This window comes from Pituophis catenifer, unplaced genomic scaffold (assembly GCF_029215685.1).
Source record: "Pituophis catenifer annectens isolate HBS135680 unplaced genomic scaffold, rPitCat1.0.hap2 SCAF_4, whole genome shotgun sequence".
NCBI classification, from domain to species: domain Eukaryota; kingdom Metazoa; phylum Chordata; class Lepidosauria; order Squamata; family Colubridae; genus Pituophis; species Pituophis catenifer.
The window spans coordinates 74,471,651-74,527,194 of record NW_027256884.1 but is presented as its reverse complement, the minus strand read 5'-3'; the positions used below and the strand labels follow the sequence as shown (position 1 = coordinate 74,527,194).

At 38.0% G+C, this 55,544-nt stretch overlaps 1 protein-coding gene across 1 annotated transcript; it reads right to left on the bottom strand.

The window, feature by feature from the left end:
- Window positions 1-18,992: 18,992 nt before the first annotated feature.
- RIPK4 (receptor interacting serine/threonine kinase 4) lies at window positions 18,993-53,322 on the bottom strand. Its single transcript, XM_070943495.1, has 8 exons — window positions 53,141-53,322; window positions 30,708-30,999; window positions 25,057-25,205; window positions 24,127-24,176; window positions 23,240-23,398; window positions 22,354-22,454; window positions 21,982-22,237; window positions 18,993-20,794 (listed from the first exon to the last, which is right to left on the bottom strand). The coding sequence occupies exons 1-8, from the start codon at window positions 53,320-53,322 to the stop codon at window positions 19,617-19,619; spliced, it is 2,367 nt and encodes a 788-aa protein (XP_070799596.1). The 3' UTR covers window positions 18,993-19,616.
- Between the last annotated feature and the right edge of the window lie 2,222 nt (window positions 53,323-55,544).

Below are 55,544 nucleotides of genomic sequence, written 5' to 3'. Positions count from 1 at the left end.
TGTATTATGGATGACAGCACTCAAAGCACACTGAATTCTGAACATGTACAGTAGGTACATGATTTGCATGTTGTAGAGGTATGTATACATTCATACTGACCAACTTGAGGATTTACTCTGACAATTGTGGCCCTGCTGATTTTTTTTTTACTCTTATTGTAATAGGTGAGATGTGCTTTACACCAGTTTCCTTTTGATGTTCCTACTCCTTTCCTGAAAAATTATCTTGCTAAAGTGTCATATGCCAAAAGACAGCTCATAAAATACACATTAAGCCCTAAGATTTTCTGATAAGAAAAATATGATGGTGCAATGAAACATGAGAAGAAAAGCATCTGTGATGCTCCAAGTGGACATGCTGGAAATGGTTTCCTGGCTATATTTGGAGGGCCACAAGTTCCCTGTTCCTTTGAGAATAACTTGAAATACAGCAAAAATGGAAGAAAATTTTAACTGCTAACTCTGCATTTTGGAAAAAGGAGGATTGTGGTTTGACAGTCAGAATCAAGTCAGTACAGGCCACATGAAACAACAGCATCAGATTACCACCCAATCAAGGACAAAGAGTTTAGAAGAGACACTGACTGAGGGTATTTCTTTTATGGAAGAATGACTTGACAGTGAACATAAACTCCATAAGACTCCTTGATTATGGAACCTTATATTCATATTCTCCCATGAAACTAACTTAAAATATGTAATGTGTGAGTGTATGTATATGAGTATGCATGTATTTTTAAGAAATACACTTTCATTCTGGAATTGAAGGATAATTTGGTACATTTAGAAGAATCCTTCTCATACCAACAACACCCAAGTGTCCTGAATTTCAGTTCTCTTAATTCTCAACCACCTAGTCTAGTTAGGATGACTAAGAATTATGGTAGCTGAATTCCATATATTGGAAGAACAACAGATTGGGAATTAAGCTGGGAAAGTATATAGGCCGGGCTAGGTGGGTCATAATGGATGTCCAGCTAATCCTGTTCTTGCTATTTTCATTCTTATTTTCCTACATGCCCAGTATCATAGTCCATTAATTCTAAACCCCAAGTCAATGCAGGAATCCAGATTCAATAAATTCTACAGATGGCTACCTAATCTCTCTTTGAACACCCTAAGAGGCAGTCCATCTCCCAAGATGCTTTTTTACTCTTAGGAAGAGGTGGGTTTTCTTTCCTAATATTCTATTGGCATCTGGCTTTTTATAACTTAAATCCATTTTTCCTCCCCAGTGGAATGATAAAGAACAGATCTTGACTTTCTATATAGTATCTTTTTTAGGTATTTCAATAATGTCACCCTCCACCTTGCTTATCAATGCCCTAAATTCCCTATCATTTTAATGAAAATTACATTTATTTAGCTTTACCTGTCTTAAAATCAAGAATTTCAGCCTTACATGACCATTTTGCCCTGTTGTTCATTTTGCTTTCTTTCATAGTTCTTCCATCTCTCCTAGCTGGAGTCATACAATATACAGTTAAAATGAGATGTGTTGCGTTATGGATTTATAGTTCAGTATATTGTGAATGTAACTAATTACATTTATAAACCATGTTTAATAATAAGTTAACATGTTACCAAAAGCTCCACAGAAGACCCAACAGCTCTGAGAAATTCATATGCACACTAGCAAAAGCTACCTTCTTCAATTCGGTTATAGCAACTGTATATCAAAGAACTGTCTAAAGAAGACTTCTTGAACATGATTAATTTAAAAATAAAAAGTTTATATGTTGGCAACGTTCATGATTGGTAAGTGGAAAACTCTTGAATTCATATCTGACAGCCCAGTAAGGTAGACCAAACTAAAAAATCAATGCACTATAGGTCAGGATTACTTTTATTGTAATAGCTATAGTAACAGAATCTTGCAAATCTGAATGTGCTTCCCCCTCCCTCACTTTATATCTGTGTGAAGTTGGTAGGGGGCTGTCTGAGATGTTTACTGAATCTAATTTCAGGGCCTGGAATCAAGTCTGCCTTATTGGACCATTGCCTTGATAGTGACTCTTCCTCCTGCCCTTCAAAACCATTCCTTATTCCCTCCCAATATCATGCCAGTACCTTTATTAGACCAGCCTGATAAGTCTCAAAACATTGTGCAAACTTTCAAATGGCTAAGAAGTCTTTATTAATAAATGATAAAACCTGCATAAACTAACAATGTGGGGAAGGCAGATGGTAAATGCTCCAGCTAAGCCTACTTTTTGCTACAAGCTTAAATGGAATTTGGAACTAGTCTAGAAAGATGCAAATGGAGCTCAACAAATGTTAAGAGAGTGTCAGGGTATACTAGGGCTCTCCTGATGCTGGAAAACAAACAATGAATAATGTCTGAACTCTCATTTTTAACTGAGCTGTTAAAAGTACCTTAACAAGAGAGGGAAGAAGAACACAGAAATAGAATGAACGTAACTCTTGTTTATATTAATAAACCTTTCAAAGCCTACATTATGCACTGATACCTAGAAGGAGGAAACAGATTGAAATTTAACAAATGGATTTTATATTTTTAAAAAATGAAACCATACAGTTGTTGTTGTTGTTTTTTTAATCTATAATCTTCCAGGAAAAGCAGATAGAGCTTGAACAATTGAATATTTACCTTGCCACCATCACTTAAGAAAGTATTGGCTTCCGAACTATTTTTTGAGTTAGAGTAATAAAGGTAGTGCTTAATCAGGGTATGATAGACATGATTTTGATTAGTAGCACCCATACTTTGCTCCAGAGCATACAAGAAGGTCTTGTATGACCTTCAATACATTATAAATTAGATGTTCCAAACAAGCAAGGCTCACAGTCTCCCTTGCTACATTCAAATATGTATGAGTGAGATGCAAATATATATCAACAGAATGATGAACATTCAAAATAATACAGTCCTATTTACATTGCAAAAGAGTGTTATTCTCTGCTTTGCAAAGTGGCTAGAACTAGAAAATAGAATAAATACTGTTGTGACATGTTATGAAGATTAAGGAAGCAAGACACATGACTTGTAGGAGTGTTCATATGTTGTATATTTTCTGTGAACTATTTATAAATCATTTTGAATTTTTGTTTTAACAAAAAGCTAAAAATAGCAATCTAAATAAAGCAAATGTGATATTAATAACAATGAAACAAAGATCCCTGAACAATAAATACATTATTTTCAGAGGAATTGTTATGTTACTGCAGCAGAAATGATCAAGAGCCTTACAGCACCTTAAAAATTTACCAATTAATGACAGCATAAACCTTCATGAAATAGAAGTCTGATCATCAGAGGGATTCACTGGCAAAGGACTAGTATTATTACATCATATGGATCAGGCTTTGTCTTGGCTACCTAATGTTACTTCAAAAGATGCAATCCTGGCAACAGGAAATCCCTGGAAATCCCTGTGAATTTCTCAGTACTTTAGATAGTCAAGGGACTAGGCTACTTAGCATCATGGGTTCTTTGTGCTGAACTGCCAGGATCTGAAATTGTAAGAAAGATGCACCTTGCTCATCTGATTGCTGCCATTAAATTGTCATTTCAAGCCAGCTAGTTAGCAGGAAAAAAGAAAGAAAGATGTTAGGTTGAAATGGAATGCATACATGAGACATTGTTTGTCTTTTCTTTAAAAAAATGGTAAGCCACAATTCTTATAAATGAGTAAGCTGCATTAGAAAAATAAGAGCATAAGGAAATTGGGCTACCAGACACAAAACAATGCCTCTTCACTCAGAACTGGAAAAAAGTCGATGTGCTTCAGAATAGTGCTTGGGTATTTGCATTAGGTGTGGCTTCTTCACTAGAACCATCTGGATAGAACATCAAATTAACTCCATGTAGTTGAAGAAGCCTCTTGTCGCATGCTATAATTTAGCGTATGATTACAGTGCAGTACAGCCCATTGCAAATATGCAGACTCAATTTGTAGCATTTGGGTTGCCTCTCTGCCTAATTTAAAAATTAGTGCCAAGGAGCCCAAGAATGCAAAACCTTTTTTCAGCAGCAGCAAATTGAAGACAGGAAAGAAGAAAGAAAAGAAGACTGTAAATTTGCTCTTTAGGCAATGCTCAGGCTGCACTTATTGCTCAGCATTATTTCTACTGAAGCTGCAGATGTACTGGTACCACAAAGCTTGGAAATAAGAGGCAGAAGAGGTCCTGTCCTTCTCAACAAAGCCCCAGATTGGGGAAGGCTAAATGTATGACAGTGGTTATGTAAGGCATTGTGAAATACAAAAATGACAAACTGCATGGGATGGATACAAGTGGAGCACAGGTCAGAAACTGGTCATAAGGAGTATGTTGGGAAATAGGGGAGATGCTAAACACAGGCTGGCTAGTTTAAAACAACCTTTACGAAAGTATAAATCTTTAAAAAGGAGAGGAGACAAATAGAAAAACGTTTGCAAGAATGACCAAAAGGAGAAATAAAATTAAGAAAGGGTGACAAGGGAGCTGGAGGGTGAGGCAGAGCAATGTAATTTTTTGGAATAGTACAGCAACCAGTCTTCTATAATGGCAAGAATACTTGATATGACTCCTAAAAAGCCAATCTCAGCTCATACTTTCGAATAAGGTTGCCAGCTGATCGTGGAAAATGACATGGTTTATTCCTATGTCTTTCACAAAATCTGGATTAGCAAAAATATTCAGGTGAAAAATTTCACTTGTCTGGAGATAACAAATTTCATTCTATCAATGAAAAGTGTAGTTAAAAGCATCCCACAGAGGCTTGGTTGAGCAGCTGTAAGCTATCATTTTTTCAGTTTAATTGACCTCAAAGCAGATGAAAAGCAATGGAACAAAAATAGAATAAGCCACTTTGCAACTTCTTGAAAGATGACTAGAATGCAAGGAAATAATCATACTATCAGGAAGTGTTCTCCTGGACTTTCAAAGAAAAATGACATTTTTGATGCAATGGATGAAATGTTTGTTTAAATGTCAGCTGGTGATTAAGAAAGAAAACCTGTCATTTGTTACTGCTATTGTTCCAAAGCTTTGCTGATATATTGCAAAACCATCAAGACAGAGGTCAGAGGTGCCATCAGGACAAGCCTTTAGCACTGAAGTCCCAAGCCTACACAACTGAAAGAGCAATGGTGTTTATGTCTGGAGACTACTTATGTAGTCCATTGCACCACTACAATCAGTTTGCAATCAGAGATCCTATCCATGAAAGATATGACAGGGTAGAAGACCAACAATCTTCTAGGTTGGAGCAATCTAGGTAGACAGTCACAACATGGAACTTGGTGTTAGAAGATAGCACTTAGTTGTGCACTTTAGAGAGGCTGGAGGTAAAAAATAACAAGACTGAGTATTATAATAGACAACGGGGGAAAAAAAGGAAGAAGCAAACTTATAATGCAGCTGCATATCATTTTCTTGTTATTCTTCAATTACTGTTCTGTTTCTGTGGTCTTCTCCTTTCCTAATGTATCCAAAATGATTATGAGGATTAGAGGAAAAGCATGTCATTTTTTAAGCTTTGGGATGGTAACAAGTCACTTCTGAGTGCCTTACAAATGTGGGAAATGATAATTCTTCAATAGAGATAATAGCGTCCAAAGTAATGGAAATTTCTCTGAATAAGAACATGGACTGTTTTCTTACCACACTTTCTTTCCAATGGGGGGTGTAAATTGTCAATAACTGATAATCACTTTTTAGTTCAAAAATCTGTTTCTCAAAACATTCAAAAAGAAATATCATCCAAGATAAAAGTGGAAGTTTGGAATAAAAGAAACAGCAAACCATACAGGCTTCTCATACTGTAATTTCATTTAATAGGATGATGACTGTATATTAAAAGCATTCTTAATTACTCATTTATATAATGTTAACTACCTGCATTGCCAAACATTTTGGAAGCAATAGTATCTTCCATTACTGCATCAACAAAGATCTCAGATTCAAGAGTTATCAACTAACCTTTCTAGCAAACACTCAACAAATCAAGAATTGGAAATTCCACACAAGTGAACATAGCTTCTTTTCTTTCACCACATTAAATGAATTCTAGTTCTTAGCAGCACTCCCAACTTGCCCTATTCTATTAAGTATCTCTAAGTACTTTAGGGATATAGAGGGGCTCCAGGATGGAGTCCCTGAACATAATTTTGAAGTCCTGGCATTCTTTCACATTTATCTGCCCATTATTCTGAATCCAAGTTCTGTATTCTTCTCTTCTGCAAAGAGGGAAAAAAAGTAAGATTAAATAATTATTTGTAAATTTAAACATTTTTATTTTATTGAAGTCAGAGACTCTAGATATCACTGAACATACCATTCACAAAACATTTCACCACTGGCTGCTGATTAGAACTAATGGCAATGAACAAACTCTGAAGGACTTCAGATTTTCTTTCACTGTATGCATCATAATTTAATATAGAATTTTTTTAAAAAAATTTATATGCCGCCCTTCTCCGGAGACTCAGAGCGGCTTACAATGCGCTAAGCAATAGCCTTCATCCTTTTGTATATTTTATACAAAGTCAGCTTATTGCCCCCACAACTGTGTCCTCAATTTACCTACCTTAGAAAGGATGGAAGGCTGAGTCAACTTTGAGCCTGGCGAGATTCGAACCTGTAGTAATTGCAGGCAGCTGGTCTTAATAACAGGGTGCTTTAGACCACTGTACTACCAAGGCTCTGAATTTAACCAAAATTCAGTCTCTCTAAAGGCAAATTCTGCCACCAAAATAGATTATGGAATCGTGTGTATTTAACAATTTTCCATTATTCATTCTGTTTTTATTCATAATGAGGATTTTTTTTAAAAAAAACCTTAATTGCCTTAATCTGAGTCTAGTTTTTACTTGCAATTAATCACACACAGACTGTTACTTATTAAAACACACACACACACACACACACAGAGAGAGAGAGAGAGACAGAGACAGAGAGAGAGAGAGAGAGAGAGGGAGGGAGGAAGAGAGGGAGAGGGAGAGGGGGAGAGAGAGAGAGAGAAAGAATAGGGGCAGGTTTTCAGGCTGTCTCTTCTGTGGTTAAAAAATGGCAGCACAGTTTCTCTGCCTTCTCTGATTCTGCCCAGCAACAACATACCTCTTATTTCAAGCTCACTCTACTGAATCAGATTATTATACATATTTGAATTGGTGCCATGGAACAGCAGGTTGGAATCTGTTGCATTTACCATAAGTTATTTAAATAATTGTCTGTCATTGTTGTTATCCTTACTATTAACGTTTTCTAATCTCAGCCCTGTGCAGTTACATTAATGTCTAAGACCATTTGATATTTTAATGGAGAGCATTTATATCCCCATTGGTAGTACAATAATATTGGGGATCTTGTTGCAACTGATTTTATCTGATGAAGATTGGGATGTATAGACTGATACTTTAAGCATGTCAATAGCATAAGTCTCAGCTCCAATCTCAAAGATTGAAATAGGCTTCACGGGTTACTTTTATTCTCTGGATCACTTTCACATTAATCTAAAAACTAAACAATGGGCTATGTACTCAAAATAATATAAATGGTTCTTCCCCCTGTTTGTTCCCATATCATCCATCTAACTGTAGTCTAATCAAACAATAAAATCATTTAAGGCAGCATTCAAATGTTCTCTTTCACTCCTACGTGTGAACTGACTATTGTAAAATTCTGATGAAATAGACAGCTAGGTTTTTGCTGGCTCTTGCCATTTCCTTAGAATCAGATGCAAACCTGGTGACTAACTCTTTTTAATTTACATTGCTCAATTTAAATATTTTCAGTTTTAAAATTGTCCAGTTTGAATTCTCCGAAATACATTCTACTGTGGAAGTAGAAGATATTTATTTTCCTCCTGCATCCTATCTCTCTGAAAACAAAATAGAATTAGATATTTATGGTCTTTGTGTGAACTGAGATAATACTACATCCAGCTGCCTCCTGTTTTCAATGTGCTTGGCTTTGTGAGTTTTCCCAGAATCATTTTTTGAATAAACTTTTAAATTAAATTATTCTCATAATTTCTTCCAATTATGCACAAACAGTATAAAAGAAAATACTTCCAAAGTAATTAAAGTGATAGGGACTTGCCTCAAGTGCAAGTAAGTAGGTAGTCCTCTACTTACAACCATTTGTTTAGTGACCATTCAAATTTACGATAGCACTGAAAAAAAGTGACTTATGACCATTTTTCACACTTAAAATCATTGTGGCATCCCCAAAGTCACATGATCAAAATTCAGATGCTTGGCAACTGGTTCATATTTATGATTGTTGTTGTGTCCCGGGGTCACGTGATCCCCTTTTGTGACCTTCTGGCAAGCAAAGTCAACAGAGAAGCCAGATTCACTTTACAACTGTGATACTAACTTAACAACTGCAATGATTCAGTTAACAACTGTGGCAAGAAAAGTCATAAAATGGGGCAAAACCTGTTTAGCAACTGTCCTGCTTAACAACAGAAATGTTGGGCTCAATTGTGGCTGTAAGTCAAGAACTACCTATGATTTAGTTCAGGGGTCCCCAACCTTTCGGACTTTGGGGACCACTAAATTCATAATTTAAACTCCCGCAGACCACTAATATGATCTGCCTAGTGACCGGCTGGGTGGGCGTGGCTAGGTGGTCATGTGACTGGGTGGGCATGGCCAAGTCAATGTTACTTGCGCCTTGCCAGCCTCTACTTACCCCTCCCCTGCCAGCCACTCCTTGCCTCCCTGCCCGGGCTCCTTAGGGCCCCAACAGGAAGCAGTTTGTTGTTTTTTTGCTTTAATTTATATGCCGCCCTTCTCCGGAGACTCAGGGCGGCTTACAATGTGTTAAGCAATAGCCTTCATACTTTTGTATATTTATACAAAGTCAGCTTATTGCCCCCACAATTTGGGTCCTCATTTCACCTACCTTTGAAAGGATGGAAGGCTGAGTCAACCTTGAGCCTGGTGAGATTCGAACTTGCAGTAATTGCAAGCAGCAGATGTTAATAACAGTGCTTTAGTCCACTGTACTACAGGCTCTTCCCCCTTGTTGGAGCTAAGCAGCCACCACGAGAAAGAGTTGGCAAAACAGCTCAGTTCAAATTGGATCTGACTGAGAAGGAGGCTCAGCAGAAGCACCTCACTGAGGACTATGAGCATAGGCTTTCCAAGCAGAGGGGAGACCTATGGGAGTGCAAGGCCAGGGACCGGCGCCTGGAGGCTCAGCGGGCTGAGATGGTCAGCCAGTTCCAGGCCATGAGGCAGTCCCACTGGAATGAGTCCCTCTGGCTCTTTTCCACCAGTGGCACTTCCCTCCAGTCTTCGCCCAAAGCCCCACACCAGGAGGCTGAAGCAGACCCCAAGTCAGAATTTCTCCCGCCCTCTTACCACCACAAAAAGACCCCAAAGGGGGAGACTTTCTGCAGCAACACAAATGTTCATTGCACGTATCCGGCCCAGGGGCCATAGTTTGAGGACCCCTGATTTAGTGCAATATAAAAAATGCAAATATTTTTTCTGCGGACCCCCAAAATTTTCTCACGGACCACCAGTGGTCCACGGACCACCAGTTGGTGACCACTGATTTAGTTAACATACGGTGTAAAGCTGTAATGGATGTTAAAAAGAAAATAGTTTTATTTTGTAGCCTTTAGGAATGCTAGGACATGGGAAAGTGCTGGACCTACTCCAGGAGGGGCCCTGTCTACTTATGGTGCCTGCAGTCTGGCAACAATTCATTGCAGGAAAGCTAAATTTTGGGCTGAAGTCATACTAGTAGTCCTTGACTTATAACAGTTCATTTAGTAACCATTCAAAGTTACAGTGGGACTGAAAAAGTGACATAGGACCGTTTTTCATGATCATGTGATCAAAATTCAGATGCTTGGCAACTGATTCATATTTATGATGGTTGCAATGCCCTGGGGTCATGTGATCCCCTTTTGCAATCTTCTGACAAGCAAAGTCAATGGGGAAACCAGATTCACTTAATGTTATTAACAACTGCAGTGATTCACTTAACTATGGCAAGAAAGATCATAAAATCATACTCAACAAATGTATCACTTAACAACAGAAATGTTGGGCTCAGTTATGGTTGTAAGTCGAGGACTACCTGTAATTGGAGCTATAAATAGATGGATGAGAATATTTCTAGACTAACTTTAAGGCATTCAGAACACGGCTAGCAAACTGAACAGATTGGTGATAATATAGTTCATTTACTATTTCCATGTCTTTGGCTGTGGAAAACATTATTTATTTGGTCTTCTATTTAACAATATGTTCTTTATAATTAGTCAAATGGTAAGTAATGCTTTGGTGGAAAAATTGTCTTACTCTGAGTTATCGGTCTTTCCCATGGACCCTTTTTACAAAACCTGTAAAAACTGAGCAGCTAGGGTTTACTCCAGTCATGCTTCTTCTAAACTGACTTTTAACTTACTTGCCTTGCAGCAAATATAAAAGGAATTCATCTGCAGTTGGGGCCTTCTAAAAATCTGATGATGGGATGGATCTGAATGAAACACAGCAAACCCCATTCATGGTTCCCTGGAGAAAGAATATGATTAAATCAAATGAATATTGTAGACATGAGAAGTCCAACTGAAAAAGCACTCTGTCATCTTATTCTAATATAAGGGTAGCTAATTATTATAATCCTAAACTTAAACTGCTTTCCAAGAATTTTTCTTTTATATTTCTTGACCTTGACTTTGAAGAGGGATGTTGAAGTCTGCCTTTTGCTGCACCCAATAATATATGGAAATGCTTTACATTTTTTGCAGAGGAAGGAAAAAATAGAATACATTCAAAATCGCTTTGAGCCATTCTTGAATATATAAATGGCCTTTTCAGCAAACAACTTGGATTTCTTTTCTAATAGAATTTTTAAATATTGAGAAGCTATAAAGTACACCAAATTTATACATATAGAATAGAATAGAATAACAGAGTTGGAAGGGACCTTGGAGGTCTTCTAGTCCAACCCCCTGCGTAGGCAGGAAACCCTACACCACTTCAGACAAATGGTTATCCAATCTCTTCTTAAGAACTTCCAGTGTTGGAGCATTCACAACTTCTAGAGGCAGACGTTATACAGGTAGTCATTAACTTACAACTACAACTGAGCCAAAATTTATGTTGCTAAGTGAAATATTTGTTAAGTGAGTTTTGCCCCATTTTATCACTTTTCTTGCCACATTTGTTTAGTGAATCATTGCAGTTGATTCGTAACACCGTTGTTAAGTGACTCTGGCTTTCCCATTGACTTTACTTGTCAGAAGGTCACAAAAGATTACATGACCCCAGGACACTGCGACCGTCATAAATGTGAACCAGTTGGCAAGCATCCAAATGTAAATCGCATGAGGATACTGCAATGATCATAAGCGTGAGAAAATCATAATCATAAGTTTATTTGTCAAGCATATGTAAGATAACAGGTAAAAGTATAAACGTAATTTGAATACATGAAAAGAGTAAGTAAAAAGGAATATTAGGACAGGGACGGTAGGCATGCTGGTGCACTTATGCATGCCCCTTACAGACCTCTTAGGAACAATAGACAGTTTAAGGTTAAACTTTTGGGGGTTTGGGGAAGAAACTACAGAGTCAGGTAGTGCATTCCAGGCATTGACCACTCTGTTTCTGAAGTCATATTTTCTGCAATCGAATTTGGAACGGTTTACCTTGAGTTTGTATCTATTATTTGCTCATGTATTGTTGTGGTTGAAGCTGAAGTAGTCATTGACAGGAAGGACATTGTGGCAGATAATTTTATGTACTATGCTTAGGTCAGACTGAAGTCGGCGTAGTTCTAAGTTGTCTCAGCCCAAAATTTGGAGTCTGGTGGCATAAGGTATTTTATTGCGGTTAGAGGAATGGAGGACTCTTCTCATAAAATATCTCTGGACTCTCTCGATTGTATTTATGTCCAATATGCAGTGCGGGTTCCAGACAGATGAGCTGTATTCAAGAATTGGTCTAGCAAATGTTTTGTATGCTCTAGTTAGTAGTACAACATTACCAGAGAAGAAGCTACGCAAGATTAGATTAACAACTCTTTTTGGCAATGTTGTTACAGTGAGCTCGGGCACTTAGATCTTTAGAAATGAGTACTCCAAGGTCTTTGACAGAGTGAGGGTCATCTACAAGGTCATGTCCATCTAATTTGTATTTTATGTTTTGATTTTTTTTGCCAATGTGCAAGACAGAGCATTTGTTGGTTGAGATTTGAAGTTGCCCCTTGTTAGATCAATCTGACACATAGTCAAGGTCTTTTTGAAGGGTAGTTGCATTGTCGGTGGTGTTGAATAGTTTAACATCATCAGTGAAGAGAACACAGTTGCTTTTAATATGATCAGAAAGGTCATTTATGTAAAGTATGAAGAGTGTTGGACCTAAGACACTGCCTTGGGGAACACTGCTATTAACATGTACAGGATTTGATAGAGCGCTTCCTATTTTGACCACTTGTTGTCTGTTTGACAGGAAGGCAGCTATCCATTTATGTAGGAATCCAGAAATGCCATAGGATTTTAGTTTTAGAAGTAATTTGCCGTGTACCACTGAATCAAAAGCTTTACAGAGGTCTATGTAAACTGCATCTATTGCTTTGCCCTGGTTGAGATGTGTAGTCCATATGTTTCTGCAATGTAATAGTTGTAGATTACAGGATAATTTTTTTCTGAAACCAAATTGTTTGTTAGAAAGTAGGTTGTTTGTCTCTAGGTGTAGGGTAATAGATTGGCTAATGATTGATTCCATGACTTTGCAGGTGACGCAACATAAAGAGATTGGTCTGTAATTTTCAACTAGGCTAGGGTCTCCCTTTTTGAAGATAGGGATGACCCTGGCTTGTGACCATTGGTAGGGCAGGGGTGAAATGCTCCCAGTTCGGACCGGATCGCCTGATCCAGTAGCGATGGAGGCAGGTGGTTCGGAGAACCGGTAGCAAAAATCCCTGCCCCCCCAATTGCCCAGCTGAGCCGCGCAATCATCAGAGGCTTTTTTTTTATTTTTAAAAGCATTTTTTCTACAACCTCTTTGGCTGAAAAAATGCTTTTAAAAGTAAAAAAAAAAGCCTCTGATGATCGCGCGGCTCAGCTGCGATCATCAGAGGCTTTTAAAAGCATTTTTTCTACAACCTCTTCGGCCAAAGAGGTTATACAAAAAATGTTTTTAAAAGAAAAAAAAAGCCTCTGCCAATCAGGCAAGTCAGCTGGGGTAGTCAGAGGCTTAAAAAAAAAAACAAAGCCTCTGCTGATCAGGCAAGTCAGCTGGGATCGTCAGAGGCTTTAAAAAAAAAGAAAGCCTCTGCCGATCAGGCAAGTCAGCTGGGATCATCAGAGGCTTTAAAAGCATTTTTTTACAACCTCTTCAGCCAAAGAGGTTGTAGAAAAAATAATTTTAAAAGTAAAAAAAAAAAAAGGTGGCCATGCCCACTCAGTCATATTACCCCCTCTCCTCCCAGCCACGCCCACAGAACCGGTAGTAACAAATTTTATATTTCACCACTGTGGTAGGGCAAGGTGCTGCTACTGAAAGATTTTTCAAAAATTATGCTTAGAGGTTCTGCAATTGCAGTGGAAAGCTTTTTTAAGAAGTATGCACATAGTCCGTTAGGTCCAATAGATAAAAATGGTTTTAGATTGTGTAGTGCCTTTTCAACATTGTCTTCTGTAAAATCAATATGTATAAGATCACCGTAATTGTTGTAATTGTCTGTAGTACGACTGGGAAATATTGGATGTGTGTTGTTGCTGTTTACAAAGACGGAGCCGAAGAATGTGTTAAAGAGATTGGCTTTAATGGTTTCGTCAATACAGTCTTCATTGTTTGGTCCTTGTAGGGGTGGGATGGATCTCGAAGTTTGTTGTTTACAAAATTATAGAAGGCACAGGTGGATTTTGTGCGTAGAAGGTTTTCTTCTTGCTTGATGTGATAATTGGTACATTCAATCTTTATTTGTTAGCATAAGTTTTTGTAGCAGTTTTTGAAGTTAGCTACGTAGTTTTTTTTTTTTTTTTTACCAAAGATATTTTTTTCTGGATTGTAATTTCCTTATTGTTATTGGTAGTTTATTTTTTCTGGTTTTGTGGGGTATTAGTGGTACATAAAGTTTAATGATTCTTTTAACTTTGCGCAAGAAAATGTTGTAATGGTCGTCAGCAGTATTACAGCCAGAAAATAGATTTTGCCAATCAAGATATGAGAGTTCATTGTCTATGAGATCATAGTTGGCTTTTTTAAAGTTATAACTGGGAATCCCAAAAGTATCCCATCATAATAATTAAAATATTAATTAATATTAATTAATTAATATTAATTAAAATAATAATTAAAATATTAATTAATTGAAATAATTAATAAGTAAAATGGTCATAAGTAACTTTTTTCAGTGACGTAACTTGGAATGATCACTAAATGAACTATTGTAAATTGGGGACTACCTGTATACGGTGGTCCATGCTAGTAGCATCTGCAACAACTAGTGAAGCTACACAATTTCTTGGCATAAAAGAAGAACATCAGACAAGCAAATAATGTCAACAATCAAATTTTTCTCACTCATGCTACCTTAACTCAGCCATCTTTTCTTAGCATGTAAACCCCTCCACCCTTCAATTTAATATGGCAGATGTATTAAAGTGTGTTCAGGTAAGATTTCCTTAATCGGCTTTTTTTTTTCTTTTTGTAGAACTGCGACAGGCCTTCCCTTCAAGACCTCTTTAGCCTTCTAAACACAGTGTGGATGCTTCTTACTTCTTTCTGTGTATATAAATATAAAAACTAGAAGTCCACATTTTTTTAAAGAAAATCATGGAATTAATCTGGCTAAATGTTCTTACTTAATATCAGTATTTTTTTTTATTTTAAAACAAAAAAGCAATAATATAACCTTTGTAAGATAATTTACTAAATCAGATTAATCAGATTAATTAAAGCAAAGCTGAACAATTGTGGACTGCATGCAACTTTCCTGAACGATCCAAGATCATCATTAGTAGAGAAGTAATTATTGATAACTTGTAGTGGCATAAATTTTTGTATTTTTTTAAATGACTAAAGTCCAGTTAGTTGAATGTATCAGTTTCACTTTCAAATCCTCAAAACACAAGGACACCCACTCCCCCTAAAATTTTGCTCTCTAGCTAAGAAGGAAATAGTCTCAAGATGGTTAGTTTAGCTGACTATTATTTTAGATATCTTGTTTTTTAAGGCCTTTTCCTCTGAAGACAGATGCAGGGTAAAAGAACTGGATATGAATGACTCACACTTTGAAAGAGGTGATAAAAAGAACTAATATTCAATTTCATATTTTGAAATTCTGGATTTCTCTATGAAAACACACCCCTGAACTCATGCTCAAAACTGAGATGTTCAAGAAAGAGAGAATAATTGAGCATTGCTGCAATTATGAAGTCACACACACCAAATTCATGGAAGTGAAATACGATGGGACATCCAGCTTTGGGTTTTTTAAAAATCTTACTTTAAAGATTGTAGGAGAAGAGGTGTGTCAACAATAGCAAAAAAAAATCAAAATATTTCTTCTAGCTTCTTTTTCAACACATTTTATTAAAACACACAAGCTTTTGTGAACTACAGTTCACTTCATCAAATTCATTAAGAATGGATACAAATATGATCATGGCTCAAAATAAGGACAAAATAATACCAGAACATCTCAATCTCTCAAATGATTTATTGCAGATCCCAAAATTTTGAAAAAAAAATGGAACTTTAGTGGCATCATTGATGGAGAATGAGCCTGAAATCTTTGATGCATGTGAGTTCATCCTATGAATTCCCATTCTCCATCTCAATTTCAATCTTACATTAGTCGAGCCAGTCTGTCTATCTGGTAAAGTGAGCTATAGATCCCAGAAAGCTTATGCCTTTAAAAAGAATGTCTCAGAAGGAAATACTATATTAGTCAGATTCTTTACTGGAAAGAGAAACAAGAGAGGGAAGGAAAAGGGAAAGGCAAAATGTGGGCTGAGGAGATGGTTTAGGGAATCCATGAAATATCATAGATGGGTCAATTGGAGGCAGTTTTAGTCTATGAATAAATAATTCATCCATATATAGGCAGATCTTCTTTAAGGGAAAAACTATTCTTGGACAGCCTTTCACATTTCTGCCCTATTGTGCAAATCTCCTAAGAGATTTGCTGGTAAGGAAAAATGATGGTCTGTGAGTTCAATCTTACTTTTCCCCTCTGTTAATCATAAAATGAACTTAGGCAGGCCATATTTAAAGCTTGAAGGGATAACTACATTAACAAATATGAAATACAACAGATGCCCATGTCGCCACAGCAATGTTTCTCAACTTCAGCAATTTTAAGACCTGTGAACCTTAACTCCCAGAATTCCTCAACCATCCTGCTGGCTGGGGAATTCTGGGAGTTGAAATCAACCCCATCCTGAAGTTGCTGAGGTTGAGAAACCCTGGTCTAGAAAAAGGGATACTCCCATGACACTGCATATCTGGCTTTAAAGCATTCCTCTTTAATTTACAAACAGTTCCTTGATATACTATCAGCCTTTGCAACTCTTTTCCACTGACAGTTTTATTAAAAAGCTATGCTAATGGAGAGCTATTACCTTTGTTCCTACAGGTCCCAAAATGCCTGAATAAGCTTACCGTTTGAACATGCTCAGGATTTTCTGTGGCAATGAAAAAGAATGTTGATTTATTATTAACAACCCTGTAGGCAAATCTCAACTTTTTCATTCATAACCCTTCTGTTGCACAATCTGGACTCTGCAAGACAGGTTTACTAGAAAAACCAGACTCATGCAAGGTTGTTTTAAAAACCAAGATACTGTGTTGGAGATGTTGGTGGAGACTATAATATGCAAAGGCCACCCATTCAAAAAGCAAGATAGCAGCCAGTGTTGACAATTGAGGAAGGGAAACAATTATTAAGGTTCTTTATGCTCTCACTTACCCAGGGAAGAATGAATGGGAAATATGCTTTCTTTAACGTGGCCCATTGCTTTTGCAATAGCTCGTTCAAGTTAACACAAGTCCCTTTGTCAACATTTGAACAAACTACTAAAATGACAAGCATTTTCCTCGAAGTATATAAAGCAAAGGAACTTTTCTATCATCCTACTAAGGATGTTTCACATTTTTTATGTTAAACTGGTTTTATATTTTAAGGACAAAATTTTTCTCTTTCCTAAACATTTCTTTATATTTAGGAATTACAATGATTCTTTGAGCTACTTATGAGCAACCAATAAAGTTATGGGATATATGGACATATACTGTATCTAAACTAAACTAATATATCTATGTGCATTATCTTTTAAATTAGTACTGTCCTTAATCTATTACTTATATTTTGTTCCACTGCTCTTGTAACTAAAAGATTATGTTGATATGTTTGGGGTACAGTTTGCTCTACCTGAGATCTTCCTCTCCCGTAATTATGAGTTTATTAGCATCAACAATGTATCATAACAACTCTGTCTGGCACCAATTGAAGCAGCAACACTCTTGCATAACTTGTTTAAGCAACTGGTGACGCCATCGACCAGATGAATAAGGCAGAGTGCCCAGAAATTTCATGTGTCTTGGAAATTATGTATGTGATGAGAATTAGGGAATAGGTCTTTACATAGGAACTTTCTACATTGGTGTATTTTTCCTACCACAACGTTCAGTGTACTATTGGGAAATTACAAGATGCTTGGTGAAATTAGTTATTGTACTGAAATATGTGAAGCACATCCCTGATATTATTAAAGATAACCTAGAAAAATGTTTTCTCGAGAAATTTAATCCTTCATAATTGACAGTATGGCACCATTCCGTAAACCCAATTTAAATGTTAACACCCTCTCCCCAATCCTATACTAAGCAACAATAAAGACAAAGTATAATCTTTTTTTCAATTACCATTTTATTTAAGAGGATGTTGAAATTCATAGTTTATTATGAGCAGTCTCCAAACAGTCTGCTGCTTTCTACAGCTAATATTCTTGAGCAGCTAGGAAAAGATCCAAACTATCACTAGCCTGCTGACTCTTACTGGTGGCAAAATAAAATGTGTTTTGTTAGAAACAGCATTCTCACATTTCAAAATCACTATTCAGTCAGCTAATTGAATTCCTTTTAAACCAAACATGAGAATCCATGTAGTTATATTGTTTCTACTTGATTTGGAACAGCCTTCCTAATCTGATATATTCCAGATATATTGACTATGACCGATATCATGCTTTTATTGTGTATATATCATTCTAGTCTTGGTATAAATGCCCAGTTTGGTTTAAGATGGGTGGCTATATAAATGTTTTAAATAAAATAAATCATCTCAATTGAACCATTGGCTATACTGGTAGGGCATAATAAGAATTGTAATCAAATGTATTTGATTAGTGGGGCACCAGTTTTTGAAAGTGATCGTTATAACTGCAATGGGCAGTCAAGTCTCATTCTGTAAGGAGGGAATATTCCCTGGCAAAATATTTCTGGCAGGGATGTGTCTATGATGTAAAGAAACAAAAATAAAGTTATAAAACACAACTGTTCTTTAAAAATAAAGCACAACAAGTATTTTCTCAAAAGCCATTTTACAACTTATTTTATTGGTAAAACAGATCAATTGTGAACTTCTGAAAATAATGAACATTACAAAAGGTGTATTAAAACATACCCAGACCTAAAAAGCCTCCATTTTCTTCTGTAGAAAAAAGAGCATGCAATGTCCTGAATTATATACACAGTATATTTTTATATTAGTCTATTATACATGATAAATCTGTTTTGGAGACATTGCTATACCTGTGGTTCAGTAATTTACAAAACTTAAAAAGAAACATACAGACACAATTTATCCTTACATTTAATGAAATAAAATTTTCATGTGCTTATGCACACTTGTACAAATGTTATTGTACTTGTGCTTTCTTCCATTTAATCACATGTTGAAATATTATGCATATACACTGTATATATACAGAAGCTGGTACTGCATATTAGAAATTATTTTCTAATTAACACAGGGATGCTCACAATTGTTATTGTAAGCATTAGCCGATAATAACAATCATGGAAAAACTGACCATCAGAGAACTAGAAATGTGTAGTTTTGAAATAGGCACTTACTTTTTTTTCAATAATAAAACTGGGGTTTTAATTTCTACGTGGCTTTAGGACAATTATCCCTGCAGTACTTTTTCAGGAATGCAGATACTTGTATTGATTCATGCATCTTGTAAATAGTCAAGGAAAAATAAATTTAAAAAAACATTCCAGAGTGACAATTAAAGATACATCACCCATTGAACGTAAAGAATGATTGAAATATTAGAAACTGACTTTACACTGAAAAGAACAAGGGATAACCTTCTCTCTTTTTTTAATCTCTTCAAATCATCTTTCCAGTCAGCCAACACCCATGTTGAATTATGGGGAAAGAACATCATGTCTTCACCAAAGGCTTACTCAGCGCTCCTTTACACGGAATTGTGAGATCGAACCCAGAATCTTATGACTCTTACTCCCTTGCCTGCTCAGTTTGTTAGGCTGAATTGCCACATCAAGAAGCAGCTTCTGTTAACATGGAAGTCAGACTTATATGTGAAGTTTAAGCAGATACTCATGCTATGGTCATAATTAGCCTGTTCTATGCTCATTAGCCTGTCCCACACTTAAAGCAAACACCTATCTCTGGCTGAGCAGTGTGATAATAGTGTTGCTCCCATTTTGTTTAGCTAACTGCAGTGGGGTTTGAAATGCAAAGTTCTGCATATTGATGCAGGCACCATGGTTTAATAGAACTTCAGCTGTTTGTGTGTGTCCACCTTTTGCAGCAAGATGCAGAGCCACCAACCCTTCCTCGTCTGAATCATTTATATTTTCTGGGTTGACAAGGACCTCTACTACCTCATCATGTCCATTTTCAGCAGCAAGATGCAGTGCTGTCCTGTTTAAAGGACCCCTTGCCAGGATATTGGAACCTTCTTCCATCAACAGCTTGGTTGTGGATAAATGGCCATTACGAGCTGCTAGGTGAAGGGCAGTGCAGCCTTCTGCTGTTGTTGCTTCTATATCTGCCCCACGATTAAGAAGCAGCCTGGAAGTGCTAGTGTGTCCAGTTTCAGCAGCTACATGAAGGGCAGTGTGAAGAAATGCATTTCTTATGTTGACATCTGACTGCAGTTCTACTAGTATTCGAGCAACTCTGTAATGTCCTCTCTGGGCTGCCAAATGAAGAGGGGTCCTTCCATCTGCAGTCTGTGCATTCACATTGACTCCAGGCTGCTTGGCCAGAAGCTTCACAATGGATAAATGGCCTTGCCATGCAGCGTAATGTAAAGGCACCCAATTATCCTTTCCTCTGACATCAACATAAATCCCTTTTCTCAGAAAGATGCGCACTACATTCTCTTGACCATGTTGGCAAGCAACATGGATTGGTGCTCTTCCTTCAAAGTCAACTTCATTCAGCAAGGCATTCTTCTCAAGCAACATTCTTGTGATTAGTTCATCCCCATTTTGGGCTGCAAAATGAAGAGCTGTCCACTGATCCTCATCTTTGGCATTCACATTAATTTTCTTTGTGAGAAGCAGCTCAATAATGCTTTTGTTCTTCTTCTCTACCGCAATATGGAGGGGTGTAGAGCTTTTCCTATTGGTCAGATTGGGATTGGCATTGTTCAGTAGTAGCCACTTAACACATTCTTCTTGGCCTGATTCAATGGCCAAATGCAGAAGGCCACCATTCCCATCCAAAATGAGGTCTACATCTTGAGGCTGAAGAATTTTCATCAGTTTACTAGTGTCTCCAGATATGATTGCCTCAGCCAGCTTTCTTTTCTGGATATCTGTGGCACCAATGTCTGGAGAAGCAAAAAACAAAATGTTCTATTTCAGTCCGGTTTTCACAGAAGCACAAAAGGCCCAAGAGTTCCATTAGATAAAATATGACAGTTTCCCTGCTGGTACTTCCAACTGGGAAATTCTGTACTCCTCCACACACTTTTTTGAACTCTGGGCTAATTTTCCATGCTTTTATCTCGCTATTCATACTTTGGTATCTGGCTATTAGTATTTATTATTTATTCATTTATCTTTTTGGCTTGTTAACCTACATATGCTCAAATTAGTTTGCACATGGAAGAAGGCACATGCTCACCCACAGAACTAAAGTTAGTTTAGATTTTTGACACATTCTTAAATATTTAAGTATAAGTAATATTCTAATATTCAATATTTTTCATTCAATTGTATCCAATTCTCAGAAACTAGTGGGACAAATCCCAGCAGTTTTCTTGGCAAGATTTTTCAGAAGAGGTTTGCCCTTGCTTCCTTCCTAGGGCTGAGAGAAAGTGACTAACCCAAAGTCACCCAGCTGGCTTTGTACCTAAAGTGGAATCAGAACTCATGGTCTCTAGCCTGATGCCTTAACCACTACACCAAATTGGCCCCAAATGTTCAATATAAGTAAACATTTAATCACAGTTATGTGTTCTTCAGTGTTTGTGCCTCAACTGTCTTTTTACAGCCTTAGCTGTAAAACCCATATATTGCATTGATCATGAACACTGCTCTCAAAAACTAAAGAAGGAACTACAAACTGGTATTTCCATATATAAAAGTTCACATATGTGATGTATTTCAATTAAGTAATTCAGATAGCAAATTTTGGTAACTACCCCTGTTTTCTTAAAAGCTAATATAAAGACATTTGACTTAAATCAATATAACTTCTCCTTGCATAGAAACACTTTTCCTATAACCCCTTAGTAATTGCAAATGGAATAACATCCAGGCAGCCTATTTAGCTAATTAATTGCCAAGATCATAGTCCACATAACATGACAGGAAATGCATTTAGGAATTCATATGCAACATGTCAAGCAATTCATACAGACAGCTGTCATGCAAAAAAATAAAATAAAAAAGTAAAAGCATCAGAGGGTGCTCTGTGCTCTCTCAATTACATCAGTTACCATCTCTTTCTGAATTTATTTTGCCCCTAGCTCAAATATATACATTTGACTACATCTTGCCCGACAAAACTTACCACTTCCAGAATTCTCTCTCTCAAACGACAGTGACAAGGAACCTCGTGAAGAAAAGGCGGAGTCTACAGAAGACACTCCTGACAGTCTCTTGTCACTGGTGGCAAGCCTAGATTCAGATGCACTGCGACTGAGCTCCTCAGGCTGTTCCGTCTGTGAAATTCCTGAGTCCAGCTGGGACAACAATTCAGACAGGCTGTAATCTTTAACTGATGTAGGATCAGGTTCTTGTTTTAACTGGGAAATATTGGACATCTCCTGGAAAATAGGAAGTGGGGAAAAGAAACACTTCAAATTAAAATATAAGTTGAGTGAAAGATAAGAGAACATATTAAAATTAAACCCAATTTTCCATACATTTCTCAAATAAATACCTTAGGATAGGTCTGAGAAGCCTTTGCATCCCCCTCAACTGCTCTTTCCTTATTCTCATACTCTGGTTTTTCACAGAGCTCTTCCGTTTCAGAAGTAATTTCTAAAAAAAAAAAAAAGATACAATTTATTTTCTTCACACTTGCTATAGGTCTCCCTTTTCATTAAAGGGATATTTTACAGATAATTCAGATAATGGTTAGTTGTTTTGCCTTGCCTAGTAGCTCAATTAACTTCTCCAACAACATAATTAATCACAAAGGAACAGCCATTCTCACCAGCTCAATACACACCTTCCCACCTTTAAAAAAAAAAATCCCTCTCAACACACAACTGTGAAGAATTTCTGCACTATCAATATAATACAATGTGATCCTGATTTATTCAACTGAAGCAAAATACTGAATGCCAATTCAACATTTTAAAAAGAAATGTACACCCATCTTTTAATCTGTTCCACAAATTGGAGAACAGTAATTGTAGAAGGATCAGGTTTGGTTGGCCCTGCTATGGCATCTCAATGCTTTTTAAACATCCAGAACTAATTTACACCACTGAAGCCAGAATCATAAATAGGGCTTCTAATATGTTTGCTTTGTGTTGAATATATTGTAGCAAAACTAATTCAGATTAGAAAGTTCCACCCTAGGCAACAATTTGGGGAGTTAACTAGATTGGTACACATCTGATGCCTAAATCAACTATTCATGTTTAGACAAGTTCTCCTGTAATCCTTTTCCTGTAATAGGATGTTCCCTGTATTGTGTATATTTTGTATTCATCATTTTTAACAAGATTTTGGTGGGGCTCCACTGGGGATTAATACAGGCTTTTACCCTGAAATGACTCATTATTTTACCAGGGTATTTGATTAGAAGCAAAGTTTACCTTTAAATGTTGGCCTCTTGCTAGGGTCATCTTGCCAGCACTTTTGCATCAGTTTGATCAAGTTATTACATGCACGAGGTCTGGATTTCGAGACGGGTGGCAGTTCTGGGCGATGACCATTAACCACTTTCACCATAATGTGTAGAATGTTATTTTCTTCTACAGAATAGAAAGCAGAAAATACATATCTGGTAGGTGCTTCCTTTTAAGATTCCTGGTCTAGTGCTAGGCAGACATTTTTCCATCCATGAGATTCTTTTTTTAAAACGACTAATCCTTCAGCATGTAGTAACATGCTATACATGTTACACTATCTATAAATGGGCTGTTCTGGAAAATTTTCTTACCCTATTTGAACAGGATGAAAGAAAAAGATGAACAATATACATGGATGCATTAAAAGAATCAGAGGCTCAGTGTTGGAGCCAGAGATGGAAAATGCACCTAGTGCATTTCTTTTCAATAGCTGTAAATCATAATCCTTAAAGTAATAAGGTCTAGAGCTAATATTGGTGGTAGAAGTCACTTATTTGGCTTTTTTACATGCTATCCTACATTATAAGCAACTCCATATAATTCAGCTGCTCTTTCTTTAGAGACTTCATCTCATATACTTCCATGACTAGCATGAATGCTAAATGCAATATTCCTTTCTGGAATTTCTTACATCCCAGGATAGGTTTTAGGAGAGAAACAATAGCAGGAAAACCTTTCTCATATGATATGGACAATATTTTAGTAGTTGGAATGGATGAATGCAATCAGTTATTATGGCTGGATATTCTGAAGAGTAACCATATCACAATAAACACATTTTGTCCAGGGAAGAATTTTGTCTGACATAGTCATTTACACTTATGATTAACAAGAAGAGATGTTTTGCTTACCTGAAAAAGGCTTCTTCTGTGTCAGAACTCCCCAGATAACAATGGAAAAGCTGCAAAGACATAATTAATACCTTTATAAAACCATTAATGCATATAGCATGCTGTGTTTACAGTTATAACCTGTAAAGCTAATTACATCTGATTATCAGATCTGAAATGGCAACATTCGTCAAGATTTCAAGTACATAAGAATTCTCTGGCAATAGTCTGTAGGGTAGGCCTTCTGGATCAAAGATGACATGCTGGTGTGCAGTTTACAAATGGCTCTACAATCCCAGACTGCAAGTGCCGCGTCTAATGAAATGGAGGCTCTGGAAATCCACTTTTGCAGTAACTTTATTATTCTGTGATTCTAGTCACAGTTTTTAAATCAGTTTTTGGAAGCAACTGTCTTCAAAGCTGCTGAAGGTTTCATAGCACCAGGCTTGCTACAGGTTGAATTATCCCACAGTCTATTCAGCACAGTTATATTTAATTTGAATAGGAGCCTTGGTGGCGCAGCAGACTAAAGTGCTGTTAAATAGCACCAGCTGCCTGCAATTACTGCAAGTTCAAATCTCACCAGGCTCAAGGTTGACTCAGCCTTCCATCCTTTCGAGGTAGGTAAAATGAGGACCCGGAATGTGGGGGCAATAAACTTTGTATAAAAAAAGAACACTGCTTAGGAGGGGGGCGAAAGCCCTACTAAGCAGGTATAATCAAAAGTATGAAGGCTATTGCTTAACGCATTGTAAGCCGCCCTGAGTCTCCGGAGAAGGGGGGGGCATATAAATCGAACCAATAAATAAATAAATAAATAAATAAATAAATAAATAAATAAATAAATAAATAAATAAATAAATTTAAGATACCTAGGCTGTGGCTAGCAGCTACCAATAAGAAATAGATACAAGGAAAGAAAAGAAAAAACCCAGAATACTGTAGACTTACCTATATATGTCATGCTTTGTATCAAAGTATCTATTCTTCTCTTTAATTCGTTCTGGTGGCAGATATGCAATAGTTCCACAAAGTCCATCTATACTGAGATCATGAGAATGAGAAAGCCCATTGCACTTGGCCAATCCAAAGTCTGAAATCTGATAAAAATGAGAGGTTTCATTTTTTTCCAAACATTCCATCTTCCTATTTTGCATTCCTAGACTACTGTATAAAACTGGAAAGCAAAAATGTGAACCCAACCTGTCCCCATGCCGTCCATAATTGGCAAAAACCAACCAACTAACCAATCAAAATAGATGACTAATAATCAAAATAGCCTATTCAAATCAAGCCAATACTGTCAAAAGAATAGTTTTGGTTACTTCCTAGTGTGTTCACTTTTTTAATTTGTCTGATAATTATAGGGAATGTTATAGTTCCCATCTTATTACAAGGCTAACTCCTATGAATATAGCACAATATACAAGTATTCAACCCTAACCCAGCACTAACCCAAGACATATAGAATGCTGAACTTGTATAGATGCACATGTATTCAAGTCTAAAATACAATATGCCCAGTTATTTATCATCAATGAATTTTTGCCTTCCACATAAGACAAAAAGGCAGAGATACTAATCTCCCATCAAAAATGAAAATATCCCTCCCTCAAGTGAAGTACACTTAAACTTCAGTACTGCTGCTATTCTTAAATAAAGGAACCTCAAACAGAAATGTCAACATAAAATAAGTGAGCTATAATTTCTCAAACAGGGACAAAGGTTGTGTGTGTATTTTATTATGTAACATTACATGAGTTAATCAGCTCATCAATGCAAGCATGCATGTTTGTGATTTCAAAGTGCAATGGTTTTGTGAAAGGCACCTATCATTGCCTTCTGCATTTCATTTTCCACACTTCCAGTTTCTTCCATGTGCATAAGAAACATTGTACATATATGTTATTCAGTGTAGCTTTTCAAGTAGTTGACAAACTAGATTTTGAGCCAAAGAGACTCAGGCCATTATACAATTTGTCCTTGTGATACCAAAAATGTTTTCCCCCCTTTTACCACAACAAGCAATCTTGTCCAGTACAAGCCAAGCCAAAATTAAAACCCTTCAGTTTTTTTGAAGGGAGAAATCAAATACTGAGATTATTTGGTTTTAAATGCTTAATTCTAATTAGATTCCCAATTATACTCTTCCTCAAAAATTAATGCTGCTTTTTCCCTCCAAGCAATAAGCATTTCAAAAATACATGACAGATCTTAACAGGCTGAGTGAATGGTTTGATTATGAAAAGATCAACTCAGAAGGATACGTTTTGTCTAAATGGTAGCGAATATGTTGGTCCAGAGAATAAAGAAAAAGTTTTATTATAAGGAAAAAAGAACTTCCCACCCCTCTATAGCCAGCCCAGTGTCAGAGAATTATTTTGTAAAATATGAACAATACTTCTCCAAATTTGTACTTGATTTATTTAGGTTTCAAAACCAAAATATAATCTGTGTTCCCAATACAGAAGATTGTTAAAGGGTGAAAAAGAAACAATTCAGCAGTCTCAAAATAACTGCTGTTAATCATCCATGCTTCTGTAACCACTGGGCAGAAATATTGCCTTTTACATTCTCTATATCCTAAGAATTTGTTTACTAAAGCACTCTAACAATATAATGCCAGCATATCAACTATTGGTACCTTGTACAGCTTTCTATTTCCTGAGTATATAAAGATATAAAGCCCTTCTTATAAGACTCAACTATAGTTAAATCTTTGGGATAAAATGATATGCAGTAGAAGCCATACCAGGAAAACATGTCTATTCAGAAACCCTGTCAAATTAAATTCAACTGATTTCACATATAGGTAGTCTTCGACTTACAGCAGTTCATTTTGTGACCATTCAAAGTTATAATGACACTAATAAAAGTGACTTATTACCATTTTTCATACTTATGACCTTTACAGCATCCCCATGGTCACATGATCAAAATTCAGATGCTTGGCAACTGACGCATATTTATGACGGTTGCAGTGTCCCAGGGTCATGTGATCACCTGTTGTGACTTTCTGACAAGCAAAGTCAATGGGGAAGCCATATTCAATTAACAACCATATTACTAACTTAACAACTGCAGTGATTCACTTAACAACTGTGGCCGGAAAGATGGTAAAACGGGGCAAAACTCACTTAACAAATGTCTTGCTTAGCAACAGAAATTTTGGGCTTAATTGTTGTTATAGGTCAAGGACTACCTATATATGTATGGACTGCAATCTGGAGGGAATAAGAGTCAGAGAAGAGAAAAAACAAAATGTTCTGGCACCTGCTGATTAAGAACTATTTATTTTGACTTGTAATTTATCATCCTAAAGTTAGGGTAGATAATATTATGTATACATTATTGCAAATCACTTACACGTGGATTTTTAAAAGTTAGCCAGATGGTAAAGGGTCATTATTATGATTAAGTGCTGTTTACAATGGGTTGGGGAACTAAAACACATTTAATTATAAATGAATAACAAGGAAGTAGCAAAAGTAGTGGGAGCAGAAAGGAAGAAAGGAAAGAGATAATGGGTATAAATATATTCTAACTTCACTGTTTTTGTACAGTTTAGATTATAAAAAATGATGTGGAAAAATTAGAAAAAAAATAGGGAAATTTAAATTACATTCTGCTTCTGGTTGGTGAAAGAAAAATAATGGATTTAAAACGATGTAATTTTTTTCCTGCTTTTGGCTAGTTAAGTAGCAAAAAATATTGCATCATCAAAAACACCATGAAATTTTATTCCTACTCAGAACAGAATGCATACCAACCAGTTATAATGGTTCATATATTTTGGGAAAGTCATTACGAATCACTGAGCATTTCTCAGTTCTTAGTATGAATCTATATTTTAAAGCACAGGCTTGTAACGTAGGATCCCCGAGCTCAAGTTGGACATCCCTACATCTCCCTCCCTCCCTCCCTCCCTCTCTCTCTCTCACACACACACAAAATTTCAGTTAGGCTACAATTGGACAGGGTCAAAACAGTGATTCAAGATTTTGCATTTAACATAAAATACAAGACTTCCAAATTTTACTCAATACCACAATTCTTTCAAAACAATAGCCTGTTTTAAACCAAAAGATTATTGGAAGAAATATGATGATGCAACCTAGATAATGTACTAGGCACATTATTCATATACAATTGAAGGAAACCAATCACATAAAACTTTATATCAGAAAAAGGGCATCTGCGTCACCATTAATCCTTCAGAAAATAATTTTTAAGATTCTTTCTTAATGTATTTACCTAAGATATCATTTTTAAAAAGCCCAAGTCAGTTTTCTACAAGCTCAGGATGAACAATATATCCTCTCCAAATGTCCCAAAGGTGCTTTTTTCCAAGAGGCAACTGAATTTTCTGGATTTTCTTTGAAGACGTTTTGCTTCTCATCCAAGAAGCTTTTTCAGCTCTGACTGGATGGTGGGAAACCAGGAAGTCCAGTTGTCTCTTGGAAAAAAACACCTTTGGGACAACCATGACATGGATGACTGAGAATCTTCATAGACATCCCTCCAAATGTTACTGAACTACAAAAACAAGCTTCTCTCATCATCTCTCAGTCGCTCAGATAGAGACGATAGAAAATGGACTTCAACCCTACATTAACTGCTCCTTCCCAAGTCAGCCCTTCCTATAAGTGTGTTGGGGATACATATCCAATCATAGGAAGCTCGTCTGGTAACAGCAGCACTATACTCTTATGACATACATAAGGCAAATATGACTGTGAACAACTAAGGAGAGTGTGCCTATCCACATATTGGATTGTTGCAAGAAAAAGGAATCTGAATATCTATTTAGAGCCCAAATTCCAAGAGCCTGCCTTCAAAAATCATTTTCAAAGTAATTTGTCTAATGTACTACAGCAATTTAACTCGTGCCCAGAATTCAAGCCATTCATAACAATGGTAAGCGCTAAACTGACTGAGGAAAGATATTGTTGTGATGGATGCAGCAGACTTCCAAACTTACTTAAAGAGGAAGTAGTTAACAATTCTAGACATCAACTAGAAGATTGCTGTTGGGAAATACCAGGTACATCTTAGTGGCTCTTTATACAGGATTATAATGAAGGAAGTATTGTTTGGCAAATAATAAACTTTGATTAAAAATTAAGCCCCGTTGCTATGATTTCTGTTTATTTAGTTGCCAGATGTAACGATGCAAATGAGAGATAGGACATAGACTTGGATCCAGGATCTCACCTGCTTCTTTTTCTCTTTCAACTTTATTACATTCTAGTAAATGCATACTTCCGATTTTTTTTACTTGCATTTGTGTTCTGTTTTGAAATGAGTTTTCACAAGCCCAAAAAGGGCCAGACAAAATGCACATGTGATGACAGATTTATGAATATCCCCATTAATGTAATTTTTCAATTTTATCAATGTCCCTGGTAAGTAAATATACAAAAAATTTAAAGGCTAAGGCACTTAACTGTGGATGTTCTTTCACAGTGCCTGGAGGCTGTGGGGATCTGGATGGGGAACAACAGGTATCAACTGAACCCTTGAATTGCTGTGGGTGCGGGGCTCTTTTCTATCTAGGGCTTTAGTTTCTTTGGTCCTGGATGGGGTTGCAATGCCTCAGCTGGACCCAGTGCACAATCTGGGGATCCTCCTGGACTCACAACTCCTTCAAGTTGTGGGTCAGTTGCATCCTTTCCTGGACTGGGAACCCTTTCTCTTTGTCATTTATGCTCTGGTCATCTTCTACATGGATTACTGGAAGATGTTCTACATTGGAGCTACTCTTGAAAAGTTTCCAGAAGCTTCAGCTGGTGCAGAGCTGGTGACATGCATAGTTATGGGCACCACTAGGACTGCACATGTAAGACTTCTGCTGTGTAAGCTGCTTTGAGTGCTGGTTTGATTCCAGGTCCAATTCAAGGTGTTGGTTATGACCTTTAAAGCCCTTCATAGTATGGGGCCAGATTACTTGAGGAACCATCTCATCTCAATCACACTGAACCATTCCACCCAGGCCAGCAAGAAGGGCCTCATCAGCTAAACTATTTTGACTGCCAAGGCCTAGGAGGAGAGCCTTTTCTGCCATTGGCCCCTGTCCTATGAAACACCTGGCCCTTGAAGGTAAGGTTGGCCCCAGTTGTGGGTTGCTACTGGTTCGCACCTGATAGGGCAACTGATAGCAGCAGGAGACTCGCCCACCCGCTTCTGCGCATGCGCAGAAGTGCCGTGCATGTGCGCACGCGTGCACAAGTGAACCAGTAGCGATGGGATTTGGAACCCGCCCCTGGTTGGCCCCCACTTTTGTGGCCTTCCAGAAGAACACTAAGAGCTGGCTTAGAGTCAAACTAGCATGGGAATTCAATAGTGGTACACAGCCCTGGGAATGGTTGGTGATTTGACAATGTTCTCTCATCTTTTTATATTTTGTAAGGATTTTTATTATTGTTTTTACTTGTCAGCTGCTCAGAATCACTTATATAGTGAAATTTATACAGTATAAATTTGATCAATAAATGCAATAAATACATTTTTTAAAAAGGTGGTGGTAAGTGAATATGCTTTCTCTCATCCTGAACCTATTGGTAAAAAAATGGGGAATCATATTCTGAAAGACTATGACGTACCTTAACATGATAGTGGGCATCAAGCAGGATGTTGGCTGGCTTAAGATCCAGGTGAAGTAAAGGTGGGGACATGCAATGAAGGAAGTTCATGCCTACAGCTGTTTCGTGGATGATTCGAAAACGTAGCTCCCAGGGAAGCGGTTCAGAGGCCAGGAGCTTCTCCAAAGATCCCGTTTCCATGTATTCCATAACCAACCCTACAGGCTCTTTACAAATGCCATAAACTGGAAGAATGTAACGAAATTTTGCCATTTCCATTTTCTTTGCTTCCTCCAATAGTTCCATACGCTCCCTAGATAAAAAATGTGAAATACATGATTTAGTTTACCAGTGGGGTACTTAGCTTTTAGTAGCTTTGATATTTTGAATAAAATGTTTTTTAATTTAATGGAAATTTCATCTACAAAAACAGAGGCGTATTCATTCATGCTATTATTTAAAAAGCAGAATATCAAGTATGGTTGGTAACTCAAATCTAGCTGCAAACTAAACCCATAAGTCCATTCATCAGTAATACATTCTGCTGAAACATTTTGCCTGTATTTATGTTTAGATTTGGAAAAACCTCTTCCAATTTGAGAAAGGGCAGAAGAGATTTAAGCAAACAAGAAAGCCTCTCTCATTTCTTTAAAAAGAAGTTCAATATCAATAATAAATTATAGTTAACTCAAAATTTGGAGACTACACTTTGGCTGTAAAATAAGCGATCACTTAAAATTAGGTGCACCAAATCTGGGGTTCAAAATCACACTGGCTGACCTCAATTTTACATCACAAGCCCTGGATGCACTAAACTAAGAGCTAAGGCAGGTTTAGGAAGCAACCCTTGAAAATGGGCAGCCTTTCATTATCTACTAAGGCATCAAGGTTGTGAAGAATTTTGGGACATGTGCTTGCAACCTGACTGAAAACTCAAGGAAAGTGACATCAAATATCTAAAAAGAATTGGCACAGAATATTGGATACTATAAATTTCTTTTCTATTTAACAGAACTTTTGCCCTGACTGCTAGACCTTCATGAGTAGAAATCTTTCCTTTTGGGGACTGCTGCCATAATAATAATGGGAATCTTTCTCTGCTACTGCCACCAGCCTATTTTCCCTTGCCCCAGTAGCCTGCAAAATCACCTCCCATGTCAACAAACATCCAAGTAAGGATGCCAGCCAAATATCCCTCATGATGTGCCAGGTATACAGGAAGTACAGAGACCATTTTGATAGTGCATAGGTTCGGCAATATATGTAAACATAAATAAGCAAGCAAAACATAGCCATAAACACATAGAATGAGTACATATAAATGGGGACAGTAGGACAGGGACAGTAGGTACGCTGGTGCGCTTATGCACGTCCCCTTAGGGACCTCTTTAAAAAACATGAAAGGTCCACGGTAGACAGTTTAAGGTAAAAGGTATGGGGATTAGAGAGACCAACAACAGGATCAGGTAGAGTGTTCCAGACATTAACTACTCTATTGCAGAAATATATATAGTCCAAAAGGGGGAAATTGTGGGAAGCCCCCCCCCCCAAGAATGAACTATTTGGAGGAATATTAAAAGAGGCAGAATATTATATTTCCCCAAAGGAGAAATGGAGAAAAATCTTTAAAAATGCAGAAACAGCCCCAACAGCCTCCAGGAGATGCCTGAAGTCTTTAGAAATGGATAGTTTGTGCCCATTGAGAAATCCAGGCCAATCTGTTCATAAACAAAACACCTTCAGCTCCAGCTGATGGGATTAAGAAAGACAGGACAGGACTTTTAGGACATAATAGGATTAACCCACCACCAATCAAATAATAAAAGCACAAAAGCAAACCTCAAAATTATAAAATACTGTAAACTGTATAAAAATCCTTGCACTCATCAAACTAATTTCTCAGTTGTCCCAGAACTGCAGGCTGTTGTTGGTTCAGCTCATCAATAAACATTTTTTTTCTTAAGCAACTTCCATTTTATTCCCGGCTTGGAACTTGACCAGGTATTTCTTTCAACACTAACATGTAACTCTAGAGCACTGGATAACACAATTAGCAATCAGATATTTACTGTAAATTACTGTATTTACGGTACTTTTCTGAAAGTAAGAACGCAACATAGGCTTGTATGAATGACTGATACAAAAAGATAACATTTCTTTTGAGCAGCTTCAACTCCTGTTGACTTAATAAACACATCCATGTAGTATTCTTGGAAAAAATACAGAAGTGGTTTCCCATTGCTTTTTCCAGCAGATTTTTTGATTTCCCAATCTAGCCTGCAGCACTCACAGTATAGTTCCTAATACACAAAACAAAACCAAGTAGAGAATTTGTAACTTGCTTTTTCTGGCACTAATACTAAAAGAATAATCTTCCCTAATAAAGGGAAGGCAATTTAAAGAGATGAACATATGAGAAATGTAACAGCATATTAATTTCACTTCACCCAGGCAATATTATTTTCTATATCAAAGCAAAGATTCAAGGCAATTTCCTTTGATAAACTACTTCATACTGCCTGGAAGTTTTCGGTGAGTGGCACTTGGGAGACTGCTTTGGTTCAATCTTTGTGGAAGTGAAGCATTCCTTTCAAGATTTGTACTACCCTGGTATACAACAGCAGAGAAAACATCCTCACTTCATCTAGCTGAGAGACTTTATTATAGCACTGAGCAAGCCAAATAATAAATAAGAAAACAAGGGATAGGATCTTAAAAATAAATACAGAGACTATTGTATGCAGGGTCATAATAACAACTTCTAATAATACTGGTGGAATTACAACATACCATGTAAAATAGGGCCATTTAAGAGGCAATACTACATCATTCTTGCTACAGTATATAGTGAATTTGTAGACAAAAAAAATTGGAGGGAATGGTTATCATGTCGCAGGAAAGCATTCCATGGGAAATAAGTGAAATCAGCATTAGTCATTCAAATTACGGTACACAGTAATTAACAAGTTCATGTTTCAAAGAAAAATATCTAGTAGAGTGCTGCTAGTTTTTAGTGTTGATTAGTTATATCCTTCTTGATGACTTGATAAACAAGCTTTCTTAAGACTTAGACCCACCCCCCACTTTTAAAAAATTCTTTGTCGCACCCCAGTTCTTTACAAAGTGTGAGAACAGATGGTGGGTTCTTTTTTTAGTATTTACAATGACTTTTTTTCTTTTGCCCCTGAAGCAAGTATCCTTTAAAAGAGATGTCTTCAAAGAGAAATATTACAGTGCTTTGACATGATATGAAAGAAGGGAGTGTCTCTGAATAAACAGAGCAACAGTTCTTCTCCCTGAGCACATATAAATCATCAGGCTCCAGCTACCTTAGGATTCAGGATGTTGATTTCTTTGATATTGAAATGAAGCTTAACTAAGGTGGTCAGACCAGCCACTGCCCTAAACTAATACAAAAATGAAGCAAGTCATCAAGCTAAAGATCATGTTGTAAAAGAAGCTCTTGTAAGGCACAAACAAAGTTCACAACGTTAAGGAAGCTGTGGATAAGATTACTTCAATCTTAACCTCAAAGTTGCCCAATCTGCTTTATGCTCAGTCTTCCTTCTGGATATGCACCCTTCAATGGGTGCCATCATTACCATTTCTTGCTTGTTTCCTTAGGACAGCAGAAACAATAAGGGAGTCTTCAAAAGAGTGGCAGGATCCCCCTAATGCAGCTGTGGGACTTGGTCAATGTTGGTTAGCAACACTAACCTTGGTAAAAACATTAAGTTATACTACACAGTTATATTCAGCCTTTAAAAGGTTGTATTGCTAATTTTCTTTCAACAGGAAATTTGAGATTTCTTGTAACAATACTGTGCTATCTATTGGAAAATCCCTCCCCTGACCTGTATGCACTTGACAACTTTCTTCTAACATGGGATTGTCAGGACTCAATGCTTTCCCCGTGTAAACCACTGAGGAAGATCATCCATCAGTTCAAGGTAAGGTATTATCAGTATGCTGACACTCAGTTACATATTGCCACTCTGGACTGGGCCGAAGATGCTATACAAGTCCTGAAGTGGTATCTGGAGACTGTGAAGACTGGATGAAGTGAAAGAAGCCCAGACTAAATCCTACCAGACTGGAGCTATTTCCATTCATAAGAAACAGGCAATGCAATGATATCATTCCTGGTAGTTGTTCACAGTGGCCTCTTGCTGTCCCTGAAGGAATTGGTCAATACTACAGGATCCTCTCAGATTCTTGGCTTCTACTAAAACATCAGATAGAAGCTGTGGTCAAAGGAGAGTTCATGTATCTTTGGCTAGTGCATTAGTTACAATACTACTGGGACCAATATTTGAGGGGCTGTCACAGAGAAGGTCAACCTTTTCTCCAAACTACCTAAGGGCAGAACAAGAAGTAATGAAGATTATTAGAGAGAGATCTAACCTAGAATTAAGAAATTTCCTGGCAGTGAGAACAATTCAATGGAACAGCTTGCCTCCAGAAGTTGTGGGTGCTCCATCAGTGGAAGTTTTAAAGAGACTGGACAGCTATTTGTCCTACAGTAAATGGTATAGAGCTCCTGCTTGAACAGAGAGTTGGACTAGAAAACCTCTAAGGTCTTTTCCAAACCCATTATCCTATGTTCTATGTTTTTAACTCACACTTTATCACCATTCAGTTGAACAACTGTACAGCTCATGCAAAAGGTGAAAGCCGGCTTAGTGGCAGAAATATTCAGCTGGCGTAATTTATTTTTATTTACTTTACTTTATTTATTAAATTTGTTTGCTGCCCATCTCACTATAAGGTGACTCTGAGTGACTCACAACACTTAAGGCAGTAAACTATATCTATATATCTATATTTATATCTATATCTATATATAGTGTGTGCGTCTATGTATGTATGTGTGTGTGTGTTATATGTAATATAATCTCTGAACAAGCTATTAAAAAGATATTAAATGACTCTGAATTAAATATCTATTTAATTAACTATTAATTTAGATATCTATTTAAACAATTTTCATTGAAAGAGGCCAATTTAGCCATGAATACTTCACCTTTACAATATAAAAGCCAACGTTGAGTGGAAAAATTATTACCATTATTTATTATTTCTTTATTTGGCAGGAATGGACAGTTCTCAAATTTCAAACAAAATGCTTTATACTCTGTGCTTTAATTTCTATTCTATATTCTAATAATAAACACAAATTCCTTTGTACAATTATTTTAAGACACTAAATCTTATTTGTCCAATTAGTGAAATACCACAAAAAAAGTAAAAAAACACTATTAAAATCTCAGATTCTATGTATAACCACTTTCTGCTCTCTTAAAAAAGGAATATGGTCAAAATTATAAATGTAGATATGATGGCTTCTTATGGGGAAGGAAGAGAAAAGACTGTTTTCTGATTTAGAAACTTTTAATATTTTACACTGATTTCCCATTATGAGGCTATTAAAATAAATGATCTATGACAGATAAGGCAAATCTTCTATCAATGTCAGTTATTAATTTAGTCAAGCTCAGAAGTTACTGTAATACCATACTGTATTGTATTAGGTCAGTACAGACTCCAGGAAGTAATTAAGGACTTGTGTTGACTAGTCTGAGCATTTATGATGGAGCAATTGTACATTAACTCTTCTCAGATCATTAATAATCTAATCTTACTATCAAACAATTCAGATCTCACCCAGACAGTGGGCTACACATGAAAGAGCCCAGGGGTGGGTTCTAAAATTTTTTACTACCGGTTCTTTGGGCGTGGCTTATTTTGTGGACGTGGCTTGGAGGTCATGTGATTGGGTGGGTGTGGCTAGGTGGTCATGTGACCGGGTGACCATGGCTATGTGTATAGGGACTACTCAGAGGGCTGAAAAAAGTCATTTCTGACAGGTCTTCACACTTTTGACTGGTCTTCACACTTATGACCTTCCTCACATTTATGCCTGTTGCGGTATTCTTAACAACTGTGTCAGTCATTTCACCACTACTTGTCTTCACCACGCTGACAAGATAGGGTGCAAAACGTAAAATGTGAGGACAGTCGTAAGTTCGAGGACTGGTCAAAAGTGCGAGGACCAATCAAAAATAACTTTTTCAGCCCTCTGAGTAGTCCATATACACAAAAGGACTACCCAGAGGGCTGAAAAAAGTAATTTCTGACAGGTCCTTGCACTTTTGACCGGTCTTCGCACTTATGACTGGTCATCATTTATGCCCATTGCAGCATTCTTAACAACCGTGTCACTCATTTCACAACTGCTTCTCTTCACCATGGTGACAAGATAGGGCAAAAACGTAAAATGTGAGGACAGTCGTAAGTTTGAGGACTGGTCAAAAGTGCGAGGACCAGTCAAAAATAACTTTTTCAGCCCTCTGAGTAGTCAATATGCATAAAAAGATACAGTAATAGAGAGGGATGAAGGAAGGGAAGGGAAATTAGAGTAGGAGTGAGGGTAAGAGAGGGAGGAAGAGAGGAGGAGAAGGAGAAAGGAAGAGGAAGTAGGGAGGAGAAGGAGAGGGGGGGGAAGAGAAAGTAAGAAGGAAAGAAAAGAGAGAGGTGGTAGGTTTGAGGAGAAAGTTTGCTGTACAATAAAAAAGATGAAAGGGAAGAAAGCCAACCCCAAACAAATATATTCTGTGACTCCTGAAGACGTGGACAGGATACTGAGTAGACTGAATGCTTCCACATGTTTATTGGACCCGTGTCCCTCCTGGCTGGTGCTGGCCTCTCGGGAGGTTACACAAGGCTGGCTCCAGGGGATTATAAATACTTCCTTGAGTGAGGGTGTCTTTCCCGCCGCCTTGAAAGAGGCGGTGGTGAGACATCTCCTCAAGAAGCCTTCCCTGGACCCGGCAGTGTTGGCTAATTACCGTCCAGTCTCCAACCTTCCGCCGCGCTCTTAAAACCTTCCTATTCCAGCAAGCTGGCCTGGCCTAACCTTTTTCCCCTTTTCTTTTAAATTGGAAATTTTAAATCTGTTTTTAAATTATTGGGATGTTTTAAATTTGTCTCGGGCTAAATTGTTTAATCTGGTTTTATTTCTGCTTTTAAATTTTCTATTTATGTATTTTATTTTGTGCCTGTTCACCACCCTGAATCCTTCGGGAGTAGGGCGGTATATAAATCTAATAAAACAAACAAACAAACAAACAAACAAACAAACAAACAAACAAACCTTCGCTTTGTTGCGAAGGTTGTTGAGAGTGTGGTAGCATGGCAGCTCCCTCAGTACCTGGATGAATCGGCTTATCTGGATCCGTTCCAGTCGGGCTTCAGGCCTGGGTGCAGCACGGAAACAGCATTGGTCGCATTGATTGATGATTTCTGGAAGGCTCGGGACAGGGGTTGCTCCTCTGTCCTGGTCCTATTAGACCTTTCAGCGGCTTTTGATACCATCGACCATGGTATCATGCTGCACCGGCTGGAAGAGTTAGAGGTGGGGGGCACTGTGTTGCGGTGGTTCTCCTCCTTTCTCTCCGACTGGTCGCAGTCTGTGTTGGCAGGGGGGCAGAAGTCGACCCCGAGGCCCCTCATATGTGAGGTGCCACAAGAGTCGGTCCTCTCGCCCCTTCTGTTCAACATTTATGTGAAGCCGCTGGGTGAGATCATCCGTGGTTTCGGGGTGAAATACCACCAGTACGCTGATGACACTCAGCTGTACATCTCCACCCCGGACCACCCCAATGATGCCCTTGAAGTGATGCCCCGGTGCCTGGAGGCTGTACGGATCTGGATGGGGAGAAACAGACTCAGGCTAAACCCATCCAAGACCAAGTGGCTGTGGTTTCCAACGTCCTGATATAGTCAGTTGGTGCCATCACTGATTATTGGGGGCGAGTCGTTGGCCCCTACGGAGAGGGCTCGCAACTTGGTGTCCTCCTGGACTCACAGCTGTCTTTAGAAGAGCATTTGACGGCTGTGGCCGGGAGGGCATTTTATCAGGTTCTCCTGATTCGCCAGTTGCGTCCCTTTCTGGATCGGGACTCGTTAAATACGGTCACTCATGCCCTCATCACTTCCCACCTGGACTACTGCAATGCTCTCTATATGGGGCTCCCCTTGAGGAGCACCAGGAGGCTCCAGCTGGTCCAGAATGCAGCCGCGCGGATGGTTATGGGAGCAACGTGGCGCTCCCATGTGACCCCCCTCCTGCACGAGCTGCACTGGCTCCCAGTGGTCTTCCGGGTGCGCTTCAAGGTTTTGGTTACCACCTTTAGAGCGCTCCATGGCTTAGGACCAGGGTATTTACGAGACCGCCTTCTGCCACCAGTAGCCTCTCACTGACCAGTACGCTCCCATAGAGAGGGGCTTCTTAGGGTGCCGTCGGTCAAACAGTGTCGACTGGCGGCCTGCAGGGGGAGAGCCTTCTCTGTTGGGGCACCCGCCATCTGGAACAAGCTCCCCCCGGAGATACGGAGGATCCCGGATCTGCGCGCTTTCCGCTGTGCCTTCCAAACATTCCTATTCCAGCAGGCCGGCCTGGCCTAACCTCCCTTTTAAACTGTTTTAAATTTTTTAAATTTTATATTTGTCTTATAAATTTAGGGTGTTTTAAATTTTGTTTTCTGGGCCAAATTATTTAATTGTATTTTAATGGTTTTTTAGCATTTGTATTATATGTATTTTATCTTTTGGCTGTTCACCGCCCTGAGTCCTTCGGGAGTACGGCAGTATACAAATTCAATAAATAAATAATAATAATAATAATAATAATAATAATAATAATAATAATAATAATAATACCACCCTTCATCCTCATCTCTAATCTTAATCAAATTCAATTTTTCCCTTCTATTCTATATTATACCCCTTCCCATTGTCATCTATTTTTATATCCATCCTCATTGGTTAATTATGTAATATTACAGTTGTTTAATACAAATTCAACATTTTAATATAAATCAATTAGTTATATAACTATCTTTTTTGTATATTAATCAATATGAACATGAATATTCCAATTATTTCCATGCAATCCAATTTCTTACAAATCAATTAATTATATTTACCAATAATAATAAACCAAATAATTTCCCCCATATATTCCTCCAAACCACAACTTAACCATTTCTGCTTTCAATACAATATACAATTAATAGTATCTCAATTATTACAATTCCCTAGTTAAATAGAGCTTTTTTTCTTTTGTGTTTTAAAATCTTGAACTCTCCTCTTTTGCCCTAATTTTCCCATTGTTTGCAGTTTTGTACCTACCTTTTTTGGTAAGGAAAAAGAAAAAGAAATCTCTCTCTGCCTCATTTTGTCAGGTTGCAGCAAAGATCCTGCTTTACTTTCAGTTTCATTTTTTCAGCATAGCTACGGGAAAAAAATCTGCTCCAGCACTCTTTGCAGCTAGCAACAGAGCTCTGGCCAAAACAGCTGAGAGCAAATCAGCTGAGAGTCGGGAGGCCAATCTAATCAACTTGTGCTAATTAACCTATGCTGAAGCTGAAAGGGGCTGTTTTTTCTATTTTTGGAGGCACAGGTCTACTCGTTTGTTTTCTTTTAACACTGATCAGCTGTAGGGCGGCCCTTTGAAGCCCCGGGGCAAGAGTTTAAACAGTTTTTTTCCCTCTAGCCATCAACTGGGACTAAAGAGGCAGCAATAGATTGGGAATGGGCGGGGTAAGCAAAGGGCGACCGGGCCGGGAACTGGTTCGGGGGCATGGCCAGCCAATCTTATTACCAGTTCTCCGAACTATTAAAATTTTTTACTACCGGAGCAACCCACCACTGAAAGAGCCCCATGCTATCCACTTTTTCCCTTTCAGCTACAAAATAAAGGGCTGATCTCTAAGTTAAACTTTAGTACGTTATAATAATCACCAGAACAAGATTCCTCTCAACCTGTTATCACAGTTCACAGAAAGACTGATTCTAATATCATGTTGTAGTTCAGTGATATGGCCATAGGCTTTCTATAATAGTCCTTAACATGCTGAATGTTTCTCATGAACACCAGAATATAGGTTAGCAAGCCATCAGTTAATTTCTTTTCAAAGAGATTACTGTTTGGCAATCTTTTATTTCAAGAACATTCACTGTCTACTTGCTGGAATGTCATGTTGCAAACTTAGTTACACATGATTGGCTCTAATTTGTAAGCAGGTAGGTCTGATTCACATATAACACTGAATTACAATACAATGTGATCAAGTTTGGTTTTGTATGATATGCAAATCCATCCTTAAAAAGGGAAATACATTTTGTTTTTTTACAAATCACAATTCAGAAACATGGGTTGCTATTCATTATTTTAAGCACAGCTTTGGCTGAACCCATTTAATCCTGGTTTATTTTTATATTTTCCCAGTTTGTTTCTGGGTACTGGCAGAAAAGAATGGTAAAAACCAGGACTGACTGAATAAACTATAATTACTTTTCTCATTTGAAAAACTTCAGTTTGTTATTGGTTTATTTAATAAACCATGGCAAAAACAAATCATGGCTTTTGGGGGTGGCTTTATACATATTTTATACACAGACTTACTTTAGGAAAGACAAGCCCTGGGAGAATTCAGACAGACATTTTTCTACTTTTCATGTGGCCATGAAAACCTATGCTTCAAATTTAAATATAGCTTACTGAGATGTTGAACTTGAATAATCATTTATCTTAACTATAATTGGCTAAAATAAGGCAGTTTTAAAGCTGATTTACTCCAATTAATCAAGATCAATCATTTTTAGGCTCCTGGTGCCATTTTTTCAAAATGTTAAAAGTGCTTTTTAAATTAAAAAGATAAATTAAAGATGTGGAAAAAATAGATTCAGATTTCACATGACAGTGCATGATGCTGCAAGAATTGGCTAACCTATGAAAACCACTCACTACAGATGTTTGACCAGCCTACATAGTAGCATTTTATTGATTTAGAATTAGAAGCAAGCATGGGTTGCTCTTCAGAATATCCATAACATAAGACAAACGAACTTTCTGCCTCCATGTAAGTTGCTTAGTGGAAAATTTCCATAGCTTCACAGAATCTCAGTGTGCAAAATCAAACTTCGGTGTGAAGAGAGGATAAGAGCTATTTCGGGTTTCATAGTTGCTTGATCACTATGATCCCCACAGGTACCAGGCATCTGCCAAGAGCCAGTTCCTTCAGAATTTGACACTGGAGAGAGAAATGCACAAGAGGTATTTTTGAATAGGTCCCATTGCTGTATAATTCTAATATCTGGCTTCTCTTGGTAAATTTACTTGCCATGCTTAAATGCCACCACTTATTTGTTTTCAGCTGCAGAAGTTCAAACACCTAAAAAGATATATCTTAAGAAATATGGACATTACCAGAACTATGATTCAGAAGCTAGCTATGCACTGCCTTGTCAGAAAAAACTTTAATCTTCAAAACAATTATTGGAAAGTTAGCTTTTAATAAAGACAAATCAAACTGCCTTAAAAAAATCTGCTGTTTATCCATGCTACCTTAGAGAGAAAGTTATCTTTTTTTAGATCATGGTCACCCCTATTTAATATCTGTTCAATTAGGAATCATTCTAATTATTCCTCACATTCTTCCTCTACTATTAAAAGCGAACACTTGCTAATAAATAATGGCCCCATAGTTATTTTCATTTCATGGATTACTTAGATGAAAGCTTAAGTATTGTAAAATAGTTTCCAAATATTCAGAATTAGGGTTACTCAGACCCACAGACAATTATTGCATTCATGATCTGATTAAAACCATCATGTGGTTTATTTTCCGACTTATGTGATGAGTGAAAGGAGACTGTGAATACATTGATTTCTTTTAGGGCAGTAATCCACTGCTGTAATAATGCTTTCTTGCTATATATGGTTAATTTGTGGTTCCCTGGTTTATTTGAAGGTTATTTTATGTCCTGTCCAATTTCCTAACCAATGCAGAGAGATGCAAGGCAAAACCAGTTAAAAAACAGGAGAGAAAATCTAGGAATTGGCCAAATTTATATTGCCTGACTTCACAAAGGAATCCAGCGTGTTCAACAAGCCAGAACACAACATACTACGTGATGCAAAATTTCTGAGAAAGAAGAGGGTTAAATTCTTTGAATAAAAATATCTGAACATGAATAAACTTTGCTCTGATAACTGAAATAAACAGTTAGCACTAGTCCCAAGGTGATAGTTAAACAGACTTGCAAAATGTGTATGGCAGTTTCTCCAACTCATGATAAATGCTTTGGAGAAATAGTTATATTCTTCTTTTTTGTTAAAATACTCATTCATTTATATTTTAGACCACATTACCATAGTAGGAAGAAACCGACACTTTTATTTACCCCATACAAAATCAAACTATTCACTAAATCATGAGACTGCTTAAAGTTTGTGCTTGTGGTTTGTACTCTTTTCTTGATTATGACTCAAAGCAAAGAGATCAAAAGGAAGAAAAATAAGACCGTATCTGAATTGAATTAAATTGAATTGAATTTATTAAATTTTTATACCGCCCTTCTCCCAGAGGGACTCAGGGCGGTGAACAGCCAGGATTAAAATACATACAATATGAAAATTAAAATAATTTAAAACATAATTAAATCCATTTGGCTTCCCCAATTTAAAACCCCTTACCCATAAAACAATTAAAAATTTTAAGCCAGCCCGGCTTGCTGAAAGAAGGTCTTCAGAGCCCGGCGGAAAGTATGGAGGTCCGGGATCAATCGTATCCCTGGGGGTAGCTTGTTCCAGAGAGCGAGTGCCCCCACAGAGAAGGCTCTCCCCCTGGGGATCACCAGTCAACATTGCTTGACCAACGGCACCCTGAGGAGACCCCCTCTGTGGGAGCGTATTGGTCGGTGGGAGGTTATCAGTGGCAGAAGGTGGTCTCGTAGGTACATCTCTAGGCTACCTGGTGAATATACATATACATCCTCTAGGCTATAGACATCCTCTAGGCTACCTGGTGAAATTGCTCTGGAGAAATGAATGCTTTTTAAAATTAAAATCACACAATGGACAAAAAACTAGGATGCATTCTGGTGAATGTACTACTACTTCTCCAAAATCAGACCAATCTGTTTTATTTAAATGTTCATGCTACTCATAATTTCTAAACAATACTATATTGGGAGAAATACAAGTAGCAAGATTAGCCTTTTGAAAATAGTCATAGTCATCACAGAAATAAAGACTCTGTAAAGGTTTATTTTCTGTTACCTGAAAACAGTCACCCTCTATTCTTCCCTGGATCTAATTCTTCATATTGCAGTATGACCTGCATTACATTTTTCACATTTCACTGCACATTGAACATATGCCAACAGATGAAAAATACATGCACTTTGAATTTCTTTATTAAGTATAATATTTAGATATTATAAAGGGTTTGGACCATCATATGAAGGATGCTTGAGCAGTCTATTTACTGGCCCTTTAAGAAATGCTAACATCTTCTGAATAAGGCAGAATAATATTATGGTTAATATTTGTGAAGGAACAAGGATTATTGTTGAGTGCAAGGCAAGACAAAGTGGGTGGAGTTCTATGGCACACAAGGTTGAGGCTGAGCTTTCCCATTTTTCTATGTTGGGATAAGCACATCTTTATTACCTTAACTGCAGTAAATGCAAAAAAAAAAAAAAAGATTCAATTAAGACAGAGAACACATGTTCAAAGTTCACAAGATACAGAACGTCATTGTATTTGAAGCATTATGTTAATTATCTTCAGCAGCTTGGATAACAGTCAAGCCAAAGTTCATCTTTCTATAGTTTTTATTGTTGATTCAATTACAGGTAGTCCTCAATTTACGACCCAATTGAGCCCAAAATTTCTGTTGCTAAGTGAGACATTTGTTAAGTGAGTTTTGCTCCGCTTTATGACCTTTCTTGCCCTAGTTGTTTAGTGAATCACTGCAGTTGTTAAGCTAGTAACTCAGTTGTTAAGTGAATCTGACCTCCCCATTGACTTTTCTTCTGAGAAGGTCACAAAACATGATTACATGGCCCTAGGATACTGCAACCGTCATAAATATGAGTCAGTTGCCAGGTGTCTGAATTTTAATCATGTGACCATGAGGCTGCTGCAATGGTTCTAAGTGTGAAAACGGTTGTAAGTCACTTTTTTTCAGCGCCATTGTAATTTTGAACTGTTACTAAACAAACTGTTGTAAGTCGAAGACTACTGTATAACAGTTATACCAGCATAGCAGACACCCAAATTTTCTGTTAAAAGAAAATTACTATCAGGAAGGTTTCACTGATTGTTAATTCAGCTACAATTTAGTTTATCCTCATTAAAAGGTAAATTCTTCTCTGAATAGGACTCAGCTACTGTTGACCCTATGGCCATACTCATGTTGTTTCTGTAAGAACAAAATGGAAGTGATTGGCCACTGCTTCTTCTGAAGTGCTTTTTAGCTTCATAACCTAATCTACAACTTCCTGGATTTTATGGCTGTCTCCAAGGGCATACTGTGTGTGTGTGTGTGTGTGTGTGTGTGTGTGTGTGTGTGTGTCAAAAAAGTTAATATGGTGGATGCAATTGAAGCCCCTTTCCCTTTTTACCGCACTGGACTCATACTTTAAAAAGATTAGGTCTTGGATTGTGCCATTGTACACATCATCGTGACCTATCCTCAAGAAACACCTGTCGTCTTCCATCCAGCACTAATCTGAACTGACCCTGCTTGGCTTCTCAAGTGCAACTGGTGTCACCAGATGCTGTGACCTATAGCGGTTTTATAATGTTTAAAACACTCCTGCTCAGAAGCAAGATGTGTGGTGCTTTAAGAAACGGAAAATCAGTAATGCCTTATATCAAGAAGCATACAGTATATATTGTACTAAAGTATAGCAATAAAGTATACTAAAGTACGCCTTGCGCACGGTCACTCATGCCCTCATCACCTCCCGTCTGGACTACTGTAATGCTCTCTACATGGGGCTCCCCTTGAAGAGCACAGAGGCTCCAACTGGTCCAGAATGCGGCCACACAGGTGATTATGGGAGCGACACCCATGTAACACCTCTCCTGCGTGAGCTGCATTGGCTCCCGGTGGTCTTCCGGGTGCAATTCAAGGTGCTGGTTACCACCTTTAAAGGTGGTAAGCTCCATGGCTTAGGACCTGTGTACGTACGAGATCACCTTCTGCACCGATAGCCTCCCACAGCAGCCACTACTGATTTGCCTGAACCAGATAGAACCAGCTGAATACCACCACTGTACTAAAGTATAACGATAGGGAAAGGGCATGGAAAGATGAAATGAAGGGCCATGAATAAAATGCAAAATAATTTTGCTTCATTGGAGGGGGATACAAACTGAACCATAAAGATTCAGTGGGGAGGGAGATATGTGAATAAATGGTACCACAAATCTGATCTGAATTAAAGTTTCTAATGTATGCCATACTAAAGGTAAAGGTTTCCCTGTCCAGTGGTGTCCAATACTAAACAGAAGATTGTATGAATTCAACATGACATCCTTGAGTAGCTCAAGAGAATAAAATGGGAGTGAAGGAAAACAGTTTATTAGGAATTAAACACCATCTTCTCTTTCCTGGTTGAAAATTTTAATGTTTTGCTTTACATTTTATTTTCTCACTGCCCACCACAATTCCACTAGGGTAATAAAAAGCCTGGGAGTATACAACTGGGAGGGAGAATAGCCACAATAATTACCTCCCAAGGTGCTTTGCTGTATTACTCACTTGTGGAAAATGTGTGCTTATCCAACAAGTAAAGGAGCCCAAACAGCAGCTTTGTTCCCTGGGTTGACACCTAAAATTCCAATTCACATACTACACAATCTAAGCCAAGTATTTTGGAATTAAGCAGACAACTTTGAGAGAAATACAAATATTCTGACCCCAGACAATCCTTACAACTCAGCCTAAAAAATTAAGCCAAATAATAAGTGCCAGAGACAAATACAGTAGTCTGCATTACCAATATTAAGAACTCTTAAAAATACTAATTACAGTAATATGATTCTCTTACCCTCCCTGATATTTCTGTCACCTCCAGATTTATTTATTTATTTATTCTATTTATATGCCACCCTTCTCCGGAGACTCAGGGCAGCTTACAATGCGTTAAGCAATAGCCTTCATACTTTTGTATATACCTGCTTAGTAGGGCTTTCGCCTCCCCCGCCCCCCAGTGGTGTTCTTTTTTTTCTTTTTCTTTTTTTTTTTTATACAAAAATTTTTATACAAAATTTTATATTGCTCCCACAATCTGGGTCCTCATTTTACCTACCTCGAAAGGATGGAAGACTGAGTCAACCTTGAGCCTGGTGAGATTTGAACTTGCAGTAATTGCAGGCAGCTGGTGCTATTTAACAGCACTTTAGTCTGCTGTGCCACCAAGGCGCAAACTACCAATTATCTTCAGCAATTTCAATGAAAGATGGAAGAAATATACTTTGAATTGTGTTGCGTTTCCCAGATTCCAAAGAACTACAAAGATAAAATTTGGTTCATAATCAAGCATTTTCTTAGTAAGCCATTAATTATTACTCATATGGCTGGTTAGGAATGATGGGGCTTGATTTTGGAGGTCAAGAACTGGGGAAAGATTGGTGTTTTACTCTCAATGTTTACTGATCACAAAAAAATCTCTAGCATGTAGATGTGAACTCTCAATTGCATCAGATTGTCAACACACACAGGAACTCTTAGAAGAGTTACATTTTACACATTGATTTATGTCTCTCCGTTTTTCAACACTAAACTTAGCAGAAAGAAACAGTTGCAGGCTCTCCCAGAGATAGGAACAGAATCTACAGATACTTGAATTAAAATACTATCCATGGAAAATCAATTCACACTATGTAAAACTTCCAATACTGTATATATATTAACAGTTGTTTTTAAAAATGTAGTTGAAGACTCTCCTGGATTAGAATATTATTAGTCATGCAAATTAATGTATTAATGCATTAATTAATTAGTGCAGTTAAGATTTGGGTTTTTTTCTTCCTAGCATATTCCCACAAGTACAGGAACTGTTATTCTACCTCAATACCAACAATCTTAAAAAATGATATATAAGGTCTATGCAATAAATATTTCTCCAATATATCCAGTCTTGAAGCCTTAATACAGGCCTCAAATAACACAAATTGTTTTTAATATATATGGCCATTTCCTGCTTCTGAGCTGTATATTCTGACCTCTACAGCTGCAGCAGGCATTGTTTGATTAGTAGCACAAACCAACACATAATTGATCATGTGTTGGGAATGGATCCCAGCCAGGAAGATATGCTATTTAACTAAAGCGACTGGTGATTTGTAGCTGTCTGGAATGGTTAGTGCTCATAATCAATACCAACAGGCTCACCAAGTAATTGGTAAGCAATGGGCAATACCATTGGAGTTGCCCTTATTTTTTTTTCTGCATTAGATATTGCACAGGACTTTGCAATATCTCCTGTGGAAGCAACAAGTTTAACAACAATATTTAGTCATCATTTATGAATGAGGTAGATATTTCTATTAATCATGGCTGAGGTCCAGACACATTGTGGCAGAGCTGCATAAAACTATTCTGTTTTGCATAGTTGCCTCAACTCCAATTGCTGGAACAATCCATTCTGAGATGGAGACTGATGTGGAAAAGTGGGGCGCCCTGCCTCAGCGCCTCCAGCTGGACAATGTTAAGAAGGACTGCTTAACTTTCCCCATCTATTTCTTTGGAAATATTTTCTGGCCCTGGCATTGAAGATCAACAGAGCAGCCAATCTGATGTGACATGGCAGCTCTGATGCAATGCTTTATTTACTGATTTATTCATTTCTGAAACAGACTGTTCCATTTCAATCCAAAAGTAGCTTAATCTCTACAGCTAGGTAATTTTAGAAAGAAAATACCCATTTGTACCTCTTTGAAGTACAAATGCTATTACAGAAACAATCACATTCCAAAAAGCTAGTTACCCTAAATTCCTTATGTTTACTTAGTGCTTAAATACCCAGATCTGTCTAGACAAAGCTGTATAGGAAAAACATATCTTAACTACCTTCATGGAGCGAGCTGACTTTCAATATCATCCTGCAATCTTTAGCATCCAAATATATACAAGAAAAGGCAGAAAATGTTTGTCTTGAAATAGAGCACAGTACAAGATCTAGGTGTTGTACCAGTTTTCACATTTTCACACTCTTCACTTAAAGAAAATGTTCCCCCTTATTTAATATGTCAAGTGCTTTTGCTTTATATTTATTTAACAACATTTCTGACCACATTTAAAAGACTCCGTGCACAAGATCAAAAACCTCATGAATAAGACTGATAATAAATTCTCAACAATATAATACTCAATTGGGTGACTTTTTTTCTCTACAACTGTTTTCGGGATTTTTTTAGCGTTTGAATTTCTACCAAAACAGAAGCGACCAATTGTTTTCCTACAAACCAAGTTTATAACAATGGTGAAATATCATTTTACTCCAGAGTAATTTATGCGACCAACTATTATAGTTATAATTCCCACTATTTTGCAAGTTATTGGATTGGATAAAAGCTGCTTAGAATATTATAGAATACTATAGAATGTTATACCCAACATACTACAAGAAACACTGTAACAGGAGACAAATGCATATATAGGTACTCCTCAACTTACAACAGTTCATTTAGTAACCGTTTGAAGTTACAACGGTACTGAAAAAAGTGACTTATGACCAGCTTTCACACTAATGATTGTTGCAGCATTTCCATTGTCTCATGATCATGTTTTGCGATTGTCTGACAAGCAAAGTCAACTGAGAAACCAGATTCACATAACAACCATGTTACTAACTTAATAACTGCAGTGATTCACTTAACAACTGTGACAAGAAAGGTCGTAAAATGTGGCAAAATTCACTTAACAACTCTCTCATTTCGCAGTAGAAATTTTGGGCTCAATTGTGGTCAAACATTGTGGACTATCAGTATTGGGTAATGTGTATGCCATTGTCTGTCTTGTTATAAATCCCCAGAAATGTGTGGAGCCATTTGATCTGTTTTGGGAAATTGTTTTTACATATAAAATGAACAATTTTTGCATATTATTTTGCATAAAGTATACAATTTAACTCTTGAAGCTATCTTAACCAGAATAAAATTATAGTTTCACACAGCATGACACACAAGATTACGTGGTTTAGCTACAAGAAACAGTGAACAGATAGCCTAAAACAGGCAGAAAAGTGAATGAAGGGCCTCTCAAAATAGTCCTTAACCAAATTCTACCAGGGCACTTTATAACTAGATTTGAGAATATGCACATTATTGAAATTTAGCTCCATGTTTACTACCTGATATTTTCACATATACAAGCAATTATTAGTTATTTTAAAACATATACCTTACAGACAAATTGATTCTACAAGAGCTTTTAACATTTCCTATGTGGATAAATGGTATTACATTAAATCTCAAAAGTCTACAAACTAAGATACCTAAGAAATATACATAGAAGATCAGTATGCCTATTGCAATCTATACATATATTATTCGCCACCTACAGGCTGCAGAGGACATGGAGTTTATTTGTAGAGTGTATTAAAGGTATGGTAATAGGTACATCACATGCAGGATTATATGTAAATTGTCATTGCTTTGTTCAGTAGACTCGGCCCCAGAAAACAGGCATGAAGATATCAATCAGGTTAAACTTTTTATGGCTACAAAAATGCCCTAAGAGAATAAGCTGGCCACGAGGGAGAACCTCAAATTATAAAGCAAAGTACATATAGATCCATAAAACAAAAGCCAAAATAAATATAAAACCTGAGTTGGATCTATCTAAGCATTCTGTTCCCACGATGCCCAAATCAGATGCCAAGAGAAAGCCCATAAGCAGAAAATAAGTGCAGTGGCACCTCTCTGTTTATCTGCCCCAGCAACTGCTTCCTATAACATATAGATCAAGCAAAGGTTATAGACACATTGGCTGGTGATGATTTAGGGCAGTGCTTCTGGCTAGGGAATTCTGGGAGTTGAAGTCTACACATCTCAAAATTGTCAAGTTTGAGAAACCATTTTAGGGGATTCTTGCACTGAGCGGGATTTTAATGGACCTAATCTGTTTTTTCTATGTAACTATCCTGCCTAGAAATCTAATAGTTTTAAATATATATGTTTTTAAGAGAAGAATATCCAAACTGATATCATCATTGCATTTGGGGGTAATGGCTCTGTTCCTACACAGCCAAATGATCTCTTATCTGTCCTGAATCTTCCCACAATATTTGATAGGGTGACTGATTTCTACTTGATGAGAAAGGTGGTTTTATTCCATGCATACATAGTTGTTATACACTGTAATTACATCAGATTCCCAAAATGACTTGGAACACAGGGAAATCTGACCGTATGTACATTTATTAAGGTGATTTTTAATTATAGTATGGGGTTAAAAATACATTGAATTGGGCTCAAAAAGAAAACTATGTAATAGATTGCTTTAAAAAAAAACTATCCAGAAAACTACAACTACTAGATAGTAGTTAGTTTTCATATATGTTGAATCATATTGGGTGGTTTCACCTATGGTGCCAAGTCAACAAGATAAAACAAGCAAATCATAATGTGGCTTCTTCTCAGGTGTTTAATATTAAGACCTTTTTTGACATTAACAGTAATGTCTAATATTACATGTTTCTCTCCAAGGTCCTCTGGCTGAGCATACATTTTTCTAGCATCCGCTCTGTGATCCTTTTAACCAAAACACATGATCTAACACTCACTGCAATCTAGGGAACAAGTGACACCTTGTGAAGGATTAAAAACACTCAATGCTTCTTTGTAAAAATATTTCTAGAAGTATTGGTTGGCAACCTCCAAATGGCAGAGCAGAAAATTTGCAGATAATGGAACAGTACTATAACCCAAGACACTCTGACAGCCCAAGATGGCACTGATTACGTTCACACATTACACTATACCAGTGCGATGGTCAGTGTAAAGTCACTAAGGTTGAGAAACTCTGCAGTATACCATGCAGTACATTGTTTAACTACAGTTAACAATAATTGACTAGGTTCACATACCATGCTAAGGTATGAATCATGGCTTTCAAGTCCACACTAGCTGGATTCAGATAAGTTAGGCCAAACACAAGCAAACCACAACAAGAACACAATTCAGGGTTAGCCGCCCTATTCTCAGAAATTGAAGAGCAGCTTTTGGTAAAGCCAGTGAACACAATCCCACCATCTACCCAGCTTTATATCAGAAAACCACGCAGGCCTGTCCCTTTTCCTCTTTGCACGCCACCAGCCTCTCTCTTTTGCCGAATAACTAGTCCTCTCCACGTAATTCTGAAGCACCCCACCCCCCGAAGGAAGAGCAGGGCAAGAAGAGCACAGGCAGCGACTCGCCAATCGCTTCCAGCGTCCCAGGCAGTTCTGAACTCGCTCTGCTTGTACAGCCTCTTTTTATCGGGCGCATTACAAAGGAGCCATTAGCGCAAATCTAGAGGCAAATTCCCCTGAGTGTATAAACGCGTCCTTTGTAATCCGATGTAAAACGGCACCGTATAATGAAAATAATCGTTTTGCACTCTGGGAGCAACATCCAGAGGCACAAGAACTGCACCGAGTAATGTGGGAGTTGCAAAAATGGAACCGTGGGAAGCTATCTCGGGTGCTTTGATACAACCAAACGGTTAAAGAACATGAAGTGGAATTGTGGAACTTTAAGTCGAGCTGAGATGCGTCTTCCTGCGCTTCTCGCGTTCCGTTCCTTTCCCTGGACTAGATGACCTCCAAGGTCCCTTCCAACTCTGTTACTGTCACTGCCTTTCTTCACGGTTGCTTTGCAAGCCAACATTATAATCTTTGTAGCGCACACGAGAACAGCCGCCCTACAAGCGGGCGCAGTGCCTTTTCACTAGTCCGCCTGGATGCTCAATGAAGCTTCCTAACAGCGCCAAGAAATCGCTATTTTAACTCGCTAGGAACTAATTTGTAAAAAAAAAAAAAAAAAAAAAAAAAAAAAAAGCTCGCAGATAAGCAGAGAAAAGCCGTGCGTTAAGACTAATTGCAAGCAGGTCTCAAAGCATGTATTCCGAATTCTGCAAGTAAAGATTAAACCAGAAAGAAAGACAAAACACGAGAGTTTCGGGAATTCCCTAACTAGCTCCAAATCGCTGCAGTGATGTTATTGTGTAAGCGGTTTAACTTTTGGAAACCTTCTAGGCTTGCCTTACAATTCGACGACAGATCGGCAAGCTCTTTGCAATGGCTTAGCCGTTTGACACCTATGGAATTTCAACAGAGTTAAGCGATCCGTTTTTCTCTGTGATTGTATCGCTGTCCTCTTAAAACATTGCACGGGGGAAATTTCTAAGCCTTCCCGCCCCCGAACTGAACTGTCACCAAATCTACGGTCTCAGCCCCATTGCAGTGTCCTCAATCCATCGTCACCGGCAAGTTTGTCCTCTGGGGGACTCGGTTCATGCTTCCTGCAGCGCAGGCTTGGGCGCGTCGGCGTGCCAGGGGCGCGCCGACCAACTCGGCTCTTCTCCTTCGGACGCAAAGTGGGCACTTACTTCTCATCCACATGCAGGCTGGGCGAACACTTGATGGCGAGCCATGTTTTCCACTGGACGTGGCGGGCTTTGTAAACCTGCCCGAAGCCCCCGGAGCCGATCTTCTCCCAGCTCACGAACTCGCCGGAGTCGAAGGTTTTCAGCAGCCCCATGGCCCACGAGGAGCGACCCTCCGTTTCCATGGGGCCCTTGGAGCGCTCCCCAGCGTGGCAGCGGGACTCTCTCCTCAGGCACCGAACCCACTGCCCGCCTCGCTTCTCGCCACTGTCTCTTTTCTCCAGGTGACTCAAGGTGTACTCACGCACCCAGGATGACATCACTTCCGGGCTTCGCTGCTCGCCGCTTCGTCGGCAGCGTAATCTGAGGAGTCCCGGGAGCTGAAGTGGCTGTTGTAACAAGACAGCGGTTGCACAATCGCCTGCTGGAGTAAAAGACGGTTTTTCCGCGGAAACGCGGGGGCGCCGGGACAGGATTACTTTTGGCATCTTTTAGAGAAAATGGTTTTTTATCTTCTTTTTGATCAAAAGAGGGGGAGAAAAAGAAAGCGGCATGAGACTGAACAGAGAATCTTTTCCAATGAAATATTCGTTTCCAGTGTAAAAACGACCACTTTTTTATTCTCATTTAACAGATTAACAGAGTTGGAAGGGATCCAAACTTCACCCCCACCCCGCCGCCCAAGCAGGAGACCCGACCTACACAATTTCTGACAAATGGCAGTTCAGTCTCTTCTTGAAAGCTGCCAGTGGTGAAGTTCCCCCAACTTCTGAAGGCAAGCTGTTCCATTGGTTGATTGTTCTCATTGTCATAAAATTTCTCCTTATTCCAGTGTTAATCAAAGAGATCTGAATGACATAGCGTCTCCTGCTATGGGGTTGGAGAAGAAGACCTCCAATTGTTATTTTGTTGTCCCTGTGTTTTGACTGGTATTAATTACACTGATAACAATAACTAGCTGATAAACCTTACTCAGCAAGTGGTCCTTAGTGGTACTATATCTACATGGAGGGAAGTAAGCAGTGGGGTACCACAAGGTTCGGTCTTAGGCCCAGGACTCTTCAATATCTTCATAAATGACTTAGATGAGGGAATAGAAAGGGAACTCATCACATTTGCAGATGACGCTAAACTGGCAGAAATAACCAGTGCCCCAGAAGAGAAGCTCAGGATCCAAAAGATCTTGACAGACTTGAACAATGCGCCCTGTCCAACAAAATAAAATTTAATGTGGAGAAAAGTAAGGTTTTACACTAAGGCAGGAAAAACCAAAGATACAAGTACAGATTAGGTGAAATGTGGCTCAAAAACAGTAACTGTGAGAGGGGCCTTGGAGTCCTGGTGGATGGTCATTTAAACATGAGTCAGCAATGTGCAGCAGCAGCCAAAAAAGCTAATACAATCCTTGGTTGCCTAAACAGAGGGATAGAATCAAAATCATGTGAAGTATTAATACCACTTTATAAATCCTTAGAAAGACAGCACCTGGAATACTGCATCCGGTTTTGGTCACCACATTACAAAAAAAATATTGAGACTTTGGAAAAAGTGCAAAGAAGAGCAACTAAGGCGATTAAAGGCCTGGAGACTAAAATATATGAAGAACAGTTTCAGGATTTGGGTTTGGCTAGTCTAGAGTAAAGAAGGACATGATAGCAGTATTCCAGTATTTGAGAGGCTACCACAAAGAGGAGGGGGTCAAATTATTTTCCAAAACACAAGAAGGCAGGACAAGAAACAATGGTTGGAAACTAATCAAGGAGAGAAGCAACCTGGAATTAAGGAGAAACTTCCTAACAGTGAGGACAATTAACCAGTGAAACAGCTTGCCTTCAGAGGTTGTGAGTGTTTCATCATTGGAAGGTTTTAAGAAGAGACTGGACAGTCACTTAACCTGAAATGGTATAGGATCTCCTGCTTGAGCAGGAGGCTGGACTAGAAGTTCTCCAAGGTCCCTTCCAGCTCTATTCTGAGAAATATTATGTTATTAATGGGGCCACGGTGGGTTGTGTAGTTAGGACACTTAGTCAAAAGACCATTGAGAGGTTGAGAGCTTGGCAGTTCAAAACCGGAGAGCGAGTCCAGTCAATTTTCCCTAGCTCCTATCCACCTAGCAGGTCGAAAGTAGGCAAATGAAAGTAGATAAATAGGTACCATTTCCCACTTATTTTCAGTGGGAAAATAACAGGGACATGAAAAGAGTCCCCTTGGGTGTCCCCTGGGGAATGGTGTGACACAGGCTAATTCTTTCTTATCTCACCACCCCATTGAACCCATATTTTTCCCCACTTAGTCCTTCCTCTGCTTCCACTCAGCAGCTGCCACTGCTGATGTCCCAGGGTGACAAATCCCAGCACACACCCACCCTTTTCATCCTCTTCAGAGGTCTTTCCCCACTTCCTTCTCC

What these genes read in the sequence shown, in the direction of transcription:
- RIPK4 (XM_070943495.1), bottom strand. Translation starts at nt 53,322, where the DNA reads ATGGAAACGGAGGGTCGCTCCTCGTGGGCCATGGGGCTGCTGAAAACC. An exon ending in ATGCCCACTATCATGTTAAG is followed by an intron (nt 25,206 to 30,707) that starts GTACGTCATAGT and finishes CATTTTTATCAG; the next exon opens with ATTTCAGACTTTGGATTGGC. An exon ending in ACAAAGCATGACATATATAG is followed by an intron (nt 24,177 to 25,056) that starts GTAAGTCTACAG and finishes ATGTCTTTGCAG; the next exon opens with CTTTTCCATTGTTATCTGGG.